Source organism: Leguminivora glycinivorella, chromosome 6, assembly GCF_023078275.1.
Source record: "Leguminivora glycinivorella isolate SPB_JAAS2020 chromosome 6, LegGlyc_1.1, whole genome shotgun sequence".
NCBI lineage: Eukaryota > Metazoa > Arthropoda > Insecta > Lepidoptera > Tortricidae > Leguminivora > Leguminivora glycinivorella.
In genome coordinates, this window is record NC_062976.1 from 23,415,276 (window position 1) to 23,487,364 (window position 72,089).

At 39.3% G+C, this 72,089-nt stretch overlaps 4 protein-coding genes across 4 annotated transcripts; 1 reads left to right on the forward strand and 3 right to left on the reverse strand.

Annotated features, from left to right (window-relative positions):
* Nucleotides 1-6,178: 6,178 nt before the first annotated feature.
* LOC125227515 lies at nt 6,179-10,121 on the reverse strand. The gene is made up of 2 exons (XM_048131850.1): nt 8,955-10,121; nt 6,179-6,533 (listed from the first exon to the last, which is right to left on the reverse strand). Exons 1-2 carry the CDS (start codon nt 10,042-10,044, stop codon nt 6,232-6,234), a joined length of 1,392 nt encoding a protein of 463 aa, XP_047987807.1. The 5' UTR covers nt 10,045-10,121; the 3' UTR covers nt 6,179-6,231.
* LOC125227408 lies at nt 10,107-10,820 on the reverse strand. Its single transcript, XM_048131723.1, has one exon. The coding sequence runs from the start codon at nt 10,818-10,820 to the stop codon at nt 10,107-10,109; it is 714 nt and encodes a 237-aa protein (XP_047987680.1).
* Nucleotides 10,821-11,294: 474 nt separating this feature from the next.
* LOC125227409 lies at nt 11,295-25,684 on the forward strand. The gene is made up of 2 exons (XM_048131724.1): nt 11,295-12,560; nt 25,673-25,684. The coding sequence occupies exons 1-2, from the start codon at nt 11,295-11,297 to the stop codon at nt 25,682-25,684; spliced, it is 1,278 nt and encodes a 425-aa protein (XP_047987681.1).
* Nucleotides 25,685-38,161: 12,477 nt separating this feature from the next.
* LOC125226778 lies at nt 38,162-39,281 on the reverse strand. Its single transcript, XM_048130862.1, has 2 exons — nt 39,151-39,281; nt 38,162-38,727 (listed from the first exon to the last, which is right to left on the reverse strand). Exons 1-2 carry the CDS (start codon nt 39,209-39,211, stop codon nt 38,273-38,275), a joined length of 516 nt encoding a protein of 171 aa, XP_047986819.1. The 5' UTR covers nt 39,212-39,281; the 3' UTR covers nt 38,162-38,272.
* Nucleotides 39,282-72,089: the final 32,808 nt, after the last annotated feature.

A 72,089-nucleotide genomic window follows, 5' to 3' on the forward strand; every position in this document is an offset into this window, starting at 1 on the left:
CTTAACAACGCACCTCCACCACTTCTGGTGTTTCGGGTATCCATAAGCGGCAGTGATCGCTTACCATCAGGCGACCTGTGTAATCGTTTGCCTACTATCCCATAAAAAAAATCATTGACGTTTCCGCTTCGCTATTAACGATTTTAAAACAATAAAAACTCACGGTACAGGCACACCTCGGACACTGGCGATCAAATATATGAAAGAGGCGCGTTCCTAGCACACATTCTAAGCTCGTGTCGGTGAACGCGTACTATGCTTGTATGAGTGAAATATGATCGACTGTTCGCGTTTTTGACAGGCGGTAACTGTGAGGCAACGGAGAGTGGGTAGGCGGCACTTTCAGCGGGGAGCGGGAGTGGCCATACTGTACGATAGTACTCTTTATAATAATAATAATATACACTGTGGTACAGGTTCCAGATATATTTTAGTCGAGGACTCGCCTGCAACTCGTTTCATATGGAATCACAAAACCCGGCAGCGGATCGCTCGTGAATAATTAAAATACGCGCTTTACATTTTGTATTAAGGTTTTTTCACTTGAAAATACGGCAGGATTTAAAATTTGAGCTATCGTTAAAATTATAACGTAAATTGTTACTGAAAAAAATTGACGCTCTTCCGTTGGTTATTATTAAACATAAGTTATTTATAATGCGTTGGTTTAACAAAGAATAAAATATTAAGTTCAGTAAATATAAGTTCTTAAAGTAATAAGGATAATAAGGTTAAAATTCCATTTAAGAACAACTAGGGAACAAATCAAATTATTTTATTGAATTATTTTTGATTTGTTCTTTTTTCAAGTAGTTTTCGAAATATATCATATCAAAAACAAACGACAAGGCCTACTCGTAGCTGAGCCGGGCAATTTCGTCGGCTACCACGGCGGGCGGGTGGTCTAGTGGTAAAGACGTTAGCCGCGTAAGCTAAAGACCTTTCGTGTGTGATATCTATTTTCTATTTCAATTTATAATCCATTTAAGTACCTAAATAACTTATGTGATAAAATAAATATTTTGTAAATGCTGCAAAAGTAACCAACGAACGACTGCTTCCCATGAGGTGGCAGTGCCATTATTATATTGCTATTATGTCTAGTATACTCGTATGTCTAGGAACTCTAGGATGTACAAAATTGCCAACCAAACAGTAGCAAATTCCGTCCACTAAAATTGATGGCTAAAATCATAAAGGGAGGTCAGACTTATGTACTGACTATTTGCATTTAATGTTCTTGTTAAAAACATGAGTAAATAAGAACTACATTTTAAAAATCGGAAAAAGGCTGTATATTTAATATAATAACCGAATTCCGACAAATAATTCTTCCTAAACCACTGTTAAATATAAAATACTTACCCAAGCCTCAATGACATCCGCAGACCGTCAACGAACATTTTAGGCTCATAAGAAAAAAATGAATAAATAAGAGTCAATAAGTCAGTCCTAAAATATGTTTAGGTTTTCAAAATTACGAGCGTTCTTCTGAGCCCTAATAATAACTTTTAGTAACTTTTTAATATCTAAATATGGGTGAAGTCCGCCAAATAGGCGATAGTCAAATCATACTTTTGCGTTACGTGGTGAAGGTTTATAAACAACGTAGGTATAAGATAATTTTGCAAGTAGAAAATTTTGCATCTTTCTTATATCGTAACCGCTTACCACGTCTTTATTCCTTCACCTTTAACTCCGAAAATAACATACAATAAAGACCTGTACACAAGCCGCAAGGTACCCGTCGTATTGCTGCAAATTATAGCTTACCTATATTTACTTTACTAGGTTACCGGACTAAAGTATACTTTTGCGGTCCGAGATTTGAGCCCTGGGGTACACCTCAACTTCTTTCCTTAAAGAAGCTAGTTGCATGTCTTTCTATTTGAAATTACACTTTGTTTGCAAAGAAGTAAGCTTGTACTTTGGAATGACAGTAGTATTAGATGTAAGATGTTTGAAAAGTGAGCATTTTCTGTATTGTGTTGAAAGCATAAGCTTTTGTGTTGGGTACTATTATTAGATACAGGTGCATTCATGATTCGAAGAATAGCTATTTTAATTTTATTTTAGTGGCCTGTTATGTGCAGAAAAGGTTAAACGCAGAGAGAGGAAATTATATTTACTGGTCTGCGAAAGCTTACACCGCTTTCTTTTATGTTGCTTATATTTATTAAACGTAATAAATACAAAAGTCTTGACAAAGAATACCTTTTTGTACCTTTTGGCGTAGAAACTCTAGGTCCATGGGGTCCCAGCGCGAACAAGTTGTTCACAGAAATCGCGAAGCGTCTGGTTGAGGTAACTGGTGACCGAAGAGCTGGCGACTTCCTCGCACAACGTATCAGCATTGCGATACAGCGAGGAAATGTCGCCAGTATCCTTGGTATAATGCCTCAAGGGCCTATTTTAGACATTACCTAGCTTTTAAGTTTAGTCTTGGTTTCTCATATAATTATGTCATAGCTTTGCTTAACACTGATCCAAAAAAGTACTAGACTTTTCATAAATAAAGGAAACTAACACAAATAACTAGAAAAAATCACAAGCAACAGGTGCACAGGCATAGTCTGGGCGAGCTCACTCCATTGTAGGTCACGTCTTTGCCTTTGGCTAGTCTGTGGCCAAGAGTAAGCCCATTTATAATTTAAAAAATATCATTGCCTTATAGCCCTTTTTAGCCAACCACAAGGAGGGTACGATTTTGTCCACTATACATATATTTATCAAAATGTCTCAATAAGGAAAAAATTTCAAAGAATACAAGACACTTACATATCCAATAAATCTAATACAGATCTAGTATTTCAGCGACAAAAATAAATATAAGCCTCGAATATAAGCATCTTATTCAGCAGATGATAATTAAACCATTAAAAACAACGGCAGCAAATTCAAGCGACACAACGGTCTTTGACGGTACTTTAAAGGATATTTTGGTAACAAAAATAATATTGGCACCTAATATTGACGACCGGTTTGGCTCAGTTGGTAGTGACCCTGCCTGCTGAGCCGCGGTCCTGGGTTTGAATCCCAGGACATTTATTTGTATGATAAGCACAGATATTTGTTCCTGAGTCATGGACGTTTTCTATGTATATATATAAGTACCGATTTATATATTATGTATATCGTTGTCTGAGTACCCACAACACAAGCCTTCTTGAGCTTACCGTGGAGCTCAGTCAATTTGTGTAAGAATGTCCTATATTGTATATTTATCTATTTATTTATTTTCATTGTAAAGTAGGTATCTAATATATGCCGTATTTTTAGGTTCTAATCAAGCCGTTGATACATTAGAATAGAATAGAATAGAATAGAATAGATAATTTATTTGCATACCACATACAATACATATGTATTACATACATGGACCCCGATAAGGGTGTAGCAAAATACAGATGTGTCACTTAGGTACTAACTAATACTAATAATTATACAGTTTGCTTATTTATAATATGTATGATCAGATGTACTATAAAATTCTATCTCCCGAGTGTAATCTTAGAGAGCATTACCCAGTACCCAGTACCAACGTACTTATATTGCCATTTAGTTATCTAAATTCAAAAGTCACACTGATCGGTTACTCGAAATTAGCCCTCATTATGCTCTCGTAATTCTTAAATTCTGTCTTTTTGTCCCTAAATTTACATATGTGCTCCGTTGCTGTCCTTTCTGGAAACATCAAAATTTACTGTCACCCATAGATGATTTAATCAAAATTAGTTTAGAGACAATCCTAAATATTCATTTGAGTGAGGCCTCCTGGTCTCAAGCATCCCTTCCTATTCGGTTTGGTGGTTTAGGTATTCGCAAAATTACCAGTGTCGCTTCCCCAGCCTTTTTGGCATCTACTCATGGCGCGTCAAATCTCATAGGAAATATCTTAAGGGCTTTGCCCACAAACTATGAGATTGCGGGTTTTGAGGATGCCAGAAATGCTTTCAAAATTGCCTGCCCAGGCAAAAACTTTCCAGACAATCCAAAATCACAAAGGAGTTGGGATAATATTTATTGTGATTTAGCTTACAATACTCTTCTAAACAACTTCACAGGTCCAGAACACGCGAGGCTTTTGGCGGTCGGAGCCCGGGAAGCCGGTTACTGGCTACATGCCCATCCCTCACCAAACACTGGTACTTTCTTGGATCCGACCTCCCTTAGACTGGCGATCGGTCTGCGACTTGGGGTTTCGGTGTGTACGCCACACATATGCTCTTGTGGCACGGACGTGGACCGACTGGGACACCATGGATTATCTTGTCAAAAAAGTGCAGGCCGTTTTTCGAGACATGCGTCGCTTAATGACATTATCCGTCGGTCCCTTGCAACCATCAATGTGCCTGCTCTCCTTGAGCCGACTGGCATAATCAGAGATGATGGCAAGAGGCCTGATGGAGTGTCCTTGGTCCCTTGGAGTATGGGACGAATGTTAGTGTGGGATGCTACCTGCGTAGACACATTGGCACCGTCTCACCTCCAACGGACCAAGATAAAAGCGGGCGCAGCGGCAGAAAGTGCCGAAATTTTGAAACGTAATAAATACTAAAGTCTTGGCAAAGAATACCTTTTTGTACCCTTTGGTGTAGAAACTCTAGGTCCATGGGGCCCCAGCGCGAACAAGTTGTTCACAGAAATCGCGAAGCGTCTGGTTGAGGTAACTGGTGACCGAAGAGCTGGCGACTTCCTCGCACAACGTATCAGCATTGCGATACAGCGAGGAAATGTCGCCAGTATCCTTGGTACAATGCCTCAAGGGCCTATTTTAGACATTAGCTAGCTTTTAAGTTTAGTCTTAGTTTCTTATATAATTATGTAAATATGTTCATGTAAATAAAGAGATGTTACACACTAAGTACATAAATATACGTTATATAACTAGTTTCATAAAGTGATATTAAATTCCTATTTTAATGAAGCATACTGTGGAAGTTTTGGATATATCTGCCAGTGAAGCTATTAATGTTATTAGTAACAGAGATGAAAGTGATTCAATGATAACTTTTATTAAAATTAAATTTATGTTAGGTACCCACTTTTGATACAAAATCATTTATTCAGCAAATAGGCCACGGGGGCACTTTTACATCATTGCAGAGTATTCATTAAAGTTAAACAAATGAAATTAATAGAAATATTAACAATTAAAAATATTAATCATAAGCAAAGTAGCTATACACTGATATAGAGTTAGAGATGTATAAAGTCTCTAAATGTCATATTATTACTAACTATACTTAATACATAAAGAAAGCGCAATCAGATACAAAGATAAAAGAAATCTATAATACTGCTAGAGTTGTAAAAAACTCTGAATGTTACAAGTAAAAATATTATACTTAATCAAATAATCCATGGAGATTTATGGGGTCTCCAAGAGTCAAGGTTTATAAAATTAAAATATTTAAAAGTAAAAACCTTTGACAAATAGTTATAGTTTAATGTACTTAAATTACATAGATATAGTTTAATGTACTTAAATTACATATGCATTACCTTTAATATATTATTAGTATAACTATATGTTTACAAAAAAAATGAGCGAAGCGAAGTTTTTACAATCGATTTCACACGGCTTAGTTTAGTTTAGAAAATAAATAGTTTGAAAGAAAAAAAAATATGTTGACCAGCTTACCATAGTATTTTCCTTTATATAAGGTACAGTCTAGTTCATTAATATCTGCACATTTCTTGACTTTAACTCGTAGCAATAAGGTGAAAAAATGTACACATATTTATGAACTCTACAGTACAGCGAGATAAATCCCGACTGGGAGACAATTGTATTGGTCGATTTTTTCCATTATTACACTATTAAGTTGAGTTCCACATGTATCCACTGAACATGCGTGCCATATACAACCAGTGGAATGGACACTCTAATTAAGACGATACAGGAGGGGTCAATTCTCCATACAAACAAACGCTCTCGACTATTTCCTTCCTGCACGGGAAGCATAGTCGCGCGATAGACGATAAAATAGCAGGCTGTCCCTATCGCACTATTTGTAAGTGCGATAGGGACGGCCTGATATTTTATCGTCTATCGCGCGACCATGCTTCCCGTGCTGGTTTTTGAAGATAGAGCAATGATTTTTTCAACATAGATTAAGTAATTAATTGAAATACGGTTGTACTCACGTTATTATATCGCTATTGCTGCGACATGTTTCGGGCCAATTCGGAGGCCCCTCTTCAGGCGTATAGGAGTTCACGCGACGGCTAGACTCCGCAAACTGAACGCGCCGCTCGCCGCTCCGCCCGCTGCGCGCGCGCTGATAGGACGGGGGAGGGGGGCGCAGAGCAGTCTGCTGCTGTAGTTGTTGTGTAGAGTTCTGGTAGCGCGGCTGTGTCGACCGATGGAGGTAAGCACACTGCACTCACTGTGTCCACACGATTGTCAAAACACATTTTCTGCTTCACATTAGGTATTACCGGTTTCCATGCTGGTGGCAACATCCAGCCTCCGTCCCGATTGAAATTAGGGCGGCGTCCGATTTCAATGGCCTCGAGAACTTTGCGTGGTACAAAACATTTCTCCCGTACCAACAACCTTGCTCTATCGAAGCGTATAAAATGGGACGCGCCGGTATCGTACGCGTGCTCTGCCACTGCGGAATTCCTGGTGTCCATGTTCTTCACGCTTCGTATGTGTTCCGACAACCTCGTGGAGACATTCCTTCCAGTCTCGCCGACATACGCTCTACCACAGTCACAAGGTATCTCGTATACCCCCGGGCTACCCAGTGGGTCCTTATCTTTAGGAGAGCGCAGCACCTGCCTTACCTTTGTGTGGGCGCGGAAAATTGTCCTCATGCTAAACCTACGGCGTAATAGGCGTCCAATGGTATCCGTTACCCCTTTAATGAAAGGCAAGAAAACAGGCGCTCTCTCGACCGTATGTGTTCGCCGTAACGTGCTCGCACTTGCCGCCCGCTGACTCTGTCTCCAACTGTACCCATTCATCTCTAACACCTGCCTTACATGCTGCAGCTCGCCTTGCACGTACTGCGGGTCACAGAGCCGTAGAGCCCTGTTGATGAGAGCGCGTGGCACCGAAGACAAATGCGCAGGGTGATGGTGCGAGTCAGCTTGCAGGTACCTGTCGGTGTGTGTAGCCTTTCTATGCACCTTATGAGTCAAAAGGCCACGTTCGTCCCGCTGCACTAAGACGTCTAGAAAAGGTAGAGCCCCATTACACTCTTTCTCTATCGTGAACGTAATCTTGGGATGCTGCGCGTTCAGGTGGGCAAGTAGCGGGTCTAGATGTCTGCCTGTCACTACGGCAAACACGTCGTCGACATATCGCCACCATAGCCTAGGCTTATGTGGGCAGCTCTCCAACGCTCTCTGCTCAAAATTTTCCATAAAAAGGTTAGCCACCACTGGAGCTATCGGAGAACCCATTGCGACTCCTTCTATCTGCAAGTAGTATTCACCCCGCCACACAAAATATCCACTAGTGAGGCAAAACTCTATCATCTTCATGTACTCGGTGAGAGAGTCGTCGTGTTCGGCCATTCGTTTTATCAACTCTATAGTTTCCGCTACCGGTACATTAGTAAATAAGGAGGTTACATCAAAGCTCACCATTACCTCATCTTCCTGCAACATAACTCCCTCAAGTAATTGCACAAAGTGCGTAGAGTCTCGTACGAAGCTAAACGTATTACCAGTTAGAGGTTGCAGGAGACTCGACAAAAAACGGGACGCCTTGTAGGTGGGTGAGTCTATCTGGCTAACAATGGGTCTCAGGGGCCAGTCATTTTTATGGATCTTGGGCAGCCCATAAATCTTAGGGGTAGTGGGATTCAACTGACGCAACTTCTTAGCCTGGTCTTTCGCAGATAGCGCGCCGATTAAGCCGTTTAACTTCGATGTTACGCGCGCCGTAGGGTTGTAAGACACTTTCTTATACGTGCTTGTATCTCCTACCAGCTGCGTAACCTTCTCCTCGTAGAGCGCCGTGTCCATAACTACAGTAGCATTACCCTTATCCGCCGGCAACACCAGGATGTCTTCATTTTCCCGTAGTGCCGAGAGCGCTAGTCTCTCTTGTTTGCTGATGTTGGGCTTAGGTAACTTACTCCGGCGCAACAGCGAGGATACATCCTGTCGAAGGCATTCCGCTTCCCTATGCGGCACTCTATTGCGCACAATGGCGTCCTCTACATTCGCAACGATTGTCTCTACTGGGAGAGACGATGGGGTCAGAGCGAAATTGAGACCTTTCGACAACACACTACGCATGTCAATCGTCAATTCTTGTTGCGACAGATTGACAACACTCCTGCTTTTTGCAATATCCTCTCCCAATAACTCTCCGGGCTGTGATTTGCTCAGTGTTTTTGTCAGGCGCTCAAACTTATTCCGGTGTGTGTTAATTGTCATCGCTTTGATCTTCTCTGCCCTGTTGAATGTCATTGCGTCAATCTTCACCCATATATCGCTACGTAAACACTGAGATAAGCCGATATGTAAATCGAACAACTCTTTGTTTATCACTGATATTTTACGGCGATAATCCCGGACTACCCTCACTATTAATTTGTAATTCGCCGTTCTAAAGAATGTTTCGTAATCCCGAATGCACTTCACAACTTGAATACGCGCAAATTTTGGCACTACACCATGATCCCGGCACTGTATCACATATTGTAGACCGCATTCGAGTTTGTTACGTTTTATTCTTAACGCCGCGAACCGTTTCACTCGCGTTTGCCATACCTCACCGTAAAGGTTTGCAATTATACACGTTAAACTTCCGTGAGACATATTCAAATAATTAATTGAGATACGGTTGTACTCACGTTATTATATCGCTATTGCTGCGACATGTTTCGGGCCAATTCGGAGGCCCCTCTTCAGGCGTATAGGAGTTCACGCGACGGCTAGACTGAAATTAGGGCGGCGTCCGATTTCAATGGCCTCGAGAACTTTGCGTGGTACAAAACATTTCTCCCGTACCAACAACCTTGCTCTATCGAAGCGTATAAAATGGGACGCGCCGGTATCGTACGCGTGCTCTGCCACTGCGGAATTCCTGGTGTCCATGTTCTTCACGCTTCGTATGTGTTCCGACAACCTCGCGGAGACATTCCTTCCAGTCTCGCCGACATACGCTCTACCACAGTCACAAGGTATCTCGTATACCCCCGGGCTACCCAGTGGGTCCTTATCTTTAGGAGAGCGCAGCACCTGCCTTACCTTTGTGTGGGGGCGGAAAATTGTCCTCATGCTAAACCTACGGCGTAATAGGCGTCCAATGGTATCCGTTACCCCTTTAATGAAAGGCAAGAAAACAGGCGCTCTCTCGACCGTATGTGTTCGCCGTAACGTGCTCGCACTTGCCGCCCGCTGACTCTGTCTCCAACTGTACCCATTCTTCTCTAACACCTGCCTTACATGCTGCAGCTCGCCTTGCACGTACTGCGGGTCACAGAGCCGTAAAGCCCTGTTGATGAGAGCGCGTGGCACCGAAGACAAATGCGCAGGGTGATGGTGCGAGTCAGCTTGCAGGTACCTGTCGGTGTGTGTAGCCTTTCTATGCACCTTATGAGTCAAAAGGCCACGTTCGTCCCGCTGCACTAAGACATCCAGAAAAGGTAGAGCCCCATTACACTCTTTCTCTATAGTGAACGTAATCTTGGGATGCTGCGCGTTCAGGTGGGCAAGTAACGGGTCTAGATCTCTGCCTGTCACTACGGCAAACACGTCGTCGACATATCGCCACCATAGCCTAGGCTTATGTGGGCAGCTCTCCAACGCTCTCTGCTCAAAACTTTCCATAAAAAGGTTAGCCACCACTGGAGCTATCGGAGAACCCATTGCGACTCCTTCTATCTGCAAGTAGTATTCACCCCGCCACACAAAATATCCACTAGTGAGGCAAAACTCTATCATCTTCATGTACTCGGTGAGAGAGTCGTCGTGTTCGGCCATTCGTTTTATCAACTCTATAGTTTCCGCTACCGGTACATTAGTAAATAAGGAGGTTACATCAAAGCTCACCATTACCTCATCTTCCTGCAACATAACTCCCTCAAGTAATTGCACAAAGTGCGTAGAGTCTCGTACGAAGCTAAACGTATTACCAGTTAGAGGTTGCAGGAGACTCGACAAAAACGGGACGCCTTGTAGGTGGGTGAGTCTATCTGGCTAACAATGGGTCTCAGGGGCCAGTCATTTTTATGGATCTTGGGCAGCCCATAAATCTTAGGGGTAGTGGGATTCAACTGACGCAACTTCTTAGCCTGGTCTTTCGCAGATAGCGCGCCGATTAAGCCGTTTAACTTCGATGTTACGCGCGCCGTAGGGTTGTAAGACACTTTCTTATACGTGCTTGTATCTCCTACCAGCTGCGTAACCTTCTCCTCGTAGAGCGCCGTGTCCACAACTACAGTAGCATTACCCTTATCCGCCGGCAACACCAGGATGTCTTCATTTTCCCGTAGTGCCGAGAGCGCTAGTCTCTCTTGTTTGCTGATGTTGGGCTTAGGTAACTTACTCCGGCGCAACAGCGAGGATACATCCTGTCGAAGGCATTCCGCTTCCCTGTGCGGCACTCTATTGCGCACAATGGCGTCCTCTACATTCGCAACGATTGTCTCTACTGGGAGAGACGATGGGGTCAGAGCGAAATTGAGACCTTTCGACAACACACTACGCATGTCAATCGTCAATTCTTGTTGCGACAGATTAACAACACTCCTGCTTTTTGCAATATCCTCTCCCAATAACTCTCCGGGCTGTGATTTGCTCAGTGTTCTTGTCAGGCGCTCAAACTTATTCCGGTGTGTGTTAATTGTCATCGCTTTGATCTTCTATGCCCTGTTGAATGTCATTGCGTCAATCTTCACCCATATATCGCTACGTAAACACTGAGATAAGCCGATATGTAAATCGAACAACTCTTTGTTTATCACTGATATTTTACGGCGATAATCCCGGACTACCCTCACTATTAATTTGTAATTCGCCGTTCTAAAGAATGTTTCGTAATCCCGAATGCACTTCACAACTTGAATACGCGCAAATTTTGGCACTACACCATGATCCCGGCACTGTATCACATATTGTAGACCGCATTCGAGTTTGTTACGTTTTATTCTTAACGCCGCGAACCGTTTCACTCGCGTTTGCCATACCTCACCGTAAAGGTTTGCAATAAGTTTGAGCGCCTGACAAGAACACTGAGCAAATCACAGCCCGGAGAGTTATTGGGAGAGGATATTGCAAAAAGCAGGAGTGTTGTTAATCTGTCGCAACAAGAATTGACGATTGACATGCGTAGTGTGTTGTCGAAAGGTCTCAATTTCGCTCTGACCCCATCGTCTCTCCCAGTAGAGACAATCGTTGCGAATGTAGAGGACGCCATTGTGCGCAATAGAGTGCCGCACAGGGAAGCGGAATGCCTTCGACAGGATGTATCCTCGCTGTTGCGCCGGAGTAAGTTACCTAAGCCCAACATCAGCAAACAAGAGAGACTAGCGCTCTCGGCACTACGGGAAAATGAAGACATCCTGGTGTTGCCGGCGGATAAGGGTAATGCTACTGTAGTTGTGGACACGGCGCTCTACGAGGAGAAGGTTACGCAGCTGGTAGGAGATACAAGCACGTATAAGAAAGTGTCTTACAACCCTACGGCGCGCGTAACATCGAAGTTAAACGGCTTAATCGGCGCGCTATCTGCGAAAGACCAGGCTAAGAAGTTGCGTCAGTTGAATCCCACTACCCCTAAGATTTATGGGCTGCCCAAGATCCATAAAAATGACTGGCCCCTGAGACCCATTGTTAGCCAGATAGACTCACCCACCTACAAGGCGTCCCGTTTTTTGTCGAGTCTCCTGCAACCTCTAACTGGTAATACGTTTAGCTTCGTACGAGACTCTACGCACTTTGTGCAATTACTTGAGGGAGTTATGTTGCAGGAAGATGAGGTAATGGTGAGCTTTGATGTAACCTCCTTATTTACTAATGTACCGGTAGCGGAAACTATAGAGTTGATAAAACGAATGGCCGAACACGACGACTCTCTCACCGAGTACATGAAGATGATAGAGTTTTGCCTCACTAGTGGATATTTTGTGTGGCGGGGTGAATACTACTTGCAGATAGAAGGAGTCGCAATGGGTTCTCCGATAGCTCCAGTGGTGGCTAACCTTTTTATGGAAAGTTTTGAGCAGAGAGCGTTGGAGAGCTGCCCACATAAGCCTAGGCTATGGTGGCGATATGTCGACGACGTGTTTGCCGTAGTGACAGGCAGAGATCTAGACCCGTTACTTGCCCACCTGAACGCGCAGCATCCCAAGATTACGTTCACTATAGAGAAAGAGTGTAATGGGGCTCTACCTTTTCTGGATGTCTTAGTGCAGCGGGACGAACGTGGCCTTTTGACTCATAAGGTGCATAGAAAGGCTACACACACCGACAGGTACCTGCAAGCTGACTCGCACCATCACCCTGCGCATTTGTCTTCGGTGCCACGCGCTCTCATCAACAGGGCTTTACGGCTCTGTGACCCGCAGTACGTGCAAGGCGAGCTGCAGCATGTAAGGCAGGTGTTAGAGAAGAATGGGTACAGTTGGAGACAGAGTCAGCGGGCGGCAAGTGCGAGCACGTTACGGCGAACACATACGGTCGAGAGAGCGCCTGTTTTCTTGCCTTTCATTAAAGGGGTAACGGATACCATTGGACGCCTATTACGCCGTAGGTTTAGCATGAGGACAATTTTCCGCCCCCACACAAAGGTAAGGCAGGTGCTGCGCTCTCCTAAAGATAAGGACCCACTGGGTAGCCCGGGGGTATACGAGATACCTTGTGACTGTGGTAGAGCGTATGTCGGCGAGACTGGAAGGAATGTCTCCGCGAGGTTGTCGGAACACATACGAAGCGTGAAGAGCGATATTAAGTATTATTATTTTTATCTGTGTCGGACCGTTTTGATTTTTTGATATTTTTATTTTTAAAGACGCTAGAGCCAACAAAAATTTCCAAAAACAGCATTTTTCATTATGGCGCAAAAAAAGGTGTGATACTGAAGATTGGTAACAATTAGCCAAAAAACCGGCCAAGAGCGTGTCGGGCCACGCTCAGTGTAGGATTCAGTAGTTTTCCGTATTTTTCTCAAAAACTACTGAACCTATCAAGTTCAAAACAATTTTCCTAGAAAGTCTTTATAAAGTTCTATTTTTTTTTGTGATACATACATACATACAATTTTTTCATATTTTTGAAACATATGGTTCAATTTAAAAAGTTAGATTTTTGAAACATATGGTTCAAAAGTTAGAGAGGGGGGGGGACATACTTTTTTTCCTTTAGGAGCGATTATTTCCGAAAATATTAATATTATCAAAAAACGATTTTAGAAACCCTTATTAATTTTTAAATACCTATCCAACAATATATCACATGTTGGGGATGGAATGAAAAAAAAAAACAGTCCCCACTTTACATGTAGGGGGAGTACCCTAACAAAAGATTTTTTCCACTTTTTATTTTACCACTTTGTCGGCGTGATTGATATACATACATATTGGTACCAAATTTTAGCTTTCTAGTGCCAACGGTTACTGAGATTATCCGCGGACGGACGGACGGACAGACAGACATGGCGAAACTATAAGGGTTCCTAGTTGACTACGGAACCCTAAAAACGAAACAGTCTGACACATACTAAGTATTTCATTGTTATTCAGATTCTCAAATTTCATTCTGATTGATGAAGTTTTGAAGGAGGAAATAGTCGGGGGCGGAACTTCGATTTTAAAGATTTTTTCGCAATATCTTTTAACTGACTTGTTTTTAGATAAATCTAGTTAATAACACTAGTATATTTAAGTAAAATTCCCAAAATGAAACGAGCCCCCCTTTCCATTTTAGCATTTTCGCTCCTGTATCGTCTTAATAAGGCAAACATGGAAAAATGGATCAGCTGCATTTGCCCCTCACTCCAAATTGTCCCGCTGTACCTTACTTAGAATAGTCCGGCCATTACGCATCTAACTAAACTAATATATGGAAATTCGCGCCATCTATCCACAGAACTAAATAAATATTTAACACAACTACCAACTAATCCCACTCAAAGGGTGAAGTTCCGACTACCAGTTAACCTAGTTCCAGAACATTGTACAAAAGGTCGTAACGTACACGGGACTTATCGTCCCCCGCCTGCTAAACGACCACATCTCAATTTTTTTGTTATTTGGGCATATTTTTATTTTGTTGTCGATTTCACTTTTTTTTTATTTTCTACTGATTCTGAGTAGCTCATTTCGATTCTAATAGGAGACAAAAATGTCCCAAAATGTTCATAAAATGTTTCCTTTCATCTGAGTTACCTACGATCAAACAAGTTCTAATTTTTTCAAATTCGGGTTAGAAACATTCAAACTACGACATTAATTAAAAAACCTTTTTAGAAGATGCATATGGCCGAATTTTCAAAAAAATGTTAACTTCTTTCCGGCAATACAGCCACAAATCCAAATATCCTCCATTTTAATAATTGACAACGTTTCAAAATTTTCAATGTCCCTAAATCGAAAACCATTTCGAGATATGCTTGTAGATCACATAAATATATTTTTTTTTTTTTTTCCGTATTTTTAGCATAAAAAATCAAAAAAATAGTTTAAAGGGGAAGTGACGTCAAATAGCTGATTTAGAGCTGCCACAATAACAAAAAAATCTTCCAGTTGGGATGTCACTTGAGTTTGACAGTGACACTTATCACAGTTCGTAGCAAAGATATTAAAAATTTCATGGCTTAGTCTATGGTTCGTATGTCATTCACTATTGGTTGACAGTGACACTTGACAGTCAGACATACCGGACTGTTTAAGCTGACTATTAAAACTTTTTTTAGAAATGATTTTGTCGTTTTCTTAGGTGTATTAAACAACACATGTGACGTCATAAAGCTGTGTCTTGACGTTTGTAACTTACGCTATTTCTGCTCGAAGTAGTAATAAGAAGGGATTTTCTTATTAAAATAGCAGTTTTTGGAAAAATAAAAAAATACGTGTATCTGTATTGAGTTCTTTCAAACCAAACAATAAAAAGTAGTACTCAAAAATATGAAATGTTGTCAATTATGATAATTATTTTTTATTTGTGGCCATATTACACGGACTTTTGAGATTTTTTTTTACTCATATTACAATTATCATATACAAACATTTCCTTTATTAATGAAATGTCATCATGTGAAACTAGTTTGAAACAGCATATTATTTTGAGGAAAAAATCAAGCTAGCATGATTAACCCAATTAGAGCATTACTGACATGCAAACATGTGTCAAAACTTTGACAGTTTTGACATACGATTTCTCGAAAAAATGTATATTTGAGATGTGACCGTTTAACAGGCATATGACGTTATAGGCGCTTACGCCCTTTAGGAAGGTGTTAGTTCGTATCTAGAACGACTTGGTTGCCTTTGAAGGAAGTTAGTACGTTTGGTATATTTAACTGCTGGAATATTGGCCGATGGATTAGAATTCGTGAAATTGAATTGATGCACACTTTGATGTGGTGGGAGAATGTGGATGGGGCTTTATTGCTTGTGCGAATGGCGCTAGCTAACGTCAGAGTCGCTTACGGCCCAGCCACGACATTGGTCTAAGCGCGACAGCGGTGAGCGGCAGCCATACGTGCAAATGAAAAGTCCCATCGCTGTGTCTCGCTCCAATGTTTGGCCGCCGCTCACCGCTGTCGCGCTTAGACCAATGTCGTGGCTGAGCCGTTAGTGTAAATGAGTCCGTTTTCTCATCATCCGATCTGATATCCGTGCAGCGTGGCAGCGCGTGCGGCGTGCATGTCAAAAAACTGAAGCTCATATACAAGTGTCCTTGAGTCCATAGATTGTATGCACGCTCGCCCGCCCCGTCGCACCAAGCGCGGATCCAGCTTCGTGCCCAGGGTTGGGGGGGGGTCACGTGGTCAATACCCAGGCCCCAGGGGGGTCACGTGGTCTATTTGTATGGGCAACCTAGGCTTCAGGTGCTGGATCCACGCATGCATCGCACGCCCCGCGCTTAAGCGTCTACTCAAGCCTTACACTTAGTCTAAAGCCTGAGTGGACGCTCTTAGCGGAGCGTTTCGTGGAGCGTGCAGCGGGCGTAGTATTAGCTTCGATTGTTCGCCATGTATCACCCTAAACGCAGCGTTGACTCAGGACGGTGTCTCAGTATGAGCTTCGATTTTCTCAAGGAATCATTTGGAAAGCATATTAACTCTTTATTTACTGACATATTTACATAATTATAAAGAAACTAAGACAAACTTAAAAGCTAGCTAATGTCTAAAATCATAGAGGTAGTACCAAGGACATCTAATCACTAGAATCGAATGGAAATGTTGATACGTTGTGCATTTGAAGTCAAGCTCTTTGGTTTCACCTCAAAGACGCTTCAAGTCGCATATCAGTGAAAAAATTCGCACTGGGACCCCATGGAGGTTTTGCGCCAAAACAAACAAACTGATTTAAACATTGAATTTACTTTAATAAATACTTTATGCGTTTTGAAAAATCATTAGGTATTTTGCTAGTCTCCACTAGTTTCAATGATAATTAAAGTTTTTTGACGAACCAACGCCGAAGTAAAACAATTGCAACCGAAAGTCAAATTTTGGACATAATTGAAAAACTTTTAGATCGTTCAAATACACTAAAACACAAATAAAAGTTCCATATCTCGTGAAATTTAGAATAATTCTAAATTTCACGATTATTGCAGCTCAAAATTGCAAAAATTGTGAAGACATTTTATAGCAATTTTTATGCAGCATAATTGAATAAAAAGCTGGCAGAGTGGAAAATACGCTTAGCCCGAAGTTTTTGTCTTTGGACTATCTGGAAAGATTAAGTATTTTGTAGGGGCTAATAGGTTTGAGAAGCCAGACAATTTTGCCTAAATTGAAGGAAAACTTAGGTAAGATCAGCTTACAGTGTATTGCACTTTGAACACTCCCCCTGTGCAAAACTGCACAAACTTTTTATATTATTTTACCTTTTTATAGTTTATTGTCTATGATTTTTTATATTCCTTTTGTCTATTTTTATTGATTGACTTCATTAAATTTTGTTTTCTCATCGATACCAGTGCGTATTATTTAATTTCTTTAAAAACCCCTGTGAGCTATTGACCACAGTCCATTGACACTTGACACTGACGATTCTGTGCCTGTTTCTGTGTTGATAAGTTACATTGTGGAAAGGAAGGAACTTCCGGTTCGAGCGCCATCTTAGCGGTCTCGTGTCGAGAATAATTTCATTTTCTTTTGCTCATTAATGTTGTTTAAAGTGTAATATCGATAGCGTATTATGCAGTATTAGTTCGTTTGTCCCTTTCCGACGTCTAGATGTGATAAACTACTTAGAGAATAAGGGGGATGAGTGAGAAGCTGATGAAGAATTAATCTCGAAACGCGTTTAGCCTCTTTTTTGTCGTCAGCGGCCGGTAGTCCACGTGCTCTTGTAAAATCTAGCTTTCAATTTACAAAGTGCTAACTCACCGTACACTGTCGTACTTACCGTACCAAAATCACTAATTAATATTAGCTCATATCACCTTGACACTGGTGAAATAGTCCCAATAATGGACTGAAGCCATTTAATTAAAAAAAGTTGCCTTGTTAAATAGCAATGTACGGCGAAGTGACGCTGTTGGGAGTGACGGCCGACAAGAGTCACTTTTTTTTTTTTTTTATTTTAGGTTCCAGTCATCTGAACCCTTATATTTAAAAAAGCCATGTCTGTCTGTCCGTTTCCGTCCGTTCCGTCCGCCAAAATGGCAAAAACGGAACCGTCCGTCCGTCCGTTCGTCATGTCCGTCTGTCCGTCGTCCGTCCGTCCGTCCGTCCGTCCGTCCGTCCGTCCGTCCGTCCGTCCGTTACTCGGATAATCTCAGTAACCGTTAGCACTAGAAAGCTGAAATTTGGTACCAATATGTATATCAATCACGCCAAAAAGTGCAAAAATAAAAATGGAAAAAAATGTTTTATTGGGGCCCCCCCTACATGTAAAGTGGGGCTGATATTTTTTTTTTCATTCCAACCCCAACGTGTGATATATTGTTGGATAGGTATTAAAAAATGAATAAGGGTTTACTAAGACCGTTTTTTGATAATATTAATATTTTCGTAAATAATCGCTCCTAAAAGAAAAAAAGTGTCCCCCCCCTCTAACTTTTGAACCATATGTTTATAAAATATCTAAAAAAATTCACAAAAGTAGAACTTTATAAATACTTTCTAGGAAAATTGTTTTGAACTTGATAGGTTTAGTAGTTTTTGAGAAAAATACGGAAAACTACGGAACCCTACACTGAGCGTGGCCCGACACGCTCTTGGCCAGTTTTTTTATAAATAGGCCACTGGTGCACCTTTTCATTTAAAAAAGTTACTTTTCGTTTTCATTTTTTTTTTTACAAACCACACATAATGAGGCTTACATAAACCTTTTCATTACGTCACTTTATGTTATTAATTTTACACTAGTGGTATAAAGTAAAATGTTTACCTACTTTCGAAGAAGATTATTTTGATTCCTGCTTAATCCATTATTAAAATTTATAGCGCATAATAAGTATAAAGCTAACAGTTATATAACCAAGAAGTTACTCAAGTTATTGACTTGAACTGTTTCTCTTCGCGTCGCTTTCAAATCTCAAAAGGACTTAAGAGCTTTTAGGACAAGGGAACATAATTCGTATTTCCTCTAAAACCTATCTTAGGACCATAGACTAAATATACCTAGACTGCCAATCCCCTTGACAAGCACTTGATCCGAGGCAACTCTTAGCAGTCATCTAGCGGTGAGTAGAATGAAGGCAGCGATGGATAAATAGTGCTGTTTTCAACAATTTACAGCAATATTACTAGCGGAAGAAGTTACAGATTTTGTTAATCCAATTGGAATATTCATGGAAAATTGTTGAACATTCGATTTTCGTTTTGTGTTGAGTAGTGATATTGATAATTCTGCTACCACCGCTAGATGGCGACTATGAGTTAAGCCTGATCAATCAAATTGTACTTTTGTACATACGTAATTCGTACGCAACATTGGAAAGCGGATGAAAATGAACGAGAATGAATCTTTCTCATCCGCTTACATAATGTAGAATTAGAATTAGAATTATTTATTGCATAACTATCACATTACAAGCATTGGATGGAGTGGAACATATAGGTATACATGTGACACCCTGTAAGGGCACAGCAATATAGAGGGCTACAAGTAGGTAATTACTTAGATTTAAATATGATTATATACATTATTTTACACATTTCGTTATATTAACATACATTCAATAATTATCATTCGGTCTTACTATTACATTATTTCCTTACAAAAATAAAGCACTATAATATTTTCACTTACTGACTAAAATATTCGTTCACATTATAGAAACACTCGTTAACTAAAAACTGTTTCAGATGTTTTTTAAATTGATTAATGTTTTGCAGTTCTTTAATAGAGTTCGGGAGGTGATTGTAGATTTTTATAGCCATAAAATGTGGGCTACTTGTGACAAGTTTTAGTTTAGAAAAAGGCAATTTTAGTTGGTTAACATTACGGTTATTTCTTTTAATTTGGGTTGTATCTTGGTATGAGTACAAATCTAGGTGTTTCCTAACGAATTTACATGATTCGAATATATACAATGTACCTACACTTATAGACGCGATAACCCAATGTGTTTTGGCCTCCAACACAAGAGCACGCCATTTTACTCGGTCTTGCACCAGTTTTCGCCGACGCCGAGCTTACCTCCACTCTATCCGCATCCATTTCATTCGGCCTTCCCAAGTCCCTTTTGACTGCCCGCATGACTGTGTATGTACACGGCATTTGTTAGAAGAGTTATTACTGGTCTTACACGGTGGTCTAGGTTATATTAATCTATGCTTAGGACCTAGGAATTATGTCCGCGCTCGAACTCCTCAGGGTCTTGGCTGGCTTTCGACAATATCTCCTTGGCTTTTGTGTTAGTTCGGTTAAGTTTGATTGCTCAGGCAAAAAGCCACAAACAGTTTCGTCAATTGAAGTTTTGGTGTATTGACTTGTACTCTAGATACTACAATAAGTTGAGGAAATTATAATTGTATGACAATTGGATAATCTAAACTTAAGGTTGAGATCCTTAATAATATCATCTTATATAATAGCCTCCTATTTATACTCATAAATAGGTATAGTTAGCATCATCAAACGTAGCAAATAATGATTCAGAAGTCACTACCGTTCAATATGTAACCGCTAAATAAAAAAAAAATGTTGTATACTTACATAGAAAAAAAAATTAATGTTGACATTCCTGATCGCGATATGTACAGATTTATCTATATCTACAAAAGTTATTCTGAAAGTCAGTTACTTTTGGAGCGAGAATTTTCTAAAATATATTTGATCAAGATACAAATGGACGCTAACTTTAAAAAGGGATAGTACCTGATTTTGAATTAGGAAATTACGAGGCATAAAGACAATCAGAAGAACATAGATAACTTGCTTCCATACAGCGTAGGTACACATGATTTCATGTAGACAAGTCCAAGTCATTTGGGGTTGGACACCATGTAGTTACTTCTCTTCCACACCTCTCTTTCGCCCATCATCTCATCATTCACTTGTTTCGGTTTTATAATTATCATCTTTCACACAGTCCATCCACCTAATCCTCGGTTTTCCTCTCCCATTCCTTCGACATTCATTTGTAATACCTTTCTCGTCACATGACTTGATTCATCCCTTCGTATCACATGTCCATACCATTCTAGTCGATTCGCTAGGTAATTTATGTAAGTACGTGATAGATTTTGCAACATTTCCGTAACATCAGCACCAAAATTGGCTATAAGGAGACCACTTGAACAGCAAGTGTATGTCCTCCAAATATATCAATGTCACAGCATTAGGCAGATCCCACAAGACGGCATTCGGAAATCAAGCGGGCGCTGTTCTCATCGCTCAAAAGGTCACTTTCTGGTGTTCAGAGTCTTCAGACATACTTACCTAACATTTAGGGTCGCTTGAACGAAACCATCTGTTAGCGAATTTAGCTCGCTATTTTTTTTTGTGGGAATACTAAATAAACTTTTGCTGCGTGACGTTGATGGTGTTAACTGTGATTGTTGCAACGGGCCTAAATGGAAACATGCTGTTCTATAAAAATATTACCTTAGCCACGTATTTTATGTGTATAATTTTACCGTCAAAACATCGAGTTTCTAATGAATCAGGGCTCGTGTATTTTTAATCCGGTAATCAAATGGATTTGATTTCCGTTGCACCCAAATTAATTCGTCTTCCGTTTTGTAGAGCGAAATTAAGTGATTATGTTGAAAATAATACCAGTAAGATTAACTTACGATGAGAATAACCGGTATCACATCATTCCACATCCACCATCCATCAAATTTCGATTCCTCTTCTTACCGGCAGAGGCAAACATTATTAACAGCCGGCCTAGCCAAAATCACCAGCTCAGTCGTGCTAATACGGAAGAGTGATAGAGATAACTAGCTGAAATACCGGTTCCGAGCAGGTTCAACCGTATACCGGTTTTAAACACCAATGCTCTGCAAGCGCCACCGGTTACCCGTCACTGTCCTGATTGGCATGCCGACTGACCCGGGCAAATGAGCTCGCAAATACACCCGCCTTAACCGGTTTAAAAATAAATCGGGGATTTACAGTTAACCGGTTTAGGTGATTATGGTATTAATTTCATTTTTAACCGACTTAAAAAAAAAGGAGGAGGTTCTCAATTCGACTGAATGTTTTTTTTATATTAGCACTTAGCGTCCTAACAGCATGTTTTTATTGAAGTGAAACTTCTAATGCGACTTCCAACTGACAGTGCGTAACACTTAGTCATTGTTACTTTGCGTGGAATGCCGCTCACTCAGCGCGTAACATTCTGTCTCAACGCGACTCACTCATTCCATTCATTCACTTATTCACTCAGTCAGTGACAGAACAGAATGCTCAGAATGGTCTTGAATGGTGGAATGGTTGGTTGTAATGTGTGTGTTCTATATTTTGATCGAGTGCAAAATAAAATAAATTAATAAAATTATTATTAGGTACTAAGACAACTAACATAGTGCTAGTATTTAAGTGTAATTTAATTAACCCTGTATGGATTTTGTGGTCCGAAATAAATGATTTTTATTTTTATTTATTTTTTAAATGAGTTTATGTTTGTTTTTCAATAATTTGAGCAAATAGCAATGTAAAATATTCAAAACAGTAAAAGATGGTCGCAAAAGTAAACGCAAAAACGTGATGGTCACTTGATAAAATGTTTTTAAGGTTACGAACACTTTTTTTCTTTTTGATTGTTCTTTGTGTTTTTTAAACAGCATTTTTTTTACAGTACAGTCAGTACAAATAGCATGAATGATTAAAACATTGAAAACTCGCAAAAATTATCTGCCATTCCAGATAAACCGAAGTTTTTTTAATACCTATAGATCAATTTTAAAACCATAATTATGCATTACGTAAATATTCATTTGTATACTTACTTGCACTTTGCGCAAAAATTATGACTATAATTTGTATCTACAAATTATCGTCATAATTTTTGCGCTACTTTTGAAGCTATCTAATTATTTTTCCCGTAGTACGAGTAGGTTCAACGTTGATTGCACTGAATACTTCGGAGGTGCACAGGTTCGATTCCCCGCAAAAGCCTTTAAAGCACGCCGCATCAAACCCTTTGGGCCGAATCTCAAATATTTTATCTAGTAAAAGCTGCGACCACAGGTAACTACACAAACACTGCTACATGGCACAGTAAACATTGTCAAACAGTAAGGAACTGGCATATAGGACTAAACCGCATACTACCTATTTGACCTGACGATTCGAGAATTCCATGATTACATACTGACTCTCATTCCCATGAGTTTCAGTTTTAAAAGTATGAGAGAACATTTCGCACCTTTATTGTCGCTATTGAGTAGTGTCAGTTTCATTCTAAAGGTGTGATTTATTAAACATTTTTGCTGAGAATTGCCAATAAAGAACTTTCTATCTAACTACCAGACAAAGTTCGCTAGATTCATGTTTAGTAACAAAAAAAGAAGGGACTAAGTATTTTAATATTTCTATATATTATCATCACAGGCCTATCAGTCTATTGCAGATGATTTACACATTGCTGCTTCGACAACGGGTTTGGTAACTGTGGAGGCCGACTCGCGAGCGGCACGACCTGCTACATTTTTGGCAGAGAAAACTCATGCCATCTGAGGTTCCAGTCTCGGTTTGCTTCTGCGACACCTTTTACTATCTAAAGCATTAAACCAGGCTTCATCGCATAGTTTTCTCATCTCCACAACACGCTTCGCCACTGACCTCCTTCTCAGCTAACGTTTCCCAGGCTTGATGGTCGATTTGAAATGCAGACATATCTCGCTTTCTATATAAACTAATAGTATTTCTGTCACCTCTGGGGCAGGAGCACCTGGATGCCAGCGCAGGCTCTTGGACTCGATCTAAAAGTCTGCTCTACGAATCGTCGATTTCGATCGTCCTATATTTTGTGCAACTTGATTAATCTCACATTAAATATTAAGTAGCTACTGCCACCCCTAACTATCTATCACGCGATTTACTTGACATTTTAATTCAACAGCTTAAAGTTAAATTTTCTTACCGTCACTAACTGTGCACCGTGACCCATGTTTGCCAAAAGAGATTGGCTTCAACATACACTGGAACTTATCCAGGCGAAATTGTTTAGATGAAATGTACGCTCAGCACGCTTTACTTTACCTCTCACGTTCTATGGCATTTCCTCCAAGCTATAGTTTAGAACATCATCATCAACTGAAATAAAATGTAATACTTATACTAAGAAATATACTAAATGGTGCAGGCCGGGGTTCAGGTAGACCGTCAAAAATCCCCTTTTTGCGATGGCGGGATGACTTTAAACGCATTCTATGACACGCAAATGACAGGGTTGACTGGAATATATAGGCCTCCCCTATATATTCTTTGGCCAGCAGAGGGACACTACATCAGGCTAGAAAAAATACTAGGAATAAAATACCATGGTTTCCAGTTACCCACGGCTGGTTTGAACCATCGGCCATTGGATTTGACTGCAGGTCATGGCGACCCAGCTCGAATTTTCCCAAGTATATTAAAGTATGGTTTGTGGCGCCTTCTGTTATTTCATCATCATATGACATATGCCAAGAGATGTCTACTGCTGGACAAAGGTCTTTTCCAAAGATATAACACCACGTCGGGTCCTATGTTATCGACTTCCAGCACTGGAGGTCGCCGTACTAGTTGGACATTACCCTGAACAAATAGACCATTCTTTTAGTGCAGATTTTTTTGGTAGGAAAACTTAAGCATTTCATCATTCATCCTCCTTGCGTTATCCCGGCATTTGCCACGGCTCATGGGAGCCTGGGGTCCGCTTTGACAACTTTTGGCGTAGGCACTAGTTTTACGAAAGCGACTGCCATCTGACCTTCCAACCGGAGGGTTCTTATTGGGATTAGTCCGGTTTCCTCACGATGTTTTCCTTCACCGAAAAGCGACTGGCAAATATCAAATGACATTTCGCACATAAGTTCCGAAAAACTCATTGGTACGAGCCGGGGTTCGAACCCACGACCTCCGGATCGAAAGTCGCACGCATCGGTAGGAAAACTTAAGCATATAATTGAAAAACAGAAAATGGTCATGTTCATAAGCTACTTTGCTTTCCACCCAAGCAGCGATTGTCGGTTCGTCTTTCGAGAGTCTTGCCCTGCGTTTGTCCGCACTCAATCGTCAGTCGAAAACTTCGAGAGATAATAAATAAAAATAACACAGGTTCGAAAATGAAAATTAATTTCGCAAATCTAATATGTACATAATTTGAGGTATTAAATATAATATAATTCTCGAAAAACGAAACACAATGCCGAATGTACCCAAAATATTATCATGTATGTAAATAATTAAACAATTTAAACTAACGTAACAAAATATATTTCATTTACGCGCTATATGTTTAATTAAGTTGTAATAAAATAATTTCCCCGGGCGGAATATTAAAATGTACAATTTATTATAGTCACGCGCGCTGATTGGGGGAGATAGGAGACGCGTGGAGGAATCCTAAATGAATTGTGTGGAACATATATGTTTGTTTACTGGTATACAAAATAACTACATTTGAATTTTATCTTTGAGATTAAGTATTTAGTTTGAACGGAAAAAAAAGAATAGCTTGATAAACGTGCACAATTCATCCATATCTACATTTTTACAAGTCCGCTCATCAGCGACATACGCCGTAAGAATGTTGTACTTATCGATATCTCTTTTTACAATCGTTTTTGCAGACGTGTCTTGGATCAGCTTTTTTTTTATTATTATAAATGGGCTTACTCTTGGTCACAGACTAGCCAAAGGCAAAGACGTGGCCTACGATGGAGAGAGCTCGCATAGAAGATGCCTGTTCACTCTTGAAAAAAAAAACTTCATAATTTTTTTTTGCTTCATAAAAATTAGTGTAGTATTTGCAGTCCTACGTAGAAAGTTTGTTTGAAGTAATACATTTTAGTAGGACTGTAAAGTTGATAACATTTTGATAATGGTCATTACTTATTAAAGTTTTTTTTTTATTTCAGATGGACATCTAGATAACTGAAGACTTCATTCGACTTCTAAAAGAATAAGGTATTTATAGTTTAAGTGATTATCGTTAAGAAATAAATGAGTTTGGTACCTAAATGGCGTCTAAATTAAGTAGATAATAAAGCAGAATAACGTAAACAGCACGAAATAAAATTTAACTATCGCTGAATGTAATTATTTTTCCACTTACACAAAGTACCTATTGAATTGAAGGGTTCTATTGTATTACTAAACTGTATTCACTTATTTTGTGCATTAAGTATTAATACCTCAATTAAAAATGCAAATCTAATCTAAATAAAACACGTAGCCGAGTTACATTGTAAACATGGGCACGGCCTCGGGCTGAACGCGCACCCTCCCTAGCATTAATTCAATGGAGCCGACCGTGCTAGCCCCGCGCGGGCGCAGCCGAGCGTGCTGGGCCCCATATGGCTGTTTCGTTTTGGCATTCAAGAGTAAAGTTCTTTTAATAGAGGCCGGGAAAATGAGGATTTCTGGCCAAGTGGGTATATACTTATAGGGACTTATAGGGTATATATATACGGATAGGGATACGAGGCCGGGAATCCGTTTTCACGCCGAGGCATGTATAGTATAGTACTTTTCTCAAACATACAATGAAATAAAAAAAAATGCTCTAAAAGACAATATTTTATAAAAAAAAGTTACTTTGCAGGCCTGGCCTAAAAAATAATATAAAATAATTTACAGTCCTCTCGAGTTGTTGCCCAAAAAGCGATACTTCCCAGCCCATTTTAAGGAACGTAAAGACAATATTTCATTGAATGTTTGAGAAAAGTTCTTTTAGTAGTAAAACACTAATGGAGAATGAATAACTCAACAAATTAAAGTAAAGTTTGAAATGGTTTTTTACCAATGAATCAAACGCTTTTTGCGGGGTCACAATATTTTTACACCACTTACTGATAAATTTCTTGAAAATCTGACCATATTAATGATCCAGTTTCTTTTAATTCAGTTCAAATCTTCACAAAGTTAGCTTTGACAAACTCAGTATAATTTGATATAAGTCTGTGACGAATAGGGAAAGGCACGCCGGGGATCGAACCCGGCATAACGCATGGCTGACCACTGCGGTATGCTAATGCATATCGCTCGATAACATCGGCATGTTATGTTACATGGACAGGATATGCGAAAGATGTTGTATTTGTATATTTTATGTTGTATTTATTGTGAAAGTATATGGCAATTTTGAGTGAGAGATACACCTTTTAAATAAATCCTAGGAAGGTAATGTAACTCGAAATTCCAACTCTTCCAAGTGCGTACTAAACTTTATTGAATATTTTTCGATTTGTTCTTTTACCCTCTTATTCATAATTATTTATGGAGCTTAGGTAAGTTTGATTTCTTCCCCACAAATAAATATTAAAACATAGATCAGTCTTGTAAAGCGTTTTCAAATTTCACCGTTTGACTGTGAATTTCAGTAAAAAAAGTGTTACAATCTTTTCCAAATTTTGTAGGGACAAATAATGTAAACATTATTAAACTTCCTGCTTTACCTTACGGTTGACAGGTAGAGAATGCCTCATGGCATTAAATTCGCCTTTTGTACATTAAGTTTGTCTTTTGTGCAGTAAATTTTAAATAAACTGGATAAGATTACAAACACATTTTTTTTAATAACGTGATACCTAATAATTTAGGCAAAAAACATGTACCGCAATAGTTTGTTTATTACATCTTTCATTTCAAATGAGTTATGTCTATCTTGTTTGTTATTCCTTAGGACGAGATTTCGCAAAGAAATATTGTAGGCTTCAGGATTAATGCCTTAAGTTTTGTTCAGAACTCTGTTCCTTCACATATTGTTATTTTTTAACCGGCATCAAAAAAGGAGGAAATTCTTAATTCGTAGTGTTAGGAAACATGGCCACAGACTAGCCAAGGCGCGAAGACGTGGTCAAAGATGGAGCGAGCTCACCCAGAAGGTGCCTGTTCGCCCTTGATTTGAAGGTTTCTGGGTTATATGAGCTGGGAAATAAAGACGTCGGCAAGGAATTCCACTCCTTGGCAGTGCGTATAAGAAAAGAAGATTAAGCAAAGCACTTCGTGCGAATGTGTGGATTTGTGGAATACCAAGCGAGGGTGGAAACCGGTCGTGCGTTTAAAGGTTCGATGGTTTCTTACTGATTTCTGTGATATATTCCGACTAGGTATAATATGTTGCTTAAGCTGATTAAAACAAAAATCGAGTCGCAGAAGTGTGCCGCCGACTGACAGTTCCTGAGTTGGAAAAATTGAGGTAATAAACAATGACCTGACTTTACTTCAATCTACTTTTAATTACATTTCCAATGCCGTAAATAGTGACAAACTAATAAACGAAACTACAAACTTAGATTTAATTTCATAAATTTAAATAGACTTAGCCACAATTGAGTAACAAATCGAATCGAAACCATGGCGTCAGAACCACAAACAGATCGCGGTCTAAGCGGGCGATTTGCTTAAGACAACAGTATGATGCGTTTCCATTACCACGCGAGATTAAGTTAATATAATATTTTATAAGTAATATGTAATTAGTAGCTGCAGGTAAAAATGGAAGGCTGATTAGTTTGATCAAGTTATGAGAGACACCTCAGACACACTCCATCTAGTGACGAGAGATAAAAAGGTAAAACGGAGTTGTGTGTGACTCAAGCATTTACATAGAAGTCTGTATATTACCGAGGCAATACTACGTTACCGGGTGGTCTTGCTACGTAACACAATGGACACTATTTGCCGTAGCAGTACAAGCTCGCCGTCGGTAGCTAAAATGGGGCTGTGTGGAATTTGACTCAAACCAGGATGACTGGGCAAGGAAGCTGTATGCTGTCGGGTACTCTAACCACCTGACGTGACGTAAAATGTTTTAAACATGTCACAATTGACACTGTTTGCTGTCATAGACCACGGCTTAAATGGAGCTGTGTGAATGACTAAAGCTAGGAAGGTTAGGCAGAAGGTCTACCTAAAAAAAAAAAGTGTTACATGTTGCTTTATGCTCTAAAGACGTGACGTTAGATTATGGAAACACGTCACAATGCATACTGCTTGTTACAGAACCGTGCAGCTGGTAATTCAAAACGGAGCTGTGTGGAATCGGCTATTAGAAGTCTGTATGCTTGCCGGTGCTCTAACCACGTAATGACGTGACGTAAGATTATGGAAACGTGTCACAATGGACACTGTTTACCGTGACTAGAACACGCGGTCGGTAGCTAAAGCGGAGCTGTGTGGAATATGGCTCAGTTTCTGTAGACGAAGGATTAGGATACGAAATACTTGGGCTAGCTTTAGCTTAAGTAGATCTAAAACCTAGTCTATCACTTTTAACAAGATTTCCTTAGGAAAAGCCTGGGTTTGTATATAGAAAAGTAGCGAAGCATTTAGGAGCAGGTAATTATTACTTTTTTGAAATCTAAAATCGAAGTCAAAGATAAATCCTTGGTATAACCTCAAGGGCCTATTTTAGACATTAGCTAGCTTTTTAGTCTTAGTTTCTTATATAATTATGTAAATATATATGTTCATGTAAATAAAGAATATATTACAATAAAAAAAAAGTTTTTACCAGGGTACATAGCCGAATGGCATAAATGCTTAAGAAACGCTCACGAAACGAAACGCTCGTAGATATCTCTCTCTATCGCTCTTGCGTATTGGCGCGACAGAGCCAGGACACCTTTCGCGGCGTTTCGTTTTCGTTTCGCGTCGCAGAAATGCCATTCGGCTACGTCACCAGGTATTCACTAAGCTCCCGCCTTAGGTCGGTAAAATAGATCATTACATATCAGTATGCATGCATGTATTAACACCGTTAAAAATAAATAGTATTTTATATAATCGTGATATAATACAAAGCATTTCAGTCGAGTAGGTACCATGTTTAGGCCACGAAGCTTGCTGAAAGTGGCTTAATTATATCACTAATGTATACAATACGAAAGTGAAAAAAGCATCATTAATTATATCACCGTTGTATGAACATCGTAACCAATTGTTGGTAATAACCGTCTCTGGTTGGTCGATAACGCAATAGATAAAAAAAATGTGTTTCAGATGCAGAAAAAATTGCCAGGTATCGCAAATGAGTATAGAGCTTGTATGAAGTATTTTTGGATTTTTTTCAGTTAACTAAAGTGAAGTATACTGAAATATTACAGTTGACTAAGTGTGAAAGACTATCCAACACTGAAAAGTCAGCACGTATAATTTAGTCTGTGGTGTCCTAATTGACAGATTAAAGTCGACGAGTAGAAAAAATATTTTCCAATGCCTACAGATGATGTTTTTTGCTCGCAAATGGTTCATTCCTTGTCAGGTCGAAACTTCAGAAGACCATCTTTTCTTAAAACGTCGTATGCTACACGTGCGAAGAGGAATTTTGTAATTCGTGTCGACTTAAAACACTCCCTTCAGTCGTGTATTGCCACTCGTTTCGAGCTTTCTCTTTCCGCAAATGTACTATTATTTATTTAGACTCCCAACACTTACTGGATATTCAACAAAATATAACAAGGTGGTAAGTATAATGAATTTTTCTTAATAGTTCAAGACTAACGTTACATTACAACTACACTTAAAGAAACCAATAAACTTTAAAACTAATAACATATACATATAGACTGTCAAAGAACCTTACGATATAATTCCAATTCGTAGTGGTACCGATAAATGTTGACCACATCTTTAGCATTTGGGACAAAACGTCAAATTTTTTTACGAATAATATGTCGTTTACGACGTTTTATTTTAAAGGGCACGACTTGTTCAGGCTGTAGAAGACATAGACTATCTTAACCATAGATACCGCATAAAAAAAATAATTAATAAGAAAGAGTAAAGGGTCATTTCTCAAAATTTTGCCACCCCCACCTGTCAGTACGTTTATGTTAGAACTTTTTTTTAGTATACAATATCTTCATAAATAAATTATCAATACATATTAAAAGACAGTTTTTACATAGAGGCCTGATGCTTTGAAATCGATTTATTTTATATTAATGAAATAAATAATAGTTGTAACTAAGTTTTGTCGTTCACCTTCCGTGTCCCAACGCGGAGTACTCATGTTTCGAGTTGTTAAAGGTACACAAATTATTAACTTTACTTACCTTTATTGCTGTATTTTATTTGCATATATCCTTAACTTTTAAAACTAGACTATCTGATAATAATATTACACTTATGTTCCAAGTTATTTGGCTTTAAAGTTTGTCCACGGCCGTTTTTGTCGTTGACCTGTCGAGACAAACTCGCAAGCACTGTGCGATCCCTACTCCACCTCTGCCGCCCCACCCCGCATGAATCGAGGCCGCCAGTATCGGCCATCACCTGCAAGCAACGGCACTTGCTCACTACGCCTTGATTAGAAAATAGAAAACTTTAATTACCTCGAACGGGAGTTTGTAACGGGTAAGTAGTCGTTATTCTGTCAATCATAATTTGGTTATTGTTTGAGATACTGCATTAACTGTAACATATGTTTCGTATTTTGTTGCTTAATTTTTGGCACCTAAATATTTAGTTCGTTCGGCAAATACTTTTTGAGTTTTGGCGAAATAACTGGCATTTTGTCGGTCACCTGTGCATCGTTCACCTGGCTAAAATAGGCAAGTGAACGACATTTTGGGACAGGGTGACGACAATAATGATAAATTTACCAATCATAATAATACTTTTTTACACCTTCAATATTTGTTTTGTGCGTTAAATGAGAAAAGTATTACTGTTATATCGGTTTAGGCTGCATTTCTCAAAGGATTGTTGCTTTTTTGCGGTGTGTGTCCTTCACCTGTGCGATAAAGCCAGGTGAACGACTCAGTGACAGGAAACCGACACGTCGATCACTTGTCATAAGCCAGATGAACCATTACGAGGGGCGATCAATCGGATCAATAAATAATGATAATGAGTATTAATTAAAACATAATCTAGAATATGAGTATCCTTATATTTTTATAATTAAAAGTAACTCTTCTGTGATTTATTTACTTTTTAAATTTTTTTCATTTATTTTTTGCCCCCTTTAAAAAATGAAATCTTTATTATAGTCTAAATACCATGTTAGTAAGCAAGTGCTTGCTTGAAATGAAGTCACTTCATTATACTTCAGAGTAGCTATTATATTACAATTTTATTTAAAGGTCGGGTATAAAATATTAATGGCCCTTATATTGCCTTCAATATGAGGTATGTCACTTGTAGCTTTAAATACACCAATTAAGCAGCACCCTCGGCAATTTGAGGGTTCGGCCAATTTTTATTTGATTGTTTAAAATTTTGTTATTTTAACTAATCAATTTTTTTATAATAAAAAAAAATTATATTCTTCTTTAATACTAAATATATACATTTAACAAAAAAAAATATTCAAAATCGGTCCAGTAACGACGGAGATATCGAGTAACAAACATAAAAAAATAATAATAATAAAATACTGATGAATTGATAACCCCCTTCCTTGAGATTTGGGTGGCGGTTAAAAACTATTATAATGCTGATGGGCAGGTGAATGACGTCCATATCAGGTGAATGACTACCAAATTACAGGTGATCGACTACGGACGCAGGTTAGCGACGCTTGTCGTTAACTTGTCAAATGTGTCATACAAATTTGTACTAATTTGTCGTTAACCTGCTGCTGTTGTCGATAACCTGTGTATATTTATCCTTTACCTGATCATGATGTCGTTCACCTGAATTTTAATCGATCATAACTTCTAAAATAATTAATTGATATCGGTGCCTTTAACATTTTTGAAATGTTTGAGACGCATTCAAACGATCCCTACAAAAAAAATTTTAAAAATGCGACATTTAAAAAAAAACAAATCTTTCACCTGTCGGTGCCAAAATTTTCAGAAATGGCCAAAGAATCATGTACCTAATAACAACAATTTTGTTATTCTTAATTTTTTTTTGGAATAAGAGATTGCAAAAAAGCAGACTAGAGCAAAATTAGACATTAAATTGCTATTTATAGTAATGTAACGCTATGGATCCTGTGCGCGCGGTTATAATTCGTATTGTTACATTCTCCCCCTCTGGTACTCGATAACGTCCCGTAAGAGTACCAGGATCCATAGCGTTACAGTACTATAAATTACTACCAATAATTACTACCAAACATTAGAATTAGAGTGAAGCACAGGTTTCTAACAGAATCCTATTCCAAATTAGAATCCTAAACGTAGTTTTCAAGTATTAACACTTTCGCTACCAAGAACCCGACTGTCGGGCACACCGCTCGTAGAAGCGTAGCCGATTACATGGGTTTCCCCGTATGTAGCGAAAATGTCGTAGCGCCGCGTAGAGCCCGGTTTCGAAAGTGTTAATGCCACATACACTGCTTTTCGTGGTGTCGTAGAAGGCGACTGTGGGATATGGGTTAAATTGTGGCGTAGGCGAGAGGCTGGCAACCTGTCACTGCAATGTCACAGTTTCGTTTTCTTTCAACCCCTTATTTGCCAAGAGTGGCACTGAAACCTGAGTAGTTTCATGTGCTCTGCCTACCCCTTCATGAGACACAGGCGTGATTGTACGTATGTATACATTGCTTTTCACATCACGTCACATACTAGGAAATTAAAACAATAGCGGAAAAGTGCCTAATGCTTCTTATCTCGGAAGAAATGTACTGTTTGAAACCCTTCTAGCAGCAATATCCCTTTTAAAAATATGTGCCACGAAAACGATTGTTAAAATCTCCTGTCATGTACGCAAGTGATCTATTCCGTGGCACAGAAATTCCCTCGCGTACCGACAATCTCAGGAATACGGGAACCGAATATCGTACTGTACGAATTGCTTCGATCTGGGACTAGTTATTCGTAAAACGTGCAAACTTGAGTTTTATATTGGAAGTAAAATATTGTATGGAAATAAATGGGTTCTTAGGTTGTCACAGGTCACAGTTGATGGCAGGTGAAACAAAATGTTGACAGAATAGCTTTCGGATGTAAGAAGTGTGTGGCATCCATTGGCTCGTTGGGTGGACGACATTCGAAAATTGCGGGGTACCTCTGGATGACACTAGACCAGGCCCCGTAGCCGAATGGCATTTTTGCGATGCCAGGCGCCGCAGATATGCAGTCTGGCTCTGTCACCCCAATGCGTCGCAGAAATTCTATTCCGGGACCGGGATAAGTGGCGTTCACGTTTTTTTAAATGATATTATAATAAGGGCTTACTCTTAGCCACAGACTAGCCAAAGGCAAAGACGTGGCCTACGATGGATTGAGCTCGCCCAGGAGATGCCTATTCACTCTTGACTTGAAGGTTGCCGGGTTATATGAGCTCGAAAATAAAGGAATTCCACTCCTTGGCAGTGCGCATAAGAAAAGAAGAAGCAAACCGCTTCGTGCGAATTCGCGGAATGTCTACCATGTAAGAATGGAAACCGGCCGTGAGTCTATGAAACTGATGGTATAATGGGGACGGTGGAATAAGCTCGTGTAGCTCTTGAGCACACTCCCGAAGTGCAACCTGTAATACACCGACAGACTTGCGACTTTTGGCCTATGCTCAGCATCGCCATTCTTATTGCTTATTTTCGCCTAATGCTTATTTTTTCATATTAATGCAAACAAAGATACGTACATTAATTTGCTAGCCAAACTGACTTTATACAACGGAACCCAAGTTTTTAGCATGTTGCATGAATAAATTATTTCAAGTCGAAAACTTACGGAACTCCGCGAACGCCGGTTTTGCATTTGTAATTAACTGTGCTCCTGAACTTATTCGTGGGATAAGTCTAATATCGGTTTTAGCTTTTAAACACTATTTTAAAACTTACACTGACTTGGAGGCCAGTAAGTATTGGGCCACTATATAATAGAAATTAATTCACATTACACTCCATTCCATTTTCATTTTGAAATGTAGATAAATATTTTTGGGCCTACAATAATTCAAGTAAGTTGTGTTATGATAACAGTCAAATGGGCAGACAGATCGCCGCACTCATTGCGTTGCCGGTCTTTAGAATGGGATTATGCTCTTTTCTTAAAGGTAACGTCAAATCGGTCCGGATATTCCGCAGGCGACAGTTCATTCCACAGTTTTTATTTATATTACAATCTTCATCATCAAAAACCGGACAAGTGCAAGTTGGACTCATCCACCGAGGGTTACGTACATTTTAAACTATTTTTTGTGTTTTTGTATATCCTCGGAAGAGTTACTTGCCAAGTTACATATAGGTCAACGAAAAATATCCTATAAATGTAGATGCCCTTAAGTGTCTCATATACTTAAGAGTTCAGGGCCTGTAGCCAAAAGTAGGTACTACAATTGTTGACGCTCTATAGCGAATGACACGCAATTTCTGTCGCATCAATACGGAACAGCGATAAAAGAGGGGTAAGGTACAGCGGGGCAAATCTCGACTGGGGGGCAAATGTAACTGATCCATTTTTTCCATATTTTACAATGTTTGCATTATTAAATAGTGTCCACGGTAGGCCTGGTAGGCGTGTTCAGTGGATACATGTAGAACTCAACATCATAGTGTAATAATGAAAAAAATGGATTAGTTACATTAGCCCCCAGTCAAAATTTTCCCCGCTGTACCTTAGCTATAATACTTTACAGAGCGTCAAAGATACTCTTGGCTATATTAAACCGTGGGATATAAAACATTGCTGGATCTCAAAATGGGCTATTCTAAACAGCCTGCCACGTAATTTGATATCGAACTGCATTATTATTAAGTCCCAATGTATCTGAGATTCAGTTACTAACATAACTCACATAATTGAATTGTATATCCGAACTAAGTTACCCTAAGCCGGTCTGGTGGTCGTTAATATGCAGCTACTCCGATATTGCATGCGCATTAAGGGAGATCTCTTTGTGTGCCGTAATGGAGGTCCTATAGTATGGTACGAGTATACCGTAATTAGGAAAATGAATATGTCCAAATATTGTGACATGGTTGCAAATAAATGATTTATGGAATTACCAAATACCTACTTACTATTCACAATAATAAAATCTTTTCTTGTCTGACTTTGAAAGTCAAACTTTAGTAATAGACATATGTACAGTCACCGGTATAAATATGTGATGATTTCTATACCTTGTCACATTAACGTCTTGTTTGAAATGTCATGCGAAATTGTCAAACAATTTAAAGCGACAAGATACAGATATAGAAAGAAAGAAAGAAACGTTTATTTGGTGTATAAAAAAAATAATTAAAACTTAACCTATTACATCATCACTTATGTATGCCGGTGACTGTACCTATGTACACAAAGCGCAGATTTTCATTAGAAAAAATCTTCTTTGTGTATCAAAATTTTTAATGTGATAAAAACCACGTAATTTGTGTAAGAAATGTTAAATATGGTGATGAAAGAAAGAAAAACACATTTGTAATCTACCTTAAAGACCCCCGTTTCACCAATAACTTTTTGACCCTGGTGCTAGATCCAACTAAAATAATCATTAAGTACTTGCAAGGAAGCACACATCACCCGTAGTTTGTACTACTATTCCGATAAATTTTATACCTCTACATAATATAAAATCCCCGAACTAATATTAACCGTAGAACATCCATTTCACACTGAATGCCCCGAACGCTGCACCATAAGATATGTCCCACAATTCCACAACACCTCAATACACCGCCACCAACTTCCTTAGACACCTTAAAGACAAGTACACTTCAACCAGTTTCAACCCAAGGCCACTCTGGAACCCTGTCTTATTGACACTGTGCTTTATTTGCCATAATAAGTCACCTAGACGTTTACTATGAAAAGGTTTTATAGCCTAGGATTCAAATTGGTAGACTGTACCTAAAGAGAATCGCGCGTCGGAGAGACCAAGTTATGTTGGAATATTTATGTAGTTACAGAATGATAATATATCAACAGGACAGCTGCCGAAAGTGAAGAATGGTCGTGTGTCAACGGACTCCTTCAGGAGTTGATATAAAATATAACGCGATGTAGTGTTGGAAGTTTTAAGAATTGAGGCCATAAAATATAGTCGGGACACCTTGGAGCCTCAGTACTCAGCACGAAGCATTAACTTCTGCTACTGGTACTAGGAGTCAATATACATTTTTACACGGGAAGTGGCGTACCTACTAGAAGAGAGGCCTATATGGTGACTAGAAGACTCTCAGCAGTGGGTGATAAATACCTGATATGATGATGATCATGATGGTTTAGATAAATGCATCAATCACTTAGGAATTTTAGCTAAATATGTAGCAATTATTAGGGCTGGTACAGACTGATTCTGATTCTGATATTTGTAAGAGCTTTGACAGATCCGATAAATAATTACATTTGATGGTCACTGTACAAGTTGACGCTACCCCAGATAATTTCTTGACTTTTGTCAACCCTTAAGTAGTTGATAGTACCTTAACCTTCTGTTGAATTGATAGTACCATGCATTAGAAAGTGTAGTCACACGATTCTTCCCTAAAAATGCTGTCAACCTTCGTTTTTGTAGGAAGTTGCCTTTCTAAGTATTGGCTTTGTAAAAAGCGGACCCCAGGCTCCCAAAAGCCGTGGCAAATGCCGGGATAACGCGAGGAGGATGATGATGATGTCTTTTCTAAGTATTGTCTGAATTGCACCGAATGTCCCGTCTAGATCTGTGATCTATATAACTCTGCGTTTTAGTATCAAAACGTGCACCCAGCTCAAAAATAATGGCCGAGATGAACATAAAATAAAATGTCTCCATAATATTTTCGGAAAGATTTGTATGCTACCTGCAACTGTGTTGTCTGATCGTAAATCATTTCTAGTTTCGCTACGCTTGTCTATTGGTTGGTTTTGTTCATGTATGTTTTGATATTGAAAATGCTTTTTCTGTCCTCCGGCCGGTAAACATCAAATTTCAGGCCGCTGCGCTAAACGAAGATACCGCTTCGTCGAAGAGAAATATAGTATAAAAACCTTGGACAGTAAATAAGAAAGCCTCAGATCGCATGTTTTTGAACTATGCTTCACCTCGGCCGACAATTAGCTTTTTTCTGTGACATTTCTTGCTATACCGGCCTATTAAATATACTGTATGTATGTTAAATCTAAATAAATGTACTTATATCGTTGTTTAGCACTCAAAGTAAAAGCTTTGCTTAGTTTGGGCCTAGGTTGATGTGGGTAATTTGTCCCGGACTTTTGGGAGGCGTGCGTGGGGCCGAAGCCAACAGCGCAGAGGCCCTTTAAGACAGTTTAATGTAAAAGGTGATGTGACACCAACCGACAACTATCCCTGTATGCACTATTATATAGTAATGCACCCAAGGACAATCCCCTGTTACTATTGCAATAAAAAGAGACAAAATAAACTGGGCTATTGGGTTGAGATGTTAATGTACCAGTGACCGGTCTATCGAAAGGTCTATGGTACCTGCCTGTCTATGTTATTATTATTATTTACATACGTTTTACTTACACTTACATACATTTAATAATTAAAATGAATTTCGATTGCAGATTAATTTTAATTAATTTAATAATATTACATGGATCAATAACAAAGTTTAGACATGTGCGATTTATCTCAATTTCTTAAATTCTTTATACATATTCAATCTAGGATGCTGGTTCCGCTGGGTTTTCAGGTTCAGCAGGTGTGTCTTCAGCAGCTGGATTTTCGCCTTCAGCGGCTGTAGATCCTTCAGCGGCGGTTTCTTTACCTTCTGCTGCTGCTGTGGCATTACCATCACCCTCAGCAGCTGTAGCATTACCTTCTGCTTCTGTTGAAGTTTCATTACCACCACCTTCAGTTGTTACATCTGTAGTGTTATCCACAGTTGTAGGTGGGTCAGTTTCTGGTTCTTCAGATTCCGTGCGAACTGAAGGCCTGTCGACGAAGACGCAGGTATTGATGCACTCGTATTCGTCGGCGAACATGTTCACGTTGGGCAGGCAGCCCTTCCAGATGCCGATTTCGCAGCGGGAGCCCTGCTTCCAGTAGTACATGACCGCTTTGGGAGGCTTTCCGCAGTCGTCCCAACGGAATTCGGCGCGGCATACGGAGGGTGGCACTGTGGATAAAACATTAACAATGCTATAATCTGATTTAAAAAAAAACATTATGATTATTGAATCTACACACGAAATTTTAAGTGAATCAGTTAAGGAAATGAAATCTGAAGATCAACTATTTCCTGTTCAAAGACAAAATATCAATAAATAATGTCAAACTAAGCAAATACATTATATTTTTTTGTACTATGTCTGTGGCAAACAAGCATACGGTCCGCCTGATGGAAAGCGGTCACCGTAACCTATGAACGCCTGCAACTCAAGCAGTGTCACAGGTTCGTTGCCAACCCATTAGAAGCTTGTACGCTCCCTTTTGCTGTGTTAAGTACACAGCAAAAAAGATTATTGTTAATAAGAAATACAAATTTACTTATACCTAAATTAGCATCAATGAAATATTTTAATACCAAAAACATTCTTACCTGCATACACTTTTAAAATAACACATGTAAGAAAAACAAAACAATAAAATTTCTTCATCATTCTTAAGTATATCTTATCGGCGAACGTTCTGCAGATATTTCAAATTATTAAGAAACTGGGAGTGTTAATAGTAAAAATTTAATGACTAGTGATCGATTAGGGTAGGTTGGGCCATGTTGGGCCTAGTTGAGCATTTCGTGCTCCATAATTTCTTTTAACTTTTCACATCCTATGTATACGGACAAAAATCGCCGTCAATAGAAATTGGCAACAATGTAAACAAATTATTATAAAAAATATCAATATTTTAGCACAATTTTATTATTTAAACCTGAGGATCAGAATGTGAGATGAATGGATTTAGCCAGTATCTGATGAATTAGAATGGAAATTAAAGACATTTTGACTTCAAGGTTTGTTTACATTGTTCACAAATTCTATTGACTTAACTAAGCGCAGGCAATGTTTTTTTTTTTTTTTTCAAATAATAATATTTTTTTATTGCAAAACACACGCAGGTATAACGAAGCGAAACTTACTATTTCATGTACCTTTCTAATTACGTGAAATAGTAAGTACTAATTTATTTAAACTAATTTAAAATTAAATTAGCTGTCGATAGACCTGAAATGAAACTATCGGAGTGTGTTACATTTCAATTCAATTATAAAAGATGTAAAAAAATATACGTTGAAACATCTTTTTCTCTCATCATGCCCCCTCTACCCTATTCTATATTTTAATACAGCTATGTGATTGTGTCGGTCCATATTTTTATAGAACTTAAAACTTTTTGAAGTTTAACTTGACTTCTTACGTATTTGTGATGCGTAAGGATGAAAATTATGTTACGAGAAAAGTATTACGAAAGAATGTGGAGGGAATAAGTGGGAGAGGAAATCAAAGATGGAATGGACAGCATGAGAAATGACATTAAACGATAGCAAATTAATGATCAGATAACGTCCGATAGAGAGACAAAGAAGAAAAAGACATGCTGCGCTAACCCTAAGTAATTGGGACAAATTAAAGGGCAAGCAAATGATGAAATGTACCTGAGAATATTACTAAACTATTGGTATCGGTTGTATGCTCTGGACGTGGGTGACGTCATTTCCAAACTCAAAATGGAATTTTATTAGGCGGGGCATGTTGCCAGGCAGCTGGACCAAAATGTTGACCGAATGGTGGCCGCTATCGGATGTAAGAGGCACCTGGCATCCGTTGGCTCGTTGGGTGGACGACATTCGAAAAACTGCGGAGCACTTCTGGATGAGATTATCCCAGGCGGTATAAGTGGTACACGAAGGGAGGCCTATGCTCAGCAGTGGGCGATTAATGGCTGAAATGATGATGATGATCGGTTGTATAGAAGAAGTCGCGTTTTTAAGTTGTTTCTCGACAATTTTAAGTGGTTATTTTATGTTTCATTATCGGAAAAGGAGATTGTATATTAGATTACGTTTTTATAGTTCAAAATGCAATAAACGGCTCATTATTTGTTAATGAGAAAATACATATTTACCTACTATAATTTAACTGTTATTACAGTAAATTAAGTAATTAATTATTGCAAAGCACAGATTATTTGTTATTGAGTCATGAATGTTTCCTATCTAAGTACTTGTTTATTACCTATATATCTCTGACTATCCACAACACAAGCCTTCTAGCCTTCTTATGCTTACCTTACTTATAGTCAATTTTGTTAAAAATGTCCACATGGTATATTTAATATGAACTTCAAATAGAGATCATACACGAAAGAAAAAGTGACTAAGCCCACTGCTGGCCGAGCCGGGGATCGAAACCGGGTCTTCAGCTTACGCAGCTAACGTCCTGGCCACCGTGGTACTCGTCTAAAATTATCTAGTTTATGTTTATTTATTTATTACTATGTTATATTTATTTATCACTATGTGACATCCAGCACAAAGTAATCTACATAACGTGGTGCATTTTGCAAATATCGCGGTATAAAATTCAGGCAGCAATGAAACCCAGGCAATAAACTTTTTCCCGAGCAATATCACTCACACGCCAGACGTGTTTCATTTAGAATTGAATGTCTCGAAAATTTAAATGGCAAAATTTGAGGGAGCGAGCGGAGACGTGTTTCGGAATTATATTTTTATGGCCATAACCTCATAAGTCCCGGAGAGCAATTTTTTACATATTACAAAATCTATTTTGAAATTTCGTTATTATACAATAGGGCACTAAATTAAAAAATCATACGAGTACATTGTATCTGGGACTCAGGAGGGCGGAATATATTTTTCTGTCCTTTGGTCGGAAAGCGTCAAATTCCAGAGCGCTGCCTTAAGCGAAGCTACCTCTTCCTGGCTCCTTCAACTAAAAAAACACATAGTATACGACACACCTTGGACAGCAAATAAAAAAAATCTGGGGTCTTGGAATTTTCCTGCGGTAAAAAAGTGTAAAAAATGAATACCTTGAAAATAGCATTTTTCGATAGCCCCTTTTCAAGACTTTTATATATAATCCACATCGGTACGAAGCCACAAGTAAGATTTTTAACTGACAGCAAAATTAATAAAAACCCAAAAAATATAACCGTAATGCTATAGAAAACAAAATGGAATGGAGTGATAAAAGTGGGATGTACGAGCTATATAAATCTTTTTAATGTTTCCGTGTAGAAATATGCGAGAAAGTAACTGCGTGGTACGGGACGCGATGTGAAAGGTCTTAAACGTTTTTGTGAAAGTCTGACTATGTTGCGTTTGTTAAATGAGGTATCTTTTTGAAATATTTTCGCTGACCTTGTATATGGGCACTTCGTGGTGTTGCTAAGGCTTTAAGCAAGTTCTTTAGCGGTATCTTATAATGTATTCAAAGTAATATTATCCTCCAATGTCAAGACAAAATCGACTAAATAATATTTGGCTACTTCTTCTCGTACTAAGCTGAATTTTGTTATTTTTTGGCTTTGTTTGTCGGCCTTTTCCACTGGTTTCACTGGTTTTGGCTTTGTTGTTCAGTCCTATCTCTTTCAGGTCCTTCTGGGCCGTCATCAACCAAGTGACGGGGAGCTTACCAGTGTCTCTCGCTGTTGTGGGTATGCTCAGCGCAACTCGTCCCATATAGTCTTCGGGCGCGGAGTACATGCACATACCAACGTAGGATATGTTCTTGTACTTTATTATTACGTACCTCGTACGTCGTTTCGTTAATGTAAGCATTTCGTACTTTGTCCAAAAGTGTGACACCCGCTGACCAGTGTAAAATTTAGTTCCAGTCCTTACTTCAGCCAAAGAGGATCGAGTATTATAGAGTTACTGTCGAAATAAAATGTGTAATCACAGTGCATAGACTGCCATCTCTTGACACAGGCTTAAAACTTTTGTACCTCAGTTTTGACAATTTGGCCCATATTCTTAGCTTGATATGTATTAAAATGTCAAATATTAATATTAGCGCCATCAAGCTGAACATACCCCAAAGGTGTAATGCCGTCTAGGCCACCGTTCCTTTTTCTGTATGGTACTGAGGTACGTTCTTTTCTTAGACTTTATCTGTCTATACGGAATTATATATGTCTTTGCTTCAGCATAACAAAATTATAATTTTAATTTTTCCATTTCAAATCTTCCTTCTTCCAATATGTACGCACGACACTCCCTAACAAAGATCTGCATAGCATAACTAGTTCTGGATACCGAGAACGGCATTCAGCTGTTAAAAACCTATTTCGGAAACGATATAACGCTCCTTGTTTCTCGCTCACGCCCATTGATACAAACGAGACGATGATGGAATAATCGAATCAATAAGTGATTTTAAAGATCGGAATGCAGTCTCAAATCCCTTCAGAGCGCAACTCAATTAGATTTAACCCTAACTCTTCATAATTGCTTTTTAATCACATTGCGACATTTGATTAGAATATTTCATTGGTCTCCCTACAGACGAGAATGCTTAGTGCTTTTTAAATCGAATCATGCGCAATTTTAATGGAAAGAATGAACAAGTTTAAGGGGTTTGGCAGACTCAATATCTTTATACGTTATTTTAATTGAATATATGTCGCAATTGTCGTCGCATGACGGCTGCGGATGATGGAATGTCAAGTATAGAAATTGTCTATATTTGAATGTGTTTGACTGCGATACAGCGTCTGTTATTTATATGACCCGAACAGCTGTTAAATGTATTAGTTCCTGGCTGGTTAAGATGACATTAATGACAACCGTGGTGAGTTGGCATCCTGAGAGGAACCATCAGTCAGATTTGAATTGGAAAGTGTCGTAGTCAACTGAACTGCCCGCAGTCGCTGCCTGCAGTCGGAGCCGCTAACATAATTATACATATAGCAACCTTAACACAAGAGACTGGCGAAGAGACAAATTGCTAACAGACTTTGTAGAAATATTAGAAATCATCGTATGACCAGAAACGGTTTGGGCAAGGAAGCATGGCGGTCTTTGGTGTCGAAGGCCAAGATTCACTTCGAGTCGTCGCGAGGTTGCGACACAGCAATAGGTTCTACCCCGACTTGGGGTACCCAAAGATATTGGATCAAAGATCAAATGCAGAAAGGCTTGGATACGGTGGATATAGTCTGGTAGTTACTATCAATGAGGTTTTTTTTTATTCATGGAGGATAGAGATTTAAGACTTTCGTGTGGGTAGCCAAACAAACAACACGTCAAATTTGGTAGAGCTAAAATTTAATTTTCGGAAAAATAGTAATTTACATTGTATGAATGTAAAAACTGCTTACATGTGATACATAGATCCTCGTTTGCACCCACAGCAGTTATCAACACTCACATACAAAATTTCAACATCTCACAGTTTCATATACCAAAGTTCAAAGTTCGCAGTTAGTGGTGTACTCCCGAGACACACAATGGATCGCCTGGTGAAGCTCCAGAATAGCATTGATGGGATGAGGGCCATGTTCGAGTCCCGTATGACCTGCTTCGAGAACACCGTGGCCCCCCAGGGGAAAGAAGCGCTGCCAGATGAGTACACTGCCTTTAAAAGCTTTGTGTGGAATGCTCTTTCTAGTCTTCAAGAGCAAATGGAAGTTGTGATGAGCACCCTTGAAGAGATGGAGTCCCGCTCAAGATCCAATATACTTCTTCTGCATGGTGTACCCGAAGAACAGGGAGAAAACACCTCAGCTGCAGCAGCGGCAATTGTCCAACAGACTCTTAAGGTGGAGGGGGTCGCTCTCATTGCATGCTATCGGCTGGGTAAGAAGTTGATACCAACGAAGCCACGGCCTATTCTACTCAAGTTCAGCTGTCAGCGGACTAGAGATGCAGTCTGGGCTAGTAAGAAGCTGCTGAAGGGCTCAGGACAAACTCTGTCGGAGTTTCTTACTAGCACTCGGCATGCGGTATTTCTGGAGGCCCGCAAGCGGTATGGTGTCAAGGACAGCTGGACCAGTGATGGGCGCATAGTGGTGCAGTGCCACGGCGGAGTACGCCGCAGAGTTGTTACGATGGCCGAGTTGGAGGCATTGCCGGCCCCGCCAAATGCTGCTGATGTCGTGGGAGGTGTACAGGCAGGGGCAGGAGCGGCAGAAGGGAAAGTATCCCCGGCGGTTGTAGCACCAAGACCAGTTCGCCAGGCAAGGTCTGGGGCGGGCTCCGGTGCCGGCAAGCGTTGAGGACGTCTCCAGTGTGTGTTCGGTGGTTCTACGTCTGACAATTTCACTTTAATTTAGTTTCACCTTTAGCCGTGACGTCACAAGCCTCACTTGCATTTTATTTTTACTACGGTACATTATGGAATCATTTCAGTTTTTGCAGCGGTACCTTTAAAATAAGTTTTTCGTCGATTTGTTACTATACTACCGTGCAGTACTGTCACCTGTCACACTGAACTGACATTTGATTTGACGTCTTCAACGTTTTGTTTCTGCACTGCTAAGGTGTATTTTTCTGATTATTTCAACTTCCAATAATTTTGTGCGTTTTATAACTTAAAGTTATTTTTTCATGATGGATGGCGCAGCTCTCTGTGCCTATTTTCCTATTACTATTATTTTCTGTATCTTTGTTCTAAGTTTAAAATGTCTTCAAATTGTACGATTTGTAAAAGCTGCTGGCGAGCAGATGAGGAGGTTTACTATTAAGTTACTCTTAATAGTACTTAATATATATTTTATTTATTCTTATAATACTTTATATATTATAGACAATTTTATATATACATAAAATAGTACAAAACCATACACAATGTCAGATATTTCTAATACTAGTTTGGAAAGCGAGCTCTTCTCTCTTTCTTCTTCAAGCTTTTACGATTCTTTGAGTGATGTTTCAGATGTAACTGATTTGGGAGACCGTTTGCAATGTACGTTTGACTCTTCGTCTAAAAACTTTAATGTCGTTCACATCAATGCACAGAGCGTGCCAGCACATTACACTGAACTGCTATCAGCCTTCAGCTCGAATAAGAATATCCATGCAATCTTAATTTCTGAGTCTTGGTTAAAACCTTCTCTACCTTCAACACTTTACCCATTGCCGGGGTACTGTTTGATACGGAACGACCGGACAGGCACTAGTGGAAGTGGAGCGGGAGCCATCCGAGGTGGGGGTGTAGCTATTTATATTAGGAGTAATATTGCTTGTCGGATAGTCGCGCAATCACCATCGGTCTACTCGAGTTCTGCAGAGTATCTTTTTTTAGAGGTCATATTACATCACACTAAAGTTCTTTTAGGCGTTTTTTACAGTCCATCTTCCAGTATTAATTATTTTGACACATTACACAATACTTTAATTGACATAACCCCCCAGTTTGACCATAGTATTATCATGGGTGATTTTAACACCTGCCTTCTTAAAAATGACCTTCGCTCTTCAAAGCTACACTCTCTTGCTACTTCTCTAAACCTTAGTATCTTACCTCTCACAGCCACCCATTTTTCGCATAACGGGCCTCCTTCCCTATTAGACCTCATTCTAACTTCTTCACCAGACCTGGTTTCTTCTCACGGCCAATTTAATGCGGCTGGTTTCTCCAACCATGATTTAATATACGCTGCTTTCAGAATCCGTCCTCCAAAACGTAAACACAAAATTATAATGCGTCGCAACCTGCGTGACATGGATCTGCAGGCCTTTTATGCCGATTTATCGAGTGCGGATTGGCAAGGCCTGGAAAGTCTCGCTGATATCGATATGAAGGTGAGGACTTTCAATGACATATTGCTTAGGACCTATGACAAACACGCACCGTTGAAGCCCACACGCGTTAAGCACTTCCCTGCTCCGTGGCTCACACCGGAAATTAAGCTGCTGATGGCGAAGCGAGATCGTGCTCGTGTGAAGTTCCGACAAACTCCTTCTGACAGTAATCGTGAAAAGTATTTATCATTACGTAACCGCTGCAACAAGGTCTGTAGAGAGTCAAAGCGTCGGTACATACACCAATCTATTGAGGAGTGTCCTCCTGATAAGTTGTGGAAATTTTTAAAAACACTTGGAGTGGGTAAAACTCAATCGTTTGGTTCTAATTTCCTAGATATAAATGGCCTTAACATTTTTTTCAGTACTTCGCCGGTTAGTCTTGATCCTATAGTTAAATGTTCCACTTTATCACTTCTTGCGGGTACCACTAATAACTTTAATTCAGTCCCCTTTGAAATCGGCCTTATCACCCCACAAGAAACACTTAAAATTCTGAAATCTATTAAAACGAAAGCCGTCGGTGACGATAACCTCAGTGTGGACATGCTTATGCTTGCGGCAGATTTCATTTCACCCATCATCTCCAACATCATCAATTTCTCCTTATCCACTGGAACATTTCCAGCATCCTGGAAGTATGCCCATGTCATCCCTCTTCCGAAAACTTCAAATCCTGCTTCTTTCTCCCAATACCGTCCTATCTCTATTCTCCCTGTATTATCCAAAATTATTGAACATTATGTGAACCGTCGTCTCCTATCTTATCTTAATCAAAATTCACTTTTTAATCCCCTCCAATCAGGATTTCGCCCCGGGCATAGCACAGTTACTGCTTTGGTTAAAGTCACCGACGATATTCGTTTCAATATAGAATCCAAAAAACTTACTGTCCTTGTACTCCTTGATTTCAGTAGCGCCTTCAACACGGTAGACTTCGACATCCTTTTAGGTATATTGAGGAGCCTTAACATTTCCGAAACTTCTTTAGCCTGGTTTCGTAATTATCTTTATGGCAGACGCCAGCGTGTGAGAGTGGATGACAATATGTCCAACTGGTGCGAGCTTTCCGCCGGTGTTCCGCAAGGTGGGATCCTTTCACCACTCTTATTTTCAATTTTTATTAATGGTATCACCACCGCGCTTACGTCTTCGTATCATCTTTATGCAGACGACCTACAGATCTATGCAGCGGCCTGTATAGACGATATTTCCTCATTGATTGCTCAGGTTAATTGTGACTTAGAGTCGATACGGGATTGGGCGAGTAAATTTGGCCTTAAGATTAATGCTCAGAAGTCACAGGCAATTGTCATTGGTAGCCCTTACTATGTGGGCAGGCTCTCAGACATGGTGATACCTGACATTTTGTTTGATGGGACTACTATCCCCCTTTCCTCTACTGTCCGAAATTTGGGTATCACCATGGATCAGACGCTTTCTTGGGCTCCTCACGTTACTCAAGTGAGTAAAAATATCTTTGGCTCCCTCCACTCTCTACGGCGACTGCAGAATTTCCTTCCTTTTCATACTAAGGTTACTCTTGCTCGTTCTCTTTTGCTTCCTCTTATTGACTATGGTGACGTTGCGTTTGTAGATCTTACCGAGGAATTGCTGGACAAACTGGAACGGTTGCAGAATGTCTGTATCAGGTATATATTTGGCCTCCGCAAATACGATCACATCTCTGAGTTTCGTTCCCGGCTTGGGTGGTTACCGATCCGCCGACGTAGAGATGTGCGTGTCCTGTCGTTGCTGTACAACGTACTCTATAACCCCTGTTCGCCAACTTACCTATCTGAGAGATTTAACTATCTGGCTGAAGGCAGTGAACACCGCTTACGTTCAAGCACTAATCTTACGCTTGCCATTCCGACAAATAATACACGTACGTATGCAAAGTCTTTCACGGTGCGCGCGGTGAAATTGTGGAATGAACTGCCCCGGTCTCTCAAACAGTCTCAGTCTGTGTCATCACTCAAGACTAATTTGAAGAAGCTTTGGCTTTCCAACCAAGCGTGATCTGGTTATGTGTATTCCTTCTGAACCTACTCCTATTTGAGAAGTACATATTTCTTGCGATATTCATATTTATGTATATATATATTTATATATCGTATTTTATTTGTGTATTCGTGTATGTAGTTTATTTCATAATATTATTTAGTATTTATGTAGTTTATTTACTTGTGGACATTATTTTGGTTTATTTCTGACCTTTATTGTACTTCTGTAAGTTTGTCTATCTTGCCTACTTTAATGTTCCTCTCATCTAATCTAAGGTTAGCTGGAAGAGATCCCTTATAGGGATAAGTTCGCCTTTGTACCTCTGTTCCTGTAAACTGTATATGAATCTGTTGTGCACAATAAAGTGATTACTACTACTACTACTACTTAAGTAGACCACCAGTAACTTCAGACGTTCAGAAATCTTAAGACGGTCAATTGGCAAGAATTTTAGAGATTTCTGACGCGGTTCATTCATCTACATATATCGAATTGTTTTTATCAGGTAACAGCAACAACAATACAATTGGTAGGTACCAATTGTCAGGTTCCAAAGAAGCACTTTGCTTGCTATCTTTGAAGACACGCCACGACTACTTTAAAATCATATTTTTTATTCACGCGATAATTGTGTTCCAGTACTTTCAAAAAATATCTTAAAACTATACTTGTTTATGGCAGGTATATACCAGATGTGCCTTCAGCTGACTTGATCCATCTAATCTGTAACTATAGTTAGTTCGAAAGTTAGGCAACGTCGCTTATTAGACGAGGCTGGGCATTGTCGCTGGCGTTAGTCCGACTCAGTTCGGGGACCGATTCTGATACAAGGTGGTAGTTGTAGCGATTCGTCATATACACGTAATCACGCCTACACAGATACATATAATCACGCCTGTATCCCATAAAGGGGTAGGCATAGCACATGAACTACTAAGTTTCAGTGCCACTCTTGGCAAAAAGGTGTTGAAACAAATCCAAATTGTGACATTACAGTGACAGGTTGCCAGCCTCTCGCCTACGCCACAATTTAACCCATACCACTTCTACGACACCCACGGGAACAAAGGGGGTGGTGAAATTCTTAACCCGTCACCACACGGGGAACAAAAACAAAATAAAACGTTTAGAAATTGGAGTAGGTATAACTTGAAATTGAGTTTTTGATTTGATAATTAACCATAAGGAACACACACTCGGAAGATCAGCGCTGGAAGTTCCCAGCAACATGCTGAGATGAGGCCATTTCGTGGCACTTCATTATTTTCTGTCTTATTGTTATTAAGTATGTGTATTTTGTCTTGCCTGTGTTCACGAATAAATATTATTCTATGTTATTCTACACTCGTGCTTAAAGGTGCTAGCAAATCGCCTTATTGATGCTACGGGTGACCAGAGAATTGGTTCTTTTCATACCCAACGGATTGGCATTGACATTCAGCGCGGCAATGCTACCAGCTGTCTGGGTTCTGGGCACCCTGCCATCCGACGCCGATCTAGCTCTTAACTATAACATCTCCATTTTAGTGCCGGATTACTAGACGTTTCGGACCACCGAAGTGCCGGATTATCGAGATTATTCTATGTGAGCATTTTTTTTTTGCTACTTTTATGAAGTGTGATATTTTTGAAAAAAAAATGCTATGTCTACTCAGAATTACTAGCTTTTTCAATCCTAGTAGTTAAAAAAATTGTCCCATACGGTTTTTTCTTATTTTGTTACCATTTTCCGTACATGTTGTATGGGGTAACAAAAGAGGAAAGTAACAAAAATGTATGGAAATTCTGGGACACTTTTTGTCTCCCAGTGAGATTGAAAGTACTCGTGATTCTGATGAATGAAAAAAAAATGCTCATATTAGTAAATATATTGCGTGTTAGGTTAAGTTAAGTTTAGTTTTATTATTCTTTGATAAAGGTTAATAGCATATATTAATAGGTACCTAAATCTATTAAAATATCAAATATTTTACAAATTACCACATCAGAATCGTCCACCAACACTTGAACAAGTTTCAGTAAGTTCCCGTGTTGGGGTTTTTCAGAGGCATCGGGGTTCAGTCGGGAACTGGGACAAGTGGGAGCAGTTTGTTAGAGTTTTGGAAGTGGCTCGAAGTGGGAAAAATACGGATTACCTACTCTATTATTAATAGACGATAACTTCTAGCCGGCTGGAGGATCGTAGGGAAAGTTCTATGGTTCGTGGATTTTTAATTTTTATTTTGAAAACCGGCCAAGAGCGTGTCGGGCCACGCTCAGTGTAGGGTTCCGTAGTTTTCCGTATTTTTCTCAAAAACTACTGAACCTATCAAGTTCAAAACAATTTTCCTAGAAAGTCCTTATAAAGTTCTACTTTTGTGATTTTTTTTTTCATATTTTTTAAACATATGTTCAAAAGTTAGAGGGGGGGGACGCACTTTTTTTTCCTTTAGGAGCGATTATTTCCGAAAATATTAATATTATCAAAAAACGATCTTAGTAAACCCTTATTCATTTTTAAATACCTATCCAACAATATATCACACGTTGGGGTTAGAATGAAAAAAAATATCAGCCCCCACTTTACATGTAGGGGGGGTACCCTAATAAAACATTTTTTTCCATTTTTTATTTTTGCACTTTGTTGGCGTGATTGATATACATATTGGTACCAAATTTCAGCTTTCTAGTGCTTACGGTTACTGAGATTATCCGCTGACGGACGGACGGACGGACGGACGGACGGACGGACGGACGGACGGACAGACAGACATGGCGAAACTATAAGGGTTCCTAGTTGACTACGGAACCCTAATTAATTATGCATTGATCTATGAAAAAAAAAGGAACTACCAATTTCACTTAAGAATTTAAAAACATTTATATTAAACAATCTAGCACTTCTTCTCTTCCAGTTTGTATGTAACTTGGCGTTTTTCTAATTTCCCTATGTTTCATTGAGGATTTTTTTTACATGCAATATAAATACTCGTGTGCGTTTCTGCATAGGTATAGATATGTAGGATTTTAAGCTATTTTAAGACGCTACAGGAGCTAAAATGGATAGGAGCCGAATTTCAATTTGGGAATTTAAGAAATATACTAGTGTTATTAACTAGATTTATCGAAAACAATGTCCATTAAGAACAATTAGTTAAAAGATATTACGAAAAAATCTTTAAAATCGAGGTTCCGCTCTCAACTGTTTCCGCCTTCAAAACTTAATTAAACGGAACGAAATTTGAGAATCTGAATAACAATGAAATAATCTTTGAATACTTGATAAGTTGCTACTCTCGTGACACATTAATAATAAATAAATATTGGGGACACATTACACAGATCAACTTAGCCCCAAACTATAAGCAAAGCTTGTACTATGGGTGCTAAGCGACGATATACATACTTAAATAGATAAATACATACTTATATACATAGAAAACATCCATGACTCAGGAATAAATATCTGTGCTCATCACACAAATAAATGCCCTTACCGGGATTCGAACCCAGGACCGCGGCTCAGCAGGCAAGGCACCGACTGAGCCAGACCGGTCGTCAAAATACATTGTGTAATTAATAACTTTAAACTAATATTGGAAACTGTAAGTCTAAAATTAAGAAAACATGGTGTGACCATAATTGGATTGGATGACTGGTTGTTTCATAATAAAATAAATAAATAAATACTTTTCATCCGTTGACGCCGTTAGATTCAATTCTTATATTTAGGTATGACGCATTAATTTTTACTCTAATAAAATGAGTATTCGTTTGACTTTCTCTGATACTGCAGTAATACCAATAATTAAAAACCGGCCAAGAGCGTGTCGGGCCACGCTCAGTGTAGGGTTCCGTGGTTTTCCGTATTTTTCTCAAAAACTACTGAACCTATCAAGTTCAAAACAATTTTCCTAGAAAGTCTTTATAAAGTTCTACTTTTGTGATTTTTTTCATATTTTTTGAACATATGGTTCAAAAGTTAGAGGGGGGGGGACGCACTTTTTTTTCCTTTAGGAGCGATTATTTCCGAAAATATTAATATTATCAAAAAACGATCTTACTAAACCCTTATTCATTTTTAAATACCTATCCAACAATATATCACACGTTGGGGTTCGAATGAAAAAAAAAATCAGCCCCCACTTTACATGTATGGGGGGTACCCTAATTAAACATTTTTTCCCATTTTTTATTTTTGCACTTTGTCGGCGTGATTGATATACATATTGGTACCAAATTTCAACTTTCTAGTGCTAACGGTTACTGAGATTATCCGCGGACGGACGGACGGACGGACGGACGGACGGACGGACAGACAGACATGGCGAAACTATAAGGGTTCCTAGTTGACTACGGAACCCTAAAAATGAGCGCATCTTGCCATTAAACGTAACAGTTTGGCAAGTTTTTTTAATGTAAAAAATTAGTTTAAGTTGTTATTCAAAAAAAAAAAAAATTAAACGCGATAAACCTTAACATTTTAAGCACTTACTCATACCGTATTGGCACATAAATTTTTAATTATAACACGACCACATTAACCTCGATATGAATCGTTCATTCTGAATAATGCGACTGACTGTACATACTTCATTTTATACATACATACATACAATCACGCCTGTATCCCATAAAGGGGTAGACAGAGCACATGAAACTACTAAAGCTTCAGTGCCACTCTTGGCAAATAAGGGGTTGAAAGAAAACGAAACTGTGACATTGCAGTGACAGGTTGCCAGCCTCTCGCCTACGCCACAAATTAACCCATATCCAACAGTCGCCTTCGACGATACCCACGGGAAGAAAGGGGGCGGTGAAATTCTTAACCCGTCACCACACAGGCTCAGGTTCGTTTTATAGCCGAAGAATAATGTATTTAACCTGTTTTAGTTACTGAGAAAAGTTGTAACAGTTAATTCAAAACTTTTTATGTTTCCCATAGATACCTAAAGGGTCACATAATGCTTAAAATTTTTTGAGGTTATGTTGTCCCGTTACAATAAAAATTCTGATAAAATGATCCTGATTGCAAATGAGGCATTAAATTGGAAACGCATTTTGTATGGCTTTATAACTAAACTAGCTTTTTCCCGCGGCTTCGCTCGCGTTAGAAAGAGACAAAAAGTAGCCTATGTCACTCTCCACCCCTTCAACTATCTGCACTTAAATACGGAACCCTAAAAATCACGTCAATTCGTCGCTCCGTTTTGCCGTGAAAGACGGACAAACAAACAGACACACACACTTTCCCATTTATAATATTAGTATGGATATATTGGATATACGGTGAAATAACAAGGACCGTTCAAACTATGCATAGTTACTTTTGAGGTTATAATAAAAAACTTTTAGTATGGGACCAATGCTGGAATCGCAAAAAAAAATTTGGCTGTTTAATACATATTTAAAGTCACATACAGGAACGCGATTAATTAACATTATTATTTTACCTTTCTTCCCAACGTTTCGGCCAGGTTGCATTGGCCGTGGTCGCGGAATACCTACGTTGGGAAAAAAGGTAAATAGTTATTTGTTTTACAAGGGGGCAAAGTGGTTGTTTAACCGCACGTGCCAATATTGATACCCGAGCAAGCGAAAGATTCCAATATTGAACCGCGAGCGCAGCGAGTGGTTCAAAAAGTGGAATCTTGAGCGTTGTGCTGGCATATTTGGGTTTCAAGGCACGAAGGTTAAACAAACTTTGCCACCGAGTGAAACACAAAATTTTTCACCACACCAACACGAACAAAATACTGACTATAAAACATCAAATTAGATCAAATCCATCAATTTATTAGATTTTTATGGTTCAAAATCATCATTTATAGATAAATTCTACAATCAAGTTAAAATTTGTATGAAATTACTTTGCACTCTTGTGAATAAAATGCAATTTTGCTATCTGTTTTCGAATAGCAAAGTAAGCCTTCATTAGTTGGTGTGGTGAAAATAATGTTAATTAATCGCGTTCCATCTGTATGTGACTTTAAATATGTGTACAAAGTTCGAGTACTTAAAGTGTTTGATACATTTCCACTGTCATGATGGCGCTCATTTTTATGGAACAGCCGATTTTCTATTTATGATGATTTATGCTATTTCAGCATTGGTCTGATCCCATTATAAAAGTTGTTCTTTATGACCTCAAAAGTACTATGCCAAGTTTGAACAACGGTCCTTTTTAGGGTTCCGTAGTCAACTAGGAACCCTTATAGTTTCGCCATGTCTGTCTGTCCGTCCGTCCGTCCGTCCGCGGATAATCTCAGTAACCGTTAGCACTAGAAAGCTGAAATTTGGTACCATTATGTATATCAATCACGACAACAAAGTGCAAAAATAAAAAATGGAAAAAAATGTTTTATTAGGGTACCCCCCCTACATGTAAAGTGGGAGCTGACATTGTTTTTTCATTCCAAACCCCAACGTGTGATATATTGTTGGATAGGTATTTAAAAATTAATAAGGGTTTACTAAGATAGTTTTTTGTTAATATTAATATTTTCGGAAATAATCGCTCCTAAAGGAAAAAAAAGTGCGTCCCCCCCCCTTTAACTTTTGAACCATAAGTTTAAAAAATATGAAAAAAATCACAAAAGTAGAACTTTATAAAGACTTTCTAGGAAAATTATTTTGAACTTGATAGGTTCAGTAGTTTTTGAGAAAAATACGGAAAACTACGGAACCCTATACTGAGCGTGGCCCGACACGCTCTTGGCCGGTTTTTATTTCATCCTGTATGGATAATAATTTGTCGAACTGTATAGTAAGATTCACAAGCTTGTAACATAAAGAAAGACGACCGTACAAATTGCACGCTACTTATGTAAGGCTAAAGTTTGCCACCTGCCATTTAATCTTATCTGATACATTAACTCCTTATGCGCCTGCACCAGAGTCTGTAGCCAAGATTACAATTGTTAATAAACGCTATGTGGCATATCGTAGTTATCTCTCTATTGCTCCTCCATATTAGGGAACGTCAAGTATTGTTTTGTTGCAGCCGGTCTTGCCGAAAAATCTAAAAAAAAAACATTGATGCTTGATTTTTTTTTCATGATTTTTTTTCATTAAACACCTATCCAAAAAAAACATGAAAAAAAAACAGTCCCCATTTTTTTTAACAACAACACTACGATATACATATTGGACACCGATCACGCCACTACAGAAGCGCGATAGAAAGAGAGATACGATTCGCTTACGAATCGAGCGATTGTAACGCTGGCTAAGGATGGTCATCGACCTTTGCAGCCGAATTTCTGACATTTAAACTCGCGTGTCATTGAGACATTTTCGCAGTTTTCTGGAGCACACTCGACCGACCGGATTTTGTGTAAGAGCCTAAAGATCACCCGTTTAGTGAATCGGTCAAGCGTGAGTTCCGTGCACGCAATAACATGGTATGTCCTGTGTTTTATCTTATACTTTTAAACGAGCAATTCTTGTATATTTATTTATTTATATATACCGACGATCTCGGAAACCGCTCTAACGATTTCGCTGAAATTTGTTATGTGGGGGTTTTCGGGGGTGAAAAATCGATCTAGCGTAGCCTTAGATCCTGGAAAACGCGAATTTTCGAATTTTCGTGAGTTTTTCTTCCGCATTAGTAAACGTAAAATATGGTCGTTAATTTCGCCGCGCGCGCATCGATTCCGCTTAGCTCAGTCGTACGAGGTTGGTCTAATGTACGCAGATAGATCTTAGGTGTCAGGGTTTCGAATCCCGGCCAGAAATTAAGTTTTTGTCTTTTGTCTTTTTTTTTTTGTTTTTGTATTTATAAGTTTTTTTTTATCTAAAGACGTGATATATTAAAATAGAACCGAGCGAAGCTCGGTCGCCCAGATATTGAGATTTTACGTAAGTAGGTAACTTTAAATGTTTGTATGTTGCAAAGTTGTCTCCTACAAAAACATGATAAAAAGCTTGTACAGTTAGGTTAAGAAACGTCTTTAGAAACCAACATGCCAAAAATACGAATATCTATATAATGTACCTATACAAGGTGCTCGCGAGGAACCCGCATAACTTAAACCACGCGTTTCTGAGGCCAAAAGAAAGATTTTTCTTTGTTATGTTATATGAATTTTAAAATTTTTCGCAAAAAATTTTTTTTTTGTTTTTTTTTTTTTACTTTTTTGGACGTATTTTCACATATAAAGTAATTTTTATCCATGAAGTTGGCAATTAAAATGAGTTCCTTAATTTATTTTTCTAAAAACCAAATTTTTGGAAGTTTTTTTGACATCTATCAATGACTACTGTGAGACTATGCTCCACAACTGCGCATCAGCGCCGTTAAGAAGACCTTTTCTGAGTAACAATACGGAAATGTTTTTTTTTAATTGGCAATAACTCTGAAACTAGACGAAATCTAGAAAAGTTTATATGACATTTTAGTCTTAAAATGTGACCAAGAATATGCCGTTAAAGTTATATGGGTTCCTCGCGAGCACCTTGTATAATATAATTATGTCCTTGAATGTTAGTTTATAATAGTAAACCAGTAAAGTAAGAAATCTCTCAGATCGTGATCAGAGACTTTCTTATTTACAGCATTGGTCAAAGTAGAGAAATGCCCGGGTAATTTCGAACGGGGAATCTTGATATGATGGAAATAATGGTGATTTTTAAGTCACTTTCCTAATTAGACGACTTTCGAAATCACTCCAATGCACCCTAGATATTTTCTGTTCTACAGAGCCGGGAAGCAGTAACTTCGTTTCGAGCAGCGGCCAGGCAATTTGTCAGACAGACAATACAATTCGCTGTCACTACAGCGCGTAAACCTAATAAGGGCGATAAATGAAACCACGCATATAATTCAATATTGTTATCATTAATTAAGAGGTGTTTTTGAGTTACTCTTAATTTTTACCCCATAATGAATTTTTGATAAAATTCCCAGCAGCAATGTACTGTAAACGTTGTTGCGATGACAATCAATGACAAACTGTCAACGAGCGTTAAACGCGAGTGTGTTTGCATTACGTTGCGGGTCGAATTAATTTGTATGGATAAAAAAATATTTCAATTTTAAGTAAAAGTTATCTAATTCCATTTTTTATGTCCTATACTCACCACCGTTAAGAGGTTCGCCCGTATTAGGTTTACACCCTGTATAATCAACAATTAATTACCAAAACAATGATAATGACAGATTGTGACGACCGGTCTGGCGCAGTCGGTAGTGACCCTGCCTGCTGCGCCGCGGTCCCGGGTTCGAATCCCGGTAAGGGCATTTATTTGTGTGATGAGCACAGATATTTGTTCCTGAGTCATGGATGTTTTCTATGTATATAAGTATTTATATATTAAATATATCGTTGTCTGAGTACCCACAACACAAGCCTTCTTGAGCTTACCGTGGGCCTCAGTCAATCTGTGTAAGAATGTCCTATAATATTTATTTATTATTTATTATTATTGTTCACTCGAAACGGTTAATGGAGCTGTCACGTTAGTATCAGCAATGTAATAACCAGTATTTCGTAGAATTCTATAGAAATTGAATCCATCTGGTTTGGAGTTCACCTGTTCAACTTATCAGCTACGATACGCTTACGAACCGATTGTGACGTTGTTTTTTTTTATTATTATAAAGGTTACTCTTGGCCACAGACTAGCCAAAGGCAAAAACGTGAGCTCGCCCAGAAGATGCCTGTTCACTCTTGATTTGCAGGTTGCCGGGTTATATGAGTTCGGAAATATAGCTTTCGACAAGGAGTTCTTTTCCTTGGCAGTGCGCATAAGAAAATAAGAAGCAAGGCGCTTCGTACGTATTCGAGGAATACCTACCAAGTAATGAAGGAAACCGGCCGTGCGTCTAAGTGTCCGTTGTCTTCTAGTTCCTCTTAAAATTGGAACGCAAAAACATTACTCCTGTAATTACACCCCATCTTATGGTAGTTGAGCACACTACCAGAGTGCAAGCCGTGCGACTTTTCAATAGAATGCCAATTGAGCTAAAGGGAATTATTACTTAACCATAAGATTTTTAGCTGTTGGTTAAAAAATACTTAATTGATAAAATATTTGTATGATATTGACGATTTTTGATCTTTTTTTTTATATTTTTATTGTAAATATGTATATACCTACTTATGTAAATTTACCAACGTATTCAAACACAATTGACATTGTTCTATGAATAAATATATATCTATCTCCCCCCATCTCACTGTGCAGTGGTACTAGTAGCAGGGGCGGCTCACTCCGCGATTCTATCGCCGCGCTACAAGTACATCCTGGCGGCCGCGAGTTCGCGGCCTACTCAGGGGTGGCGCGCGTTCTCACGGAATGCACGTTCGCACTTTCTATTGTTACTTTATGTCGCGAGATTTTTTAAGGTTCATATGCGATGTCCGCGTGTCGAATGGCTAATAATACTTAGTTATATAGACATCATGAATAAAATAAATACCATCGGGCATTCTTACACAGATCTACTACTAATTATGTCCCACGAAAAAGTTCAATAAGGCTTGTAATGTTGGAACTTGAACAAAAATATATAAAAACAGTATATATACCTAGAAAGTACCCAAGACTTGAATATAATAGTATAACATTTTATGTGAGTATTAATTCGTTTTAATCCATAGGTAACCCTATCGCCGGACGCCGCGCACGTGCGGCTCGTTTCTTTGTAAGAATTTTGTAGGTATTTAAAAAGGCGGCATTTCGTAAACATCAAAGCAGTGGGCCTTCTGTACTTGTACTATTATATATTCTGTGCTAGTAGTAGATGGTGGAAGTATATTATGTAAATATCAATGCTTTAACTTTTAAGTTTCGTAAGCAATATCGAAAGAAAGATCGTTATCCCGTTTGTGCATGACGGAATCGTGTAAATGTCAACTCGATTATTGCTCAATTGGTCTTTGGTTGCTGGAATCAATTTGTAAAGTATTGTAGAAATAATTATCACATTTGCAATTTCCGTTGCAAAGTATGCGTGAGAAAAAAATTGTGGTCCATTTGCAACTAAAAGTATGTTGCAATGTAATTTAATCAGATAAGTTTATGGCATTATTCACAAAACCGCAAAAGTTCCCACGTCAGTCTGTCTAGTTTTTTTTTAAATAATAAATAATTTTTAAGAAAGGCAAAAAAACGTAGATATATTAAGTACCTAACGAATTCAAGTTTTATGAATATAGGGACTAGGCTAACTCGAGTACCTAACTAGAAAGATTTGAAGCCTCAAACTCGACTTCAAATAGTTATTTGTTATACAAGGGGGCAAAGTTGTATTTTAACGCCGAGTGTGGAATTGAAAAACGAGCAAGTGAAAGGATTCTATAGTTGAACCACGAGCGAAGCGAGTGGTTCGAGAATAGAATCCTGAACTTGCGAGTTTTTTAACACACGAGAAGTAAAATACATTTGCACCCGGGTGTAACACAAAACTTTTCCCCTCACTATAGCGAGGAAACTACAACGCAAAAAATGCGTTTATCACTGCTTCCAATAGTTCCACAGGTGGTAAATCATCTTTATTACTAGATTCACCTACTTTTATCAATTTTAAAGCAGTTAATTTGACTTTATTCAAGGTCAAATCACTTTACCCACTAGTGGATAAAATGCGTTTTTACCCGCTGGTATTAAAGGACAAAACACGTGTTTCCGAGCTAGTGAGGGGAAAAATACATTACATATGTTGGTGCGAATAGGGTTTCCTTCGTATTTTTCCGGAAACGTTCGTATTTGTCATGCTAGTTCAGTACATCTTATACTGAGACTGGCTGAAATAGCATGTCACGTTCGTGTGTTTCCGTAACAATACGATGGCAAATCTTTTCGCACTACATCTATACAGATGTATCTACATACGTAATAGATATGTTTTTACATTTATAAATAATTGTTATTACTAGGTAAGTAGGTATATTATATAACTTCAGTTTTAAAAGTGTCTATAAATTATAATCTTTAGAGAGTTGGTCGTACAATTTGCGTTACATCAGAGAAACAACCACTTTGTCTTCCATTCACGATGTGCACGTAGTGATGGGATCGTATATATACAAACTTTTACCTCAGTTATCATCATCTATTCACGAAATGAGTTTGTATCCTAATTTTAGATTTGTAGAACAGATCTTGAGCTTTACCACGAGTTAGACTCTGACATCTTCGCTGTGTATGTAGTGTAGGTATACATCTCGCTCGCACTGTATACCATTACCATTTTGGTTAATAGACTGTTTCAGACATTCAGGATTCCGCACGGGTAGAATAATATGGAGATGAAACCTTCAAATCAAGATTGAACAGGCATCACATCGAGTGACGTCACGGACGGTAACACGCACTGTCTCGCTCGCGGTACTTAATCCTATTAAATTAGTTACTGTGTGATTTACCCACAGAATTATAATTAAACCAGAATGAGTTGTTAGGCCAAAAAGTGTGTCCACATGAGAGGTTAATGTTGGGGCTGGTGTCCCTCTCGCACTTATTACCACTATCAAAATCATTTGAATGACGTCATCACTGTCATCATTTGGGGATACCAGTCAATATTCAAAGTTACTACCAAATCTACTAATACCCAATTAAAGGTTTTTAATAATTGCGCAATTTTTTGGTTTTATGGCTTCATAATAATGACTTACCAATTCGTTACAAGGTATTAATACCCTTGCCTCGATATAATACGAAAATAATTTAAGAAGTTTATAAACTTAGTTATCATACAGGTAAAAATACTACTACTATAGTAATTTTTTAACACTGGTCACACGTGCGAGAGGGACACCAGCCCCAACTTTGACCCTCTCATGTGGACACACTTTTGCTAGTCTGTCAAGAACGCCTTTATGCGCAGGTGATAAGGTTCAATTTAGTATGGCAAAAAAAGTGTGAGCTCAGTCCCTATTGTAAGTCGATGGATTTACCTGCTTCCGCAGTGATCGGTGTGTGTACCTGTGTTCCCTTACGCTGTGTGAGTGTGCGCAGCTAGCGCGCGCATGTGATAGTGCAATAAAACTGATAAAGACTGTTTATATCTCTAAGTGACTTTTTGCATGTGGTGGGTAGGTGTTAGACACAAGTTGATATCTGCGCCATCTAGTGGCACCTGTTAGAACTCATTAGAACACTTGCGATCGAGATCTATAGCGAGCGAAATGGTTGTGTGTGCCGCGTCTTGTGGTAAACCCGTGGCGCCAACTGGTGTGGCGAGGTGCAGTTGTGGCTTATCTTACCACAAGAGCTGTGTGGGTATGGGGCTGAATGCGCGCGTTCCGAGTACGTGGTTGTGCCCGACGTGCAAAGCGGCGGCGCCTCGGCGGGACAACTCCGACAATACGCCGGTGAAGCCAAGTGGAGCCGGCGAGGAGGATGTGCCGCTGGATCAGCCGCTAGATGTCGCTGTACAGCTGAGCTTGCTGCGTACAGACTTCGGCTCTGTGCGCGACGAAGTCGCAGGCCTACGCCAAGAGGTGGCGCGCTTCAATGATCTCCTCGGCAGTCTCACTGGCCGTCTGGACGTCTTGGAGGAGAAGGTTAGGCGGTTGGAGGAGCGGCCGGTGGAGCCCGTTGTCGTAGAAGCAGTCGACAGCCCGCCATCCGCGGCTACGGTGGAGCTACAGCAGACGGTGGAGCGCCTTCAGCTTGAGCTGAACGACCGCGACCAGGACGCTTTGCTGTCCGACCTCGACATAGGCCACGTCCCGGAGATAAAGGGAGAAAACGTTGTCCACACAGTCACCGTCCTTGCGGCCAAGTTAGGTGTGACCTTGGAGCAACGGGACGTCGTGTTCGCCGAACGAGTCGGTGCGGACCGCCGGGCCGGTGAGGGGGCCGACAGCGAGGCCGGGGCCGGCCGCGTCGCGTCGTCGTCAGGCTGGCGCGGCGGCAGCTGCGCGACGAACTGCTGCAAGCTGCCCGGGTGCGGCGTAATTTCACCTTCACCGACGACAACCTGCCGGGCCCTCCACGTCGTGTCTTCGTGAACGAGCGCCTCACACGCACCAACCGCCTGTTATTCCACAAAGTGCGCGAGTTGTGTAGGCAGCATCAGTGGAAGTTCTCGTGGACGAGGCGGGGCCGCATTCATGTTCGGCAAGGTGAAGGAAAGCCTGCTATCCACATTCGCTCTGAGACCGACTTAGTGCGTGTTTTTGGAGCCAGTCCCGTCTGAGGTCCGGGTGGTTATAGATTTAAGTAGGTTAAGTTTAATTGTTATTTGTTTTGCCTCTCTACTGTGGCACGGCAATTATTATTATTTTTATATGATAAATATGTCTGTCATTCTAAATATTTGTTATTTTATCATTCTGTGTCCTGTCAGCGTTGTGTCAATTGTCGGGTGGTCTGGTGTCTATAACTGTTTCAAGCATAAATAAAACGCTAAAAATTGGTTTGTACAATGCAGGTTCTCTTGGCACAAATCACGATAATTTTATAGCGGCTATTGCCCGGCAAGACGTTGATGTGTTGGCGATCAATGAATCATGGTTGAGGGCCGGTGAAGAGGGGCGAGCGCCAACTCTCCCTGATTACAGCTTTCGGCATATTCCTAGACCGCAGGGCGACCGGTCGCGTGGTGGGGGCGTGGGATTCTATGTCAAGCGTCACCTCAACGCGCGCACCTGGCGCCATCCCGTTGACCCATCGCATAGGCTGGTAGAGCAGATGTGGATCACTGTTACTCTCAACGGAAGGAAGCTGGCTATTGGTACGGCGTACCGACCACCTTGGATGGATGTTCAACTGTTTCTGGATGCTGTAACTGCTGTAAGTGACTCAATTAGTTCGATGCGTAGCTACGACAACTTAGTTGTATTAGGCGATTTTAACATTAATTTATTGAATGCGACTGACACTAAAACTACTCTACTTAATACCTTTACCACTTCTTTTGGCTTAACGCAATTAGTCTCTCAGCCTACACACTTCACTGAGACCAGCCAGACGCTGATTGATGTTGTATGTACTGACATGCAGGCCAAAAGTACAGCAATTGATCATGTGGGCTCCTTGTATGGTCATTGTCTAGTTGTTTGTGGTTTCAATGTGAAGCGTGAGAAACCGAGGCCTTTCTATGTTACTTACAGGCCTTTTAAAAATATCTGCGAAAAAGCTCTAGATGTGGACCTGCGGGGTGTGAGGTGGGACCTTATATCTAACCTTTGTGATGTCAATGACATGGTAACAGCTTTTAATCAACAAGTTATTGATCTCTTTGATGTGCATGCTCCTCTTAAAACAACTTTGATTAAAGCTCAATCATACCCTGGATCACCGACACTGTCAAAATCATGATGAGGTTGCGTGACAGTGCTGCGTCAGATTTCCACAAAAACCGGACTGATATTACTAAAAAATATTACAAAGACCTTAAGTCAATTGTAAATAAGGCTCTATATTGTGAAAAGGTAGCTTACTTCAAATATAATATAAACAATAAAATTAATAACCCTCAAACTTTGTGGAAAAACTTAAAAAACACCGTGTTACCTAAAATAAATAAAGATTTACCAACTTCATTTAATAGTCCCGACACCATAAATAAACACTTTCTTAATCTGCCTGGAACTTCAGATGTTAACTTGTCACAGCTGACCTTTTTTGAGTTTCATAAGTTCAATGACTCTGTTTTCCACTTAGATACTATTAATTCAAATCAAGTGATCAAGCTGATTAAATGCATAAAATCTAATGCTGAAGGCATAGATAAGATAAATCTAAACATGCTCATTTTAACTTTTCCTTACTCAATTGAAGTCATTACAAATCTTATAAATACCTCCATTCTCACAGCAACCTTCCCCGATATCTGGAAGTTAGCAGTTGTGACTCCACTTCCTAAAGTATCTAACCCCACTACTCTTACTGATCTTAGGCCCATAAGCATACTACCTTGTATGTCTAAAATAATGGAAAAAGTTGTATGCTCACAGTTAACCGCCTACCTGGAAAACAACAATATTTTACCAGACGTCCAATCAGGCTTTCGAAAGGGTCGCAGCACTGTCACCGCATTACTTGATGTAACTGACAACATCTTGGATGCTCAAGATAAAGGTATGTGCACACTTTTAGTCCTCCTTGATTTCTCGAGGGCTTTCGATTGTTTGAATATAAACCTTCTTCTTTCCAAACTGAGCTACTACGGTTTTGATCACAATACTGTTAAGTGGTTTGATAGCTATTTAAGTAATCGGTCGCAAATTGTGAAAGTGGGTGGCAATGAGGGATCCTCACTTTTTTCTGAAAAGGCTGTAGTAACCAGGGAGTTCCCCAAGGATCGGTGCTCGGTCCGCTCCTGTTTATACTTTACTCTGCAGATATAAGGTCACACATCACACATTGCAAATACCACATCTATGCAGACGACTTACAAGTGTATATATCATGCATGCCAGCAGACATTGACTCTGCTATTGAGAAACTAAACCAAGATCTAGCCACTATTGCTTCATGGGCCACAGAAAACTGTCTACTGCTTAATCCGAACAAAACCAAATACATTGTGTTTGGCAGCAGGCAGCAAGTGGCCGGTATCACTATTTCACAAGATGTTATGTTGTCAAACACTCCAGTTGAGAGGGTGTATGAAGCCCGCAATTTAGGACTTCTCATGGACTGTGGACTGCGTTATGAAAAGCATGTCGCTGAGTCTATCAGAAGTTGTTTTTATAAACTTAAGGTCCTATATAAAATTCGGCCATACATAAGTGAAGACCTACGCAGTCAGCTAGTTGAGTCACTTGTATTATCAAAATTGAATTATATGGATGTAGTGTTTGGACCTAGACTTCTTGCAAGAACAAAGAGACTCATACAACGTGTTCAAAATGCCTGTGCCCGCTTCTGTTTTGATATTCCGTTGAGAGCACACGTGACTCCTTTTCTGAACAGCCATCACATCCTTAAAATGAAGCACCGACGTAAATTTCACTTGGCTTGCTTGCTCTTTGGTGTGCTGAAGTATAAGTCACCCCCGTATCTCTTCAGCAAACTCTCTATCATCAAGCTTCGCGAACGCCGTAACTGGGGGATTCAATTGTTAACGCCGCGCCATATTTCTGCAGCTTTCCGAGGAAGTTATCGCTATTCTGCATCGCGTTGCTGGAATAATGTGCCCCCGCCTTTGAGGAACCTGCAAAGTATTCATAGTTTTAAAACCAAGCTCAAGCAGTATTTATTAAACCACCAACTTAGCCAAGAAAACTTGAGACTTGACACGAGCTGCCTATAGTTAAACATTCATTTCTTATCTTTACCACTTGTTTTTCGTTCCTTCTGCAGCATGATTATTTACCGTTGATGTTATTTAATAATGTTCACCATCCTGTAAACTCGTACATTTGATATTTAGTAATTTAGTTATGGTTTCACACAAAATCACGTTTGTTATTGTCTTGTTATTGTCAAACCTGTCTTTTAGTTAGTGTAGCCACCGCTGGCGCTAGTTGCAACTAGCAATTGCCGCTTTAATGTACACCCATAGTATGGTTCGACCAAACGTTAAAACGCGGCGTGCGCGATCTGTGTACGACTCTTTTTCTTTTTAATTAATTTGGTTTTTTCTGTTTATAATTATTCTTTTTATTCTATGTTTCGATCACAGTCTGTTGTTATTTTTCTTGTAACGTTTTCACTTTCATAACTGTTTGACCACGTTCTTGTATGTGTTTTGTATTTCTTCTGTCTGTTACCCTCCGTGAATCTTTCTCACTTGATGGTCTCATCGGAAGATCAGCGCTGGAAGTCACCAGCAACACGCTGAGATGAGGCCATTTCGTGGCACTTCATTCCTTTCTGTCTTGTTGTTATTATGTGTATTTTGTCTTACCTGTGTTCACGAATAAACGTTTATTCTATTCTATTCTATTCTATCTTCTGGGCGAGCTCACTCCATCGTAGGCCACGTCTGCCTTTGGCTAGTCTGTGGCTAAGAGTAAGCCAAAATCGTACCTTAACGGCCGCCAATTCACCTCCAACTAACTATTAATTGTGTTTCGAGTGTCTATGGGCGGTGGTGATCGCTTACCATCAGGTGATCTGTCTGCTTGGTTGTCTGCTAGTGCTAGCACACAAAAAATATGAATTTCATTAGCCACAAAAATGTTTACCTCACATTTGCGGTATAGCTTCAGCCCATCCCTAGTCTCTTCCGAGCACACTTGACAAATGGAAACAGACGGTCCTGTCTATAAGGATACGGCAAATATCTTGGATATAGTGCGGAGAATTTATGTCTGAGTCTGTGACGTCATCGATATGATACTGGTTGAAGTGGGGTTGGAGAATGTTGATTTTGCGGAAGATACGTTTTAGTGCGTTATATGAGAACACGAACATGTCTACTGTTCAGTGGCAACACTTAAGGGCCACGGCAAGTCTCATTACAAATCCGTAAGATTTAAAAAATCAGAGTGGGATAGTTTCCGAGTTAAAGCATAACAGGATTTTTTGCTAATTGCGATGGAACTTATGTCTTTCCCATCACGGAACAATGGTACTCCGGACCTTTGGGAGGCGTGCACGGGGCCGAAGCCAACGCGTAGAGGCCCTTTCGACACTTTAATGAAATGTAAGGGGTACACCGAGCGGATGTTGCCCTTGCCCGTATCATGGGACACACGCAGAGGCAACACCCGCCAGGGTGTAAGGACTATTTGAGAGTTAATGGAATCTAAAATGAACTGGTCTATTTTGATGAAAGTGACGGACTAAATACTGGGCTATGGGTAAAAAACCGGACGCCTGCCTAATAAAACGGTATCCAATTTTATTTCCGGCAGACGGTGACTCGTCCCCACAAGATGGGCCCCCACAAAAAGCGACATCCAAGATGGCTCAAGGGCAACACCGGTGTGAGAACTCAAGGGTGTCGAGAGGTGTACACCGCTTTCTGCCAACAACTCGCGTCTTATGCAAATTTTCACTTCCACCCCTGGGGCATGTATCCCTAACGACTCCACTCTGGACGGCCAGCCAAGGCAAGCCAGAGGTAGAGAATACTGTCCCACCCACCCGCCTTACGGGCTAAACCTCAGAAAACCTAAGCTATCTCTCTGACAATACCATCAGAGTTTCTCTATTAAACATAACCAAGACACTCGAGTGTCTAACCATATAAAACGCTTCATGTCCAGAAAGTCATAAGCACCTTATATTTTGTATGAACTCCTCCCTTTTTAACATAAAAGGTATCACAGATGCTCCACATAAGCTACATTTTTCACTCGCACCTACACTGTATTAAGCGTGAAGGATGTGAATATACAGGTTACTTTTATTATATGTATATGGAGGTGTAAGAACAGGTTTTATGTGAAAATTCATGGGTTTCATTTCAATGTATGGAGAAAGATCAACTGTGACATAAGCCAAGTGGTTGCGATCCTTGTAACTGAGAATTTTACAAAGAAGAATTATTTCTTTTTTATCAAAAATAGGCTTACTCGTGACCAGACTAGCTGAGGCAAAGAGATGGCCTACGATGGAGCGAGCTCACCCTGGGGAGACCTTACACAGATCAACTTAGCCCCAAACTAAGCAAAGCTTGTACTATGGGTGCTAAGCGACGATATACATACTTAAATAGATAAAAACATACTTATATACATAGAAAACATCCATGACTCAGGAACAAATATCTGTGCTCATCACACAAATAAATGACCTTACCGGGATTCGAACCCAGGACCGCGGCTCAGCAGGCAGGGTCACTACCGACTGAGCCAGACTGGTCGTCAAATTAATGTACCTTTTTACCCTCGATTTGAAGATTGCCGGGTTATAGGAGCTCGGAAATATAGATGTTGGCTAGAAATTATATTTCTTGACAGCGTACGTAAGAACAGAACCAGAGCACATTTTTGGTCCTAGAACATTTCCTCTACTCAGCTGCTATATTGAAACCTCCCTATAAAGTTATCTTGCACTTATCATTTATCTCAACTAAGTGCATCTACACTAGACATTAGACTAGTCCGGGCATCTGTTGGGCATCCATTTGTCAGCCCGGGAGTGGGCAAGCCCGAGGAAATAGCACTATTGAGGCATTGGATAAGAAGGGTCGTATAGTCAGGAAATGAAAAGGGGACCAAAATGTGACTGACTGAAATGCATAAAAAGAAAAAAGGAAATATATTCTAATGAACACAAGTTAAATTAAATTATAATCTATTGAAAATATTTCAACTTGTGCTGTCTTAAAGTAGTCACACTACTATGTATATAAATTAAAACCGAAATAAATTACACATATGAAAGAAAAAGTGACCAAGTCCTCTGGTGCCTGAGGCTGGAATCGAACCAGCGTACTTTCCAATCGCGGGAAATGCCTCTTTATCCGCTCGGCCACCCAGGTCACAGCTGTCGAGGTCGAAATTATCTCTCATATGAGTAATCTATACAAGGACTCATATAAGTACGCTGGTTCGATTCCAGCCTCAGGCACCAGAGGACTTGGTCACTTTTTCTTTCATATGTGTAATTTATTTCGGTTTTAATTTAAGGAAATATATTCATTTAACTCACTAAGTTATGAATAAATAATATAAAATATGCATAAACGAAAATTTACATCACACTCTAAAATAGGACTCCTACCCAGCTTCCAATATATGTATGGTGCTGATTTTCGGCGGGGATCTCACTCAGCGTTAAGATTTATCGGCGATGTATACGCTAATGACAAAATAAGAACAAATTAAATGAAAAATAGTAGGTACTACTCTGAAAACATTTTTGTAATTTGCTTGATGAATCCCTTGGATAAGTATAATCACTAGCCACTTTATGGCAAAATAAAACTTAGGTAAGTTCAACCTCTTAATACTAAAGCAAGATAAACTTCAGATAGCTACCTAGTTATCTTGAAGCTTTAGACCTATCGGAAAGCTCCCGATGTAAATCTTACCGGTCAATACTTTATGAACTCGTGTGCTGAAGATAAAATGCCTGTTTATAGGCAGGTTTGCCGGCGATATCGTAAATTTTATGTAGATGCCTGCAATTTGTCTCCGTAGAACTCATTCAACCAATCTCTGACATTAAATAATCAACCCGATATGTTTTTAGGGTTCCGTACCTCAAAGATGGCAAAATAAAACTTAAGCAAGTTCAATCTCTTAATACTAAAGTGAGATAAACTTCAGAGAGCTACCTATCTAGTTATCTTGAAGCTTTAGAGCTATCGGAAGCTCCCGATGTAAATCTTACCGGTCAATACTTTATGAACTCGTGTGCTGAAGATAAAATGCCTGTTTATAGGCAGGTTCGCCGGCGATATCGTAAATGTAGATGCCTGTCGACGATGTCGTAGACGAGTCTCTGTGTATGTGAGTTGTAATAAAAACCTATCTTTAATAATATTGAACGATAACAAACAGGATATAAAAACAAGAAAATAACGTGCAGCGACCAAATTCCTAGATAGCATAGCAACCATACACTCACCCGTATTGCCAATAGGAAATAGCAAATGAACCTATTGTTCAAGTAAAATACTATGCGAAAAATGAAAATGTCCCATGTGAAAAACAAGGGTCAAATGCGATTGTATACAAACAAACGATCTACTAAAACAGTCACTTTACTATTCCGAGTAACGACCATAAAAATACAACCTTTGAACGCATTTTGTCTGACCCATTCCATAGTTCTTTCCATACTGGGGCGCTGTACTTGACCATTTTCAGAAGGATTGTAGATACTAGTATAAAGCGTGCGACTTTAGGTCTTTTAAATTCGGTCCGGTTAGAAATGATACTAACAAAAACCAGGTACTCAAGAGCTCTTGCTATCTAATATATGTTAGGGGATTTAGTTCTTTTTAGACTGTTTTTTTGAGACACTAGAAAGTGATTCGAGATGTCAACTGGTCCAGCGATATACACCGTGTCTTTTTTGTTTTCCGTTAAATTCGACACGTTGTTATGTTCATTATCATGAACAACCAGGTATAACTTTTAAGGAAAAAATTTTTCATCGTTTTCATACATAATAAATGAATTAATCAGTGTGAGAGACCCTTAAAAATAATATGAAAATCATTGTCAAGTGTTTGACGGCACATATCAAAACCAATAACATTAGGAAGTGGTAAGGGATGCTACACACATGTTCAGTAATTTAATTTATTTTTTTAATAATTCGATAACCGTAAGAGTTCAGACGCTAGTTTCTCAGAAAAATTGATTGTATTTGAACTAAAGAATCTTCCCTTAAAGTTACAGGAATTGAATAATAACCTAACCTAACCACAAAATTAAAATTTTGAAAAAACCCCGACCGCGACATAGTAGACCGATTTTCATGAAACATGGCTAAGAATACTCCCGACTAACTCAGCTTTCAGACAAAAAAAAAACTAAATCTAAATCGGTTCATCCATTCGGGAGCTACACAGACAGACATACACACAGACAGATAGACAAACAGACAGACAGACAGACAGACAGACAGACAGACAGACAGACAGACAGACAGACAGACAAACAGACAGACAAACAGACAGACAGACAGACACGTCAAACTTATAACACCCCGTCGTTTTTGCGTTGGGGGTTACAAAACACGGTGTATGCAGGGTGGCTCGGGACCGGTGTAAACTGCCGTAATGTTATAAATGTGGGACGGATGAAGACGTCGGACGTTGAGGATGCAATATTTAAAATACAGGGTGTAGTTTAGGAGGGTCGTGGGATTGGGTGCGAATTATGTGGAAATAGTGAGGAAGTTTTTAGGTTACTTTTGGTAGTAAATAGTATGGTTGTTGGTATATTTGCTGTTTTAGAATAATTTATGTTTTTTTAAGCAAAGGCTGAAAGAATCGAGCACAATTTGTTATTTTATACAGAGTGGGGCCTGTAACAAAGGCGAAGAATTGAACTGTAGGCTATTCTCCTTATACTGATCAACATTTGTTCAGTGACTTTTAAAAATTATGAAGTCTTTAAATTTTTAATTTTTCATACAAAATAAATATTAGCTTCAATGTACGCCATTATTGTTGTCATTGACGTTGTCTGTCACACTTTAGACTTAACAGAATTCGCAATACATTACCTCTTAGAAAAAACTTTCAAGGGTGATAAAAATCAAAATACAAGTTATTTTTAAAAGTCGCCGAACAAATGTTGATCAGTATAAGGAGAATAGCCTAGAGTTCAATTCTTCGCCTTTGTTACAGGCCCCACTCTGTATATTCCAGCTCAATGCTCTAAAAAACTGACAATCCCAGAAAACCTGTAAATAAAATAAAGGACGAAGCTAATAAGTGAGTGTGCACGGCAAAAAGTCTGTAATATGTGGTCACTTTTCAAATTTGTTATATCTGAGGGTAGTGAGTTGTACAAGGTTGGCCCCATGATGCTGAGTGACCGCCGTGACTTAGCGAGTCGGCGCCTCGGGGCTAGGAGCCGGGGGCGTCGCGCACTGTTTGATTGTTTATAATGTTGAATATGTGTCCTAGTGTACATACAAGCGGCTAGTATATATACACACGGCAGAGTAAGTATTTTGTGCTTCTTAAACAATTGTTGTGCCGGATAGTCAAGTGGTTGTCCGTCAATTATCCGAATAGCCCGTTTTTGCATTTTAAACACTCTGTCTCGATCAGCAGCGGTTGCCCACAACTCTACTCCCTGAGTTAAAATCGAGTGAAAGTAACCATAGTATGCCATCTTTAGGTTCTCTATTGATACACTACCGACTAACCGAGACAGAGCGTAACATGCTGAGGCTAGTCTATCACAGGTCATTTTAATGTTTGCCGCCCACGTCAGCCCCGCATCAAGTGTGAA

Bases quoted from the DNA above. Each gene is read 5' to 3' on its own strand.
- LOC125226778 (XM_048130862.1), bottom strand. From the start codon at position 39,211: ATGATGAAGAAATTTTATTGTTTTGTTTTTCTTACATGTGTTATTTTA. The intron at 38,728-39,150 runs GTAAGAATGTTT...TTTTATCCACAG, and splicing joins TATTTTAAAAGTGTATGCAG to TGCCACCCTCCGTATGCCGC.
- LOC125227409 (XM_048131724.1), top strand. From the start codon at position 11,295: ATGCGTAGTGTGTTGTCGAAAGGTCTCAATTTCGCTCTGACCCCATCG.
- LOC125227408 (XM_048131723.1), bottom strand. From the start codon at position 10,820: ATGACAATTAACACACACCGGAATAAGTTTGAGCGCCTGACAAGAACA.
- LOC125227515 (XM_048131850.1), bottom strand. From the start codon at position 10,044: ATGTTGCAGGAAGATGAGGTAATGGTGAGCTTTGATGTAACCTCCTTA. The intron at 6,534-8,954 runs CACGCAAAGTTC...AATGTTTTGTAC, and splicing joins ACGGGAGAAATGTTTTGTAC to CACGCAAAGTTCTCGAGGCC.